Source organism: Phragmites australis, chromosome 2 (genome assembly GCF_958298935.1).
Source record: "Phragmites australis chromosome 2, lpPhrAust1.1, whole genome shotgun sequence".
Lineage (NCBI taxonomy): Eukaryota > Viridiplantae > Streptophyta > Magnoliopsida > Poales > Poaceae > Phragmites > Phragmites australis.
In genome coordinates, this window is record NC_084922.1 from 4329679 (window position 1) to 4401101 (window position 71423).

Here is a 71423-nt window from a genome sequence, read left to right on the forward strand (position 1 = left end):
TGGGGGCACCGCACCGGAGAAGAGGGCACCGCCGACAGCGCAGCGGTGGCGGCGCCGGGAGACTGGGGGAAACGCCCCCGAATCTACATCCCCGTGCCGGATTCCCCACCGTCACCATCGGCGGTGGCGGCGTTCCCGACCCTAGAGCCGTGCCTTGTGAGGATGGGGCCTGACTCGGCACCTGGAGACCACGCGGCGGCCCCGCCGAGCCCCCGGCGGAAGAGGCGGCGGGAAGATTCCGGGCCGGCGCTGCCGGACCCGGGGTTCAGGCTCCCGACAGCCAAATGGCAGTATCGGGGAACTACGACCGCGTAAGTTTCATTCTTTGCTTTTTCTTGGGCGCTCTTCGCCCGAACTAGACTTCGGTTTTGACCTTCGCCTATCTCCTGCAGGCCACCCACGGGCGCCGCCGAGGGCAAAGGAGCGCCGGCGCTGGCGCCAGAGCCAAGCCCGCCGGCCGAGCCGAGGCAGGCGGACGCAGCAATGGCGGGGGGGCCAGCGGACGCGGCGACCGAGGGGAGGACGGTGGAAGCGGCGGCCGAGGGGGGGGACGGAGCCGTCGCCCGAACCCTTGGCGCCGGTGGAACCTACCCCGGGCGTGCAGAGCCCGGGGCGGATGATGGCGGAAGCAGCGGCCTTGCCAGGGCCGGCGGATGCGACGGCCGAGGTAGGAACGCGGCCGTCGCCCGAGTGCCCGGCGCCGGTCGAACCTACCCCGGGCGTGCCGAGCCCGGGGCGGATGATCGTGTGACGACCCTTGGGGACCCCGAACCCCCCGGAGGCGGATCGCGGGGAAACCAGCGCTCCACCGGCGCCCGGCCGGCCTGCCAACCCCTTCCTGGCCGCGATCGGGGGTGTCCAGGCGGCGGTCGAGCGGCTGGGCGCAGCGGTGGACGCGAAGGAGGGGCAGCTTGAAGCGGAGCGCGCCCGGCTGGTCTTGTAGAGGGCGCAGCTTGCGAACGCCCGGGAAGAGGCCCGCACGGCGGCTGCGCGAGAGCAGAAGCTTTTGGAAGATACCCGCGCGGAGGTCGCGCGGGAGCGGGAGATTTTGAAGACCGCCCGCGCCGAAGCCGCTCGGGAGCGAGAAGACGCCGCCCGCCTGGCGGATGCGTCGTGGCAGCAGGCTGCCGAGGCTCTCGCCAGGGAGGCGCAGGCGCAGAAATGGGAGGAGGCGGTCGCGGGCCGCGAGAGGGCGGCGGAGGACCTCCGGGCTGAGCTAACCCGTCGAGAGGGTGAGGCCGATCGGACGCGCGCCAGCCTCCAACGTTGGAAGGATGGGCTCCAGAGAACGGACAGAGATGTCCGACGGTGGGAGGAGGACGTCTCCATCCGGGAGGTCAACAACGAGATCACGGCGGCGGAGCTGGGCGCCCGGGAAGACTCGCTGACCCACCGGGAGGGGGAGGCTGCCGCGGCGGCAGCGGCCGTTGCCGCCAGGGAGGAGGAGAACGCTAAACATGAGGCGGAGCTGACCGCCCGTGAGCGTGCTTTGTCCGAACTGGTGGCGCGGACGAAGCAAGCCGCCGGCCCGGCAACCGACGCCGGCTCTTCTGGCGCGGCCGAGGGCCAGGGACTCGAGGAGCAGCTGCGGGCCGCGAAGGAGAAGCTCGAGGCTGCCTTTGTCTCGCAGGTCAACTTATAGCAGATGTTGGAGGACGTACTCCGGCGGATGCGGCGGGCCGTGGAGAGGGCCGGCCTTGGGTGACTCGTCGCGGACAAGAAGAGCGATGGCCCCGGACGACAAGTCCTGGGGCTTCAACAAGTCTGCGAGCGCCTTGAGGCGCTGCCCTGAGCCGTCCAGGAGCTCGCCGCCCGGGAAGGACGTGGCTTGGCTCAAGCGGTGGCCGAGCACGTCCTGGCCTGCTACCGGAGCAGAGACTCGAACTTCCCGCTGGAGCCAGCGCGGGAAGGAGTGGTCAAAGCTGAGGGAGAGGCCGCCCGGGAAGCAGTTCGGAGCACCGCTGCCGAGGTGGCGGCCGGCTTCAGGCGGGAAGTGCCGCCACCGCCAGCCCCCGGGGATGGCCAAGATGATTCCGACGCCGACTCTGCCTCCGATTAGGTTTCTGTAGTAGTTTCCTCTTCTTTTATTTTTGTCTTGGCTGGATGTAAATATGGGAGTGATCCCTTAGAAATTATTGTATCCCCTTTGTAAATATAATGGAAGCTTTTCTTTGGGCTCGCAACTCCGGTGCTCTTGAGTACTTAGCGTTTCCTCTAATGTTTTGCCTTGAAGCCCCGGGGAGTACTCAGTCGGGCCATTTTCGACCTTTTCGTCCCCGAGAACGAAGTCCTCTCGATCGTCTTCCTTGGCGAGTTCAGCCCCCGAGCCCTCGCAAGTCCGCATCGACTAAGTCAAGAGACAAAGACACGAACTTCCTTGCTCGGGAGATGGATCGATTCAGCACGGAACACGCCATGACCGGTGAACACTTTTTCACCTCGCGACCACTCAGTCAGCAGACCGGAGACACGCACGGGCGGGAATGCGACCAAGAGTCCCCATGGTTCGGTGGTGCCTGGGCTTAAGGCGGACCGAACCGAGCACCAACAGCCCGCCCCTGAGGTCTAGGCTCCGGACTACTCGAGTGGCTCGAGCGATAGGATTACCCAGGGCACCCAGGGACTCGGTAGTGCTCGTGGCTCTTAAAAGCGGACCGAACACCACGACCACCATGAAAGACTTCAGTCGAACATTACCGCACGTACGGTACACCTTTCTACGGACCGTTCTATCGCTCTAGGAAAAAGTAGACACACGGTAGGGTTTTGTGCGCGAGGAGATCATCTCACCGGGCAGATTAGAATACGAGGGCCCCCGAGGATGACTCGGGAACAAAATACTATTGAACGTAAATTCATCTGAATTTAATCACTCACCGGACAGCTGTCGGCCTTTCGGCCGGTCGATCCAGGAGGAGCGTGCGCTCCGAGCTCGGGGTGCCCGGGGGCTTGGTTCCTTCAGCCGGGGCGCCCGAGCGTCAAGGGGCACGCGAGGAGCCCGGGGTCAGGTGATCTCGACCACTCATGCCTAAGCGGTAGGACCACCCGAGGACCCTTGGGGCCGATCAGCGACCTGGGCATCGAGGCCCTCGCGGTCGGGCTGCTTTTGCTTTGATTGTCGACCTGTGACTTAAGAGGGAATAGGAAATTTCTTTGCTTGGTGCGCTCTGTTAGTGCGGTACTTGTTATAGACTACTCTCGTTTTCGACCCGAGACCTCTTGAATACCCAGACCGGCGGACAAGAGCAGGCAGAAGGCATAACCCAGAGGTCCTATGGTTCGGTGGCGCCCGGGTATGACAGACCAGACCGAGCACCGACAGCCCGCCCCTGGGGCCTGAGCTCCGGACTACTCGAGCGGCTCAAGCGATAGGATTACCCAGAGCACCCAGGGACTCGGTAGTGCCCAGAGATCAGCCAGGACACCGAACACCACAGCCTACCACATCGGACGTAAGCCAGCGGCAGATGCCCGCGTGCGTACCGATCGGGATTCTTTTTATCAGCGGGGAAAATAAGAGAGCGAACTTTTCTCGCACAATCAAGCATCTCACCAGACAGATTAAACATATGAAATCCAGAAAAGCTAAATTGACATACGATTGCACATTAACATTACACTGAATTGACAAATTTTACAAGGTTGGGTGACTTACCCAGCTAGTGATAGCCCCCGGTCAACTTGGGCGGGGGTGAAGCCCCCGGCTTGGTTGACCTGAGCCGCGAGCACGGCCGTCTACGGGTAGAACCTGCGCAGGTGCTCGATGTTCCACGGGTTGGGAAGCGGCTGCCCATCTTCTACTGCCAACCTGAAAGAACCTTCTCGCGGGACCCCAATCACGGTGAAGGGACCTTCCCACATGGGGGATAACTTATTCTTTCCTTCGCGCGACTGGACGCATCAGAGAACTAGATCCCCTACCTGGCGCGCCAGCTGTCGGAGGATTAACTCCTGGTGCAAAGGGAAGTAAATGCACCAGAGTTTAAACAGGTTCGGGCCGCACGGGGGCGTAATACCCTACTCCTGTATGGATGCAATAACTGTCCTGAGGGATGTCCCTTGAGGATGTATCTGGTTACAAGAAAGATGATCTATCTAAGAGCTTGAGGCTCCTTATTCTTCGGCTGGAGCTATGCTCAGGCTTGCTTGCAATATCTTCATCTGTTGGCTTGGTTCGTTGTAGGGTTCGTCTTCTTCGTCTGGGTGTCCCGGTTGACTGCTTGGGCTTCCTCTTTTTTTTCTCTCTCTGTATGCCGATCCTTTTATGCACTCGTCGGCCGCGACATACCCCGAACGGGAAGGAAGGGGCACAAGTTTCAAGACGCCACGACTGAGAAAGGCGTCATCATTTCCTCTGGGCGAAGTGACTGGGGCGGTGGAAAAAACGCGGCGCGTGTCCGGTCACTTGTCACTGTGGGCGCCCTAGCGACGGGCGCCGTTGAGAGGGCCCACCGGGCAACCACAGAGGCACCCGGCGTGCCCGTCCTGTCTTGTTCCTCTGCCACGGCAGGGCGGCAGGCGAAACGTCTTGATCCTGGCGATGTTATCCCAAGACACACCGGATGATACGGGACGGGACCCGTGCAATTAATGGCCCCACGCCTCTCTGCCAAAGCATGGCAGGGACTGACACTACGGCGGGAGCAGTTGGGGATGTCAGGTCGCGCACGCCCATTAAATGTGGCCTCGGACCTCTGACTGGTTGACACCTCATCGGCGAGCCCCTCGAGGGCCCTTGTGGGTCGTCGGGGCACCGAGTGCTCGGGGGTACTGTTCACCTCCCCGAGCACCCTCTCCCGAGAACGCCTACCCTTGCCCTCGGGGTACCGGGCGCTCGGGGGCACTGTTTACCTCCCCGAGCACTCTCGCACGAACCTTCGGGGAACCGAGTACTCAGGGGTTGCCACATGCAACCCCGAGCACTCTCTCCCGAGCACTTTTGCACTGACCCTCGGGGGACTGGGCGCTCGGGGGCTGCCGCACGCAGCCCCCCGAGCACTCTCTCCCGGAACTTAGCTTTTCTGATCGTTGGGGGACTAGGGTGCTCGGGGGTGACCGGGCACCTCCCCGAGCACTTTCTTCCCGGTACTTGGACTCTGCAGGTCATCGGGGAACTGGGGTGCTCAGGGACCAGAGGTTGTGGCCCCGAGCACCTTCTCCCGGAACTTAGATTTTCCTCATCCCGCGGTAGGGACCTCGCGGGATGGTGACACGTGGCAGACGGCTGGCTTGGCCTCGGACCTCAGGGACCCCCGGTTCCTGATACACCGACAGTACCACCAACAATGGCATTGCCCTTTGTTTAACTTGCTCATACACCTCACAGCAAAACGGGAAAGCGGAAAGGATTCTTCGCAGCTCAACAATGGTGTTCACACTCTTCTCTTTTAGGCCTCCATGCCAGGGCATGTTCTGGGCCGAAGCTCTTGCAATTGCCACGTACTTGCTCAACCGAAGGCCTTGTACCTCCACCAGCAACTCCGCACCTCACGAGCGCTTACTAGGGTATGCACCGGCTTACAACCACCTTTGGGTTTTTGGGTGCTTGTGTTACCTTAATATGTCCCCCACCACGCCTCATAAGCTCTCGCCCCGCTCTACGCCTTGCATCTTCCTCGGGTAGCCGGCTGATCACAAGGGATATTGGTGCTATAATCTAGAGACGTAGCATGTTATTACATCGCGCCATGTGGTGTTCCACGAATCCAACATTCCTTTCCAACCTACCAGATTGGGTTTGCAACGACAGCCACATCTTTCTGCGCCTACTGACTCACTCGAAGATGAGTTGTTTCCTATCGCTAATCGTACGTAGGTTTCAGCTGCACCCACTCCAACAGGCGAACAAGGCGATGCTCGACATGCAACCTCCTGCCACGTGCATGGAGTTGTACACTCGACGCCATCTCACATGCATGGTCATATGCACATGATGTTTGTGCATGGTACCATGTGTGCTTTGACGAGTGCCGGCCACGAGGAACAAGTGCCGTTGTTCGAGTTTGCATCACCACGTCGGACTCCCGCCTTAATCATGCCAAGCCCCTTGGTAGATCACGTGGTGTAGACGCCTTCGATCGCTCATCACCGTACCTCTGCATCGTAGTCTCCGCCACTCGTCCGCAACCCTGCTTCGACTCGAGATGTTGTCTCATGTGCATTGATACATCATACACACCGGCTGTCGCCCAGCCGCCAAACATCATATGATTACATGCGGGCGCACTGACATTATCAAGCCCAACCCCAAGTATGCCTACATCACCATGAACAACGCCACCATCTCTCCACTTCCAGTCTCCATCCAAGCTGCACTTCGCAATGAGCATTGGCAATTTTCCATGCAACCCAAATTCAACATGCTCATAGCGAACAAGTCATGGACACTTGTGCCGAGATCGTGTGGTGCTCATGTGGTGTTGGGAAAGTGGGTGTTCAGGCATAAGTTAAAGTCTGACGGGTCTCTGGATCGATACAAGGCCAGGTGGGTGGTGCGCAGCTTCTCGCAACAACCAGGTGTCGATTTCGGCGAAATGTTTAGCCTGGTCGTTAAGCCAGCGACCATTCGCACCGTGCTCTCGTTCACTGCCACCCACAACTGGCCATCGCACTAACTCAATGTCACCAACACGTTTCTCCACAGCCACCTCACTGAATGAGTCTGCCGCTAGCAACTTGTAGGGTTCCTCGATCCTGATCAACCAGACATGGTGTGCCTACTATCCAAGTCCCTCTACGGACTCAAACAGGCTCCTTGCGCCTGGTTCACAAGATTCGTGACATTCCTCAAGACTACTGGCTTCGCTCAGGCATGCTCAGACGCCTCATGTTCATCTTGCGACGAGGGCAAGATCCGGTGTTTCTCCTTCTGTACGTAGCTGATATGGTTCTTATGATTTCATCAACCAAACTTCTTTGTGGCATCATCGAGCAACTACAAGCTGAATTCGCCATCAAGGACATGGGTCCGCTCCATTATTTCTTGGGGATCCAAGTCACGCTCTCATAGATGGCATATGCTACAGACGTTCTGTAGTGAACTGGGATGTCAACCCTGAAGACAATCTTGACTTCAGCCGATACTAAAGCCAAGCTATTAGGTTCCAGTAGAGTGCCTCTCACCAATCCATCCGATTATCGGAGTTTGACCAGCGCCTTGCAGTACCTTACGATGACTCGGCTAGATCTCTCATATGCAGTGCAGCAAGCCCGTTTATTCATGCATGATCCACGTGATGATCATTTGGCTCTCGTCAAGATGATTTTAAGGTACGTTCGTGGCACCACTTTGCTTGGTCTTCACATCTCTGGCTCATCGTCAACAAATATTGTTGCATACTGCAATGCGAACTGTGTCGGTTGCCCAGACACCAGGCGATCAACATCAGGCTACCGTATCTTCCTCGGTGGGTCGCTGGTCTCATGGTCCTTGAGGCGCCAGCCCACGGTGTCACGGTCTAGCGTGGAGGCTGAATACCAAGCGATTGCCAATATTGTTGCTAAATGTAGCTGGCTTCACCAACTTCTCGACGAGCTACACTCTCACGGTGACAAAGCCACCATAGTGTACTGCAATAATGTTTCAGCAGTATACATGACGGTTAACCCCGTTCATCATCAAAGGACGAAACACATCGGGCTTGATATTCACTTCGTTTGCGAGAAGGTTGCGCTTGGGGCAGTACGTGTACTCCATGTACCAATAAGCCAGCAATTCGCTAACATTATGACTAAAGGGCCACCGTCGTCAACCTTCAAGAAGTTCCGATCCAGCCTGTACATGTCAACCATTGTACATGTCAGTTATGCATGTCTAATAGCTCCATGCATGCCGAGTCTCCTAGCTACTTCTTGGGCACGAGCTCTCCTAGTTTGTTAGGGTTAGTTAGGAGCCTAAACGTGCTTGTATTTCTGTATAAATACTCCACAGATCAATACACAAACCGTGTTGGATCTCAGCTCTCTCTCTCTCTCTCTCTCTCGTGTTTCAGTCATGTCGGTGCACACACACATGTGCCTGCTTGCCCAGTGCATGCACGGTGTGTGTGGCCAGGATGCAGTGTTGATGCACCATGCAAACTCTTTTATCACTCATTGGTCTTGTGTTAATGAGTCTCATAAACATAAGATCGTCATTTATCCGATTTCGGAGCTTCATGTGTTGAGTGATGTTTTCTGATTCCTCAGAACACGGGCAGTAAGGAGCATTCACTCATTTCAGCGACGCATGCCAACTCAACCTTAAATTCAGGGCCACTTTGTTGTGTGCGTTTTAGACTTTTGGTTCCTTTTACGTCTAGAGATGGAGGATGTTAGGATGGTAATTCAAGCTATTGGTGCGTGTGTGAATGGCAAGTTTAGAGTTAATCTCTTATCCAAACATACAAATCTACTGAAAGTCTGAAACTTATATCTACCATCAAATACACAACCTGAACATTTGACCTCCTGAATCCAAAATCCAACCGGCACCACCAAGTTCGGAATCATGCGATTCTTACCTACAGTACTACTTACTCATCTCATAATTCTTCAAATCTTCATCAGAAAAACAAGCAGTAAGCAGCTCCCATCTCATACGAATTGGCCATGAATCAGATCAGAGTAGTTCATATTGAAGAATCACAAGATGCTCAAAAGGAGAAATGGAAATAAAATAAAAGTGGAGAAAGATGTAAGAAGCATCGCATTTAATTCGATGTTGATAGAACAGGGACACAAGGGATCCCTCCTCGGTTATTGCTGTATGTTGAAAGCCCAGGCACTCCAGCAGGCAGCCTTACCTGTCATGAGCGAAACCAACGGCATGTATCCAAACTCCCCCCATGCTATACTGTATAAAACGAAGATTGATCAAGCTAAATTGCCCACATATTATACAGTGAAAAAATTAATAAGGAAAAAATGGCATTATCGTTCAGTAGGAACTACAGTGATCGATCGATGTTCTCCTCTTGGCATTTTTAGATTGAACTTTTGATGTTTATTACTTCCTGTAGGGTACAGTTCAGTTCAAATTCTACTCTATATCATACATATGAATTCTGAATAGTTCCTGAAAAAACCAATAGAAGTTTTTTTTATAGTAAAACGAAGTCATTCCAGCCTCTGCATTGTTGATGCATACAGCCCTCGGTTTTTATTACATTATATCAGCACTTGGCTGAACATATGGAATAAAAAAACAACAAACACATGGAAAAATGTATTATCCAACACATAGCTTGTTACCAAAAGATCAATAGAAGTAAGGTGCATGAGTATATATCTCTGAAGAGTTAGGCTCCATGTGCGTTGCATGAATCAACTAAATGTAAACAGGTTTGTGTCAATGCTCACTGACAAGTGGGAAGCATAGATCTAAAATCATGTACTTCTACTGCTGCAAATGTGTCGTAAACATGACATAAAGCAACGTCATTATGCGCTACAATTAGGCGGCTGTCCTCAAACTACTATAGCAATGTTGCATTTATGCATTTGTCATGTCTCTTTAGGACCATTCCCTCTCATCCATGTGCCAGGCTAGAACAACCAAATATAGGGGAGATGCGGTGGCAACACCCTATATATATTTGTGCCTTGCAAGCATCTCAAACACAAGCAACATTACTAGCAGCACTGCATTTGTGAGTAACAACTGTAGTGATAGATAAACAGAGAAAAGGAGAGGAGAAAGAGATGGGGAGAGATCAGGCAGCTGCAGCGGTGATGCCTGAGAAGCTGAAACTGTTCATGGGAGTGTTGGCCCTGCAGTTCCTGCTTGCAGGGTTCCACATTGTCACCAGGGCTGCACTCAACATGGGCATCAGCAAGATTGTGTTCATCGTGTATAGGAACATCATCTCCCTCGCCTTGCTCACCCCGTTCGCCTACTTCCTTGAGAAGTGCGTAAACCGCCTTTTTTCGACATAAGAATCACTCGTTTTGCTTCAGATATTCAGGTTCTCAGATTACAACGGTTTCTGATATCTGTTTTATGCGTTTATTTTCGGTATGCTTAATTTGTTTCAGGAAAGACAGGCCACCACTCACCTTCTCTTTACTGGTGGAATTTTTCCTCCAGTTCCTGGCCATTGCAGCCTTCACCGAGGAAGACCTGAGCAGCTGGAAGGTGCGCTCCGGAGGGGAGCTGTTCACGATCCTATACGCAGTAAGCACCCACCAGCAACTTGATTTGAAAAGGAAAAAAAAAAGAACAAAAGCACATGTATCGTCTTGTTTGAGCTTGATCAGTGTGATGCATGGAAATGCAATTTATTCATTTCTTTCTCCTTTTGCTGGTAGGGCCTAGTGGCATCTGGCGTTGCCTTTGCTCTGCAGATATGGTGCATCGACAGGGGAGGTCCGCTGTTCACTGCCGTCTTCCAGCCGGTGCAGACCGTCGCCGTCGCCGTCATGGCTGCCATCATTCTGGGAGACCAGCTATACACAGGAGGGTAAGGGCACACATGCATACACAAAGACATACATGCACGCGTACATAAACAAATATGACAGGGATAACAGAATCACATGGATCAGAAGCCATGCAAAGAATTAAAAATGAGGCACAGATCTAATCCAAATAATCACATACTAGATCAGAGTAAGCCATGCATTTCTCTGACGTATCATTGGTACATGTATTACTTTGCCAGGATCATTGGAGCCGTGCTAATTGTCATCGGCCTGTACTTCGTGCTGTGGGGCAAAAGCGCGGAGAGGAAGGCCAGGAACCAAGACCTGCCACAGGGAGGAGGAGACGTAACGAGGCATCTGCTTGGGGGAGATGCGTCGGCAAAAGATGAAGAAGCACCCACAGACCTGGCCTGATTATCACTCGACGACGTGTACCGTAATCATGTTGGATTTGGAAATGTTTGAGTTGTGCTTTTAACTGTTCCAGTCAGGCAACCAAGAACAAGTGTGGGTTGCCGGTGTGGAACAGTAGTCATATGCTGCTGTTGGTCCGTGTTATTTCCTGTGCAAGTATAGGTCACGAGCTGTACATCTTCCTGAATTAAGTCGCTTCATGACTGAATCAATCTTTTAAGTTTGACCATCAAACTTTGCCCCCTCTCATTCGAGCAGGCCAGAGACCGAGTACAAACAGTAAAGATATGCTAACTGCACTACAAATAATACGTGAGCTTTTTTCCTGTCTTGAGAGTTGCCGATTTTTGGTGTTATAGAATAATTAGTGATACCCAGTGACGGAGCTTGATCAAAATTTCAAGGGGGGCAAAGAACTAAACAAATTCGAAAATTGTCCGGTGCCACCATTCAATGGAGACAACGCATTAGGGCACTAGGCACTTAGAGAATGGAGACCGAAATTGCTGCTGCCTGCTGCTGATCGAGCTCCTGAGCGTGGCGCACGGACAGGTTAACGGTTGCGCATCGGTGGTCTCTACCGGCCGTAGCAGACCCAACGACGCACCGGCCAAACTGCCGCCCGCCGCCGCCCCCCGCACCCGATATGAATTGATGCATGGCTGGTTCCTAACTACATCCTCCGTTCAAAAATATGAAGACGTATTTTTCATGAAAATATTAAACTTTATAAGTTTTGATCGATAATTAGTTAAATTATATATAGATTTAGTAAACAAAATTTATATCAATAGATTTGTATTTCAAAATATTTTTAATATGATGTTGATTTTATGCCCATTGATAACATATTATAAGATAAATTAATAGTTAAAAAATATATTGTTGATGATTTTTTAGAGTAAAATACATATTACATTCTTGAAGAACGGAGGGAGTAGCAGGTTTGGACAAATAACAGGTTTGGTCCCACACTTGGTAGATGATGGTATGTCTATTCTGCAATATACGGATAATACCATTATTTTCATGAACCATAATTTGAAACAAACAAAGAATATGAAACTTATACTTTCTGTGTTTGAGCAGCTCTCGGGGTTGAAAATAAACTTCCACAAAAATGAGTTGTTCTGCTATGCTGAGGCAAAGGAATACGAAGACCAATACACTCTTTTATTTGGGTGTAATACTACTACATACCCTTTTAGGTATCTTGGCATTTCAATGCATCACCGTAAATTAACAAATAAGGATTGGAAGGGAATTGAAAATAGATTCGAACGGAAATTGAGCAGTTGGAAATGGAAGATGACGTCAACAGGAGGACGATTAGTGCTTCTTAATTCGGTCCTGAGTAGTCTTCCAATTTTCATGATGTCTTTCTTTGAGATCCCATAGGGAATCCTTAAAAGACTGGATTATCTAAGATCTAGATTTTTCTGGTAAGGTAACAATCACAAGAAAAAAATATAGACTTGCATGCTGGGATATTCTTTGCCAACCCAAGGACCAAGGAGGGTTGGAAATTACCAACCTTTCGGTTAAGAATATATGTCTCCTAAGCAAATGGCTTTTCAGGCTGCTTATTGAGGATGAGGTTTGATAACAACTGCTCAGTAATAAGTATCTTGGCTCCAAAGCGCTCACACAGGTTCAAGGACAGACAGAAGATTCACATTTCTGGACTGATCTTATAAAAATAAAGAATGATTTTCTCAAATGATGGTATTTTCAAGTACAGAATGAGAAACAAATTCGCTTTTGGAATGATATTTGGCTGGGTAAATACCCACTAAGCCAGCATTATCCCTTGTTGCACCAGGTGGTGAGACATAAACAAGCTACAGTAGCGAAAGTAATGAGAAGCATACCTCTTAATTTATCCTTCTGTCAACCGATCTCTGGGAAAAGACTAATTGAATGGCAATAATTGACATTGCAACTTGTTCATATGCATCTTTCTGATGATAGAGACATTTATAAATGGGATCTGAATGGGAAAGGGAAATTTATTGTACAGTCGATGTACAAAACAATGCTAAACCAACTTATTAGCATCACAAACAAGTGGTTGTGTCAACTCAAGCTCACGTTAAAAATAAAGGTTTTCTTATGGTACATAGGACGTGGAGTGATTTTGATCAAAGATAATCTGAACAAAAGAAACTGAAAGGGCAACCTCAAGTGTCCTTTCTGTAATCATAATGAAACTATCCATCACCTTTTCTTTGAATGTTTTTTAGCTAAGATTATCTGGTATATAATCCGTATAGCCTTAGGGATTAAGAAACCGAGGAACATGTCATATTTGATTGGAACTTGGTTACGGGAGATAGGAGCTAAGGAAAAGAGAAGAATCTTAGTTGGGATACCGACAATGTTTTGGGCTATTTGGCTCTGTCGTGATGATATAGTGTTTCATAAAAAAACAAAAATATGTTTCATGCAGGCACTTTTCAGAGGCACCTACTGACTAAGATTCTGGAGGTTGCTATACATGGAGGATCAAAGGGAAGAGTTTCTTGCAGTTTATCATATGTTGGAGGTGGTGGCAATGGAACTCTTCACCAAGCATATGTGGTCATGAAGTTATAGATTGTAGGCTGCTTGACTCTAGATCTTTTTACATTGTTTTCTCTCCGTGTGATGTTGGTTATTTATATTGCGACTTTGTAATAATCAACTATTGGATGTATGCATCCCATGATGCAAAAGGTTGGATGCTTATCCATTATCTTAAAAAAAATCCCATTTCAGCCCTGATAGGAAGCTATTGGTCCCGTCTCTGAAACCTCTCGGAGAATAAGAAAGCATTACTCTCATAGATTAAATTGAACATTAGTTACATTGAAAATCAATTCCACATAAAAGCATCCAGTGAAGAAACTCTTCAATTTGATGATTTAGAGGCAAGAGAATTCAAGATTAATTTTGAATATAAATTTTATACTTCTAGCAACAAGAAGATTCACTTCAACATGGTAAAAAATTTTAGCTCTCAAACTAAAATGAAAATAGTAATGAAAACTGAAAACTTGCAACGAAACAAATGAGCCAATAAAGAGAAACTAGAAAGAGATGAACACAAGCATAAGAAACAATACGAACTTCATTCCTTGCAAAGAACAACCCTATTTTTAACAGATTACAAATTATTTTACATAAAAAAACTCTCATATAATATATAGCTAAACACTCCTCTCTCCTAAAACCCTACCATATAATTCTCAAATGGTTGGCTCAAAGGACTCAACCATCTCTCCCCTCTATTTATAGCCTAGATTTCTTGATCCTAAATTTCCTAGATTGTTCCTTAAATACATTTCTTTTTCAATATACTTCTACCTACCATAGGCGATATTTTGTCCATTTTTTCTCGTCCATCGGACTACCGTGATGTTTTTATGACTTAATTTCGTCTCGATGCAAGCTTCGCGATAATGTCACATGCACTTCACATTGTTCCATGGTTTTGAGACCAAACCGTGAAACCACCTTGCATGTTTCTCAAAGCGTGACTCACCGTCACTTACTTATACCTTAAGTAAGTGATACTATATCAACTCGTGTAATCCGTCTTGCGATCTTAACCGCCGGTAAGTCTCTCCCGCTCTCGATCCCCCGGTTCGCCTTGTCACTTGCACCGGCATCCCTTTCGCTTGACTTTGTCAACACGCCGTCTTCATCAGCCTTCTCACGTTTTGCTTGATCTCCACGTGTATAGAGAACCACTCTTGACTCTGTCCGGCCTTCTTGATCCTCAGGCATCAAGCACCTACCTTAGCCCCGTTCATCTCATCGTCGATCGTCAAGTTACATCCATTACCTATACATCATAAGACAAACAAACACATATCTCCAACTCCATTATAGATTAGTCGAAATCAAAATCCTTAGTCGAAAAGTTCATCTTAGAAAAATCATGAACGCCGAATGATCCGGTGTTGCAAATTCTTCGACACCAGACCATCCGGTGAATACAACCAACCAGACAAGCTATTTTGCAACTTCTCTAGAACAAATGATCCGGTGAATTCTCTGGCGTTCACAGATCCAATCGCCGGACCATCCGACGTGTCCATCCTCACTAGACACGCCATTTGCAACCTCTATGAAAAAAATAGTCCAGTGTGCACAGATCCACCGGACCATCCGGTGTACATTTTAAATCTTGCTTCTGCACTGAAATACTCCGACGTGAAACTTTCTGAGCATTGGACCATCCAACGAGTTCACTTTTCTGAACGCTAGATCCTCCGGTTATACAAAATTTTCTACACTCGGAGACAAAAAAAAATCAACTCTATTTTCTCAGCAACTTTGATTAATTATGGTCATAATTGTAATACATAAATATGCTTATGTAATCTCAAAATCATCAAACCAAATTATTAGCTTATCAATCACTCGTCACATGTAAATCAAAATATATTTTAACTTAGTTTTTTAGTAAATGAGAATATCAATGTGCAAACGTAAGTTAAGAATTTGCAAGAAACGCTACATGAGAACAGGAGTGACCTTTATGGGAAAAGGATAATCATGTTTGTTGGTGACCTCATGTAAATTTTATTCACGGGTAAAAAAAAAACCCAACATGAGAATAGGAGTGCATCCTGTTAGCTCTAAGTCTGCGAACTCTAATGGAGGAAGAATATCATTCTTTACTAGTCTCTCTATTCTCCCCCTCGAAATATGGCCTAAACGACAGTGCCATAATTTCGACGACACATCTTGAGTTCGCTTTCGTTTTCTGTTTACATCCGCAGACGAGGATACGTTTTCACTATCACATATAACATTTACTTCATCACGTAGTGATAACAAATATAACTCATTTTGTAAGATAGCAATCCCAACACATGCATTATTGAATGTTATCTTACATTTGCCATTTCCAAAATGGCAATCATATCCATCATTGTCCAAACATGAAACACTAATCAAATTCCTCTGTAAAGAGGGAACATAAAGCACATCTCTAAGAATTAATGTGAATCCATCAGCAAGCTCCAGAGGAAGGTCGCCAACGGCTTCAACATCTGCTTGGACTCCATTTGCGACTTTAACGTGTCTTTCGCTTCTTTGCGTAGTCCTCGTCGAACGGAATCCCTGTAATGAGTTTGCAACATGAACAGTTGCTCCTGAGTCAATCCACCATGTAGATTTCGAATAACTCACATACAGGATTTCATTTATGAACGTAATAATGTTCTCACCTTTCTTTGCCATTATCATTTTCAAGAATTCGGGACAGTCTTTCTTGTAATGCCCCGTTTTCTTGCAATGAAGACACTGATCTTTCTCCACTGTGAATTTCTTTTGTTGATGCTGCATGGGGCCTTTGCCCTTGCCCTTTGGAGAGTTGGCATCGAAATTCTTTTTCTTGTTATTCTCTTTCACATAGTTGATGGAACCACCATGTGAAGCTTTTATCCTTTCCTCTTCTTGCACACACATAGCAATGGGCTTCTCTAAATCCCACTTCTCGGGCTGTATGTTGTAGTTCACAACAAATGTATCAAACTCTTTTGGCAAAGAAGCAAAAATCAAATGGATAAGGAACTCATCCTTTAGAGCCAGATCCATTGGTTTGAGCTTGGATGCCAAGTTGCTCATCCTCAGTATGTGCTCTCTTATGCCACTGCCTCCACCTGAGTATCTTTCTGTTACCAGCTGCTTTATCAGCTGGGTAGCATAAGTCTTTGAAGAGCCAGTAAACTGACTCTTTATTCTGTTCAGGTACTCAGTGACAGTGTCACACTCTAGGATCGAACCCACAATAGCAGGCTCAATCGTGTTCTTTATCACTGCCAAACATTTCTTGTTGGCAGTGACCCACTTCCTATGCTCAAGGTCATAGGTCATCTTTTGGGATTGATAATCCCTATCTCTGGTTGCCCAAGCGGCATCAGCCTCGTTTGTCTCCCTCACCGGTGCCACAGGATCTGTAGGACACGGTGTGGTGACTACCCAATCAACCTCAGCCAAGATGAAGGCTAGGTCGATCTTCTTTTTCCATTCTGAATAGTTGTCACCTTTCAGAGTTGGAATCTCATTGATACAACCCATCAAGTTGTACCCTCCTGAAAATACAATTCAAATAATGTGAGAACATGAAATGACACCACAATTGCATGCCTTGATTGCAACGTTGGTTAAAATCAAAACATACAACTGTTCCCTGCACTAATTCTATATCACCGTTGGGCAGAAATAGAATTAATACATGAGATTATACATTAATATTATTATAATATTGCTATTAATCAACGTTGGTCAGAATAATAACAAAATTATAATAATAATCATCATTTTCATTTCCAGAATTAAATTCTCCCGTTGGTTTGAATTTAATAATGAAAATACGCAGCGGAAAACAATTTTAAATACTTTATACTATTTTTCCAGAATTATTTCTAGACTTTATAATTTTCTGGGCAAAATTATCGTTGGACAAATTTTTTTGCATAAAAATCACACCAATATTTCAATTTAAATACTTTCTGGAAAATGCTAAACAGTATAGATACTTTTATACTATTGAAAACGCCATTTCGGCCTTGACAGCCCATCCATTTCACTTTCGGCCCGGCCGGAGATTTGGCCCGCTAGCGGCCCGCGGCGGACGCCCCCGCGACGGCCGACGCGCGCCCAGGCCGCAACCTGGGCCTGGGTCGCCAATTCGGCCCGTCAGCGCGCCCCCGCGCCCGCCCGCGTCGATCTCAGCCATTCATTTGGATCGGACGGCGCAACGGCGATCTCGGCCGAACAAAACCCGACGTCGCCGCGCCCCTCGCCCTAACCCTAACCCATTCGATCTCCTCTCTCTCTCTCGCGAGACCGAGCGGTGACACGGTGGCGATCGAGGCGATCCGCGGCGACCGGCGCCGGAGAGGAGAGACGGTGCCGCCGCGAGGCTCCTCGCCGGCGTGCGCGCTCCCCTAGGGGTGAGCGCGCCGCCGTCGAGTGGCTTCACGGTGGTGCCTGACCCCTTGAGCCCGCGGAGGAGGCGCTCGGGGCTCGGCTCTGTGCCGCACGCCGTCGAGCGGCGGTGCGAGTACTCTGCCGCCCACGGCGGTGATCTACGGCCAAAAGAGGTGAGACATCCCCCCCCTTCTAGTCGAAGATGAACTGTTAGGGTTAGGGTTTGGTTGTGGGCTCTGATACCATTGTTAGCAATGTGATGTTCATCTTCAACAACCTGATGACCGCACTACCGAGAGTAGAAGGGAGAGAGGGGGGAGATGGATGGGTTCATACCTGAGACTCCAGTGGTTGGAGTAGGGTTGCTAGAACCCGCCATCTCTGCTTCGTCGGTGGAGCTCTGCGCTAGGGCAGCGACGGTCGGGGCAGAAGGGCTCGCCGGCGTCCGACGATGGTGACGTAGGCGCACGTAGTCCAGGGCGTGACGCAGAGGGCCAGGTGGAGCTTCCCGTCGGTACAGCGCCCTCTCCTCTAGATCGGTTAGGGTTTAAGTGTCGATGGGGTGACTAGCGACGCGGTGAACCTCGTGCCAAGCGCCCCGGCCCCCACCTCTTTTTATAGCGCTGGCGACGGGGGGCCACTAGCCAAAATGGGCTGGACACCCCCGATCAGGGCGCGGGTCAAGATTCTAATTAAGCCGTTGGACTTAATTAGTGAGAGATCAGTCTAACACATCCATCGCTTGTATACGCATCAATCTACATTAGTACCCTTAACAGCACTCTGCTCAGCTTTTAGAGGACAGGGTCGCTAATCCGTCTCGATCGATTAAGTAATGGCAGTGGCCATCATCAGCACCAAGAGATGGGCTGGGCAGATATTGCCATTGCAGGTCTACCGCTGTCTCCGGACCAACGAATAGTAGAATACTGCATCTACAGACCAACATGGCCAGTGGATATTACTACTGCTGTGTACTTGTCGCCTTGAGGGACTAACACATATGTTGATGACGAGGACATGACAGTTTACGGGCGCTGTTCCCAGCCCCACGGGATGCATCCGACAGGCTCCTACGACTTGTCATGTTCATAGCCTTCCTTTTTCCGAATAATATTACTAGTGTCAACGTCTGGTTTATTAACCGTGTTTCAGGGTTTAATCTCTTTTCGAAAGAAAACAATTATGATATTTTTGTAGGCACCTGCTAATTTCCAGGCTACCGACCCGGCGGGCGCCGCCACCCATCAGCACCACCAGCGGCCGGCGGCGTCCCGTCTCGCCGCCCCGCCCCACCGTCTGCCACAACCGCCGGTTCGGCCTGCTGTCCCAGACCTCTAAACATGCAGCGGGCCGTGAGATCCTTGTCGCCCTGCTCGCTGTTGGTGGATCGCGTGGACTGCATGGGCAGTACGAAACATGCAAGTGCACGCATGCACGTCAGAATTATTTTGCGCGTGTCCTGGCCGGCCGCCGCCTGCATCATTGCTCTGCATGCTGGAGCGAAGCGTGTGCGTGAGCTCAAATCGATGGAGAGCAAGCTAAGCTGGGGCCGTATAGCTCGTACCGGTACCTCTAGGTCTCCTGCCTTGTCTGTGCACACGCACTAACGGACACTCCAAGAACTGCATCGATCCTTGTCCTGCCGGCCAACAGATGGAGTGCTATAGACGTATGTCCTGTGTTTGGGTGGATCGATCCAGCATTACGGTATGTTCCAGCTGCTCAATGAGCTTGATGGATCTATGTATGCACATTCCTGGGGATAGAGAAGGGATGATGCATGGGTCGGTGGATGCATGAACAGTAACACTAGCTCGTCAGTTGCATGCTGGCATATCGATCGCCGATGGGATATGTGATCTATATACACGGCCGCCGGCCGGCCGGGCGGATCACACCGGCACAGCAGCTGGCTTTCTGCTGCGCTTCTTTCTTTGGTCGGACGCTCCGGGTTCAGCTCCGTGTCCTGTCCACATCAGTGTGTTAAGGATCGAGCTAGCTATTCACTTCGGCCACCTGCTCGATCTGCTAAATGATTTGCAGTACGTGGCCCATCACCCATACGATGTGCACTAACTAGCTGTGAGGATTGGGCCGGTTCAATCGTTCGTGCGTGCGTCCTGTGCATGTAGGCATGGCCGTATGTACCAGCCTCGTCCCCGGCCGGCAGATGAGCAGCGCTGAGCTCTCCGCGCGGCAGCACTGTCCGTTGGCTCAAGTCACCAGCAGCAGCATGCATCCATGGCCCAGCCACCGCCGGGCTGCTGTTGCATGGTAGCTCGATGGACGATGTCATATTGGATCTGTTTGCATTAGATAGAGCTTATATAAAACTATTTTTAAAAGCTCTAGTTGATTCAAACAATTCAGTTTTTTTTTCACATAATAATAATCTAATTATTTACCTTTTTATAATCTCTTAAGCTAGGGAGAGTCAGCTTATTTCAGCTAATGCATGTTAAAAAAATCCTTTTGTCCTTCACCCCTTTCATCTGTACGCGTGTAGCATCTAGGCCCCTAGGTAAGTGGTAAGTGTTTCGGTGATTAATGACAACCATATTACTGTGACTAACAATTTGTTTTGAAGGGAATCAAAAATTCAGTATACAATGACATTTGGTTAATCTTGGTCCCTAAAGTGCTTATATGGACAATCAAAGGACATATGCTTTAAGACTAAGGATCTTCTAGTTCTAAGTATCACAAAGGAGATGAAGGATACTTAGAGTAGTATAGGTCTCCTTTTTCTTTTTGTCTTTTGACCGTACTATAAAGGGGGGCTAAAAGTAGTAGCTTGACTTAGTGAGTCTAGACGTAGATGATGCACACTTGTTAAATTCTAGCACTAGGTAGAGCATACAAGTCCATGGTGAAGCTGTCAAGGAATTAGAGCTCAAAGAGAGTTGAATTGGACAAGTTCACAAAACATTTATTCACCGGATTATCCTCTGATGGATGTCTAATACTCACCGGATAAACACTAATTGAGGCATCCGAATTATATGAAAAATTTCAGAAGTGTTACACCGGAATATCCGGTGCTGAAAGTCCGGTGACCACCGGAGCTTTTCCAGCAGAGAAAATTTTCGGAGAAAAACAATTTTGTACCCACCGGATTATCCGGTGAATGCATAATATGAACACCGGACTATTTCTTGCAGAGAGCATTGCTTCGGGCCACAGTGGAAAATTACGTTCACAGGATTATCCGGTGACTTAGCTGGCAGACCACCGGAGAAATGTTGTGAAGAAACTCAGACAAATTGAACTCACCGGATTATCCGGTGGTAGCAAAAATATCACCGGAGTATTTCTTGCAGAAGGTTCGGAAATTCGAAGGGTCGGGTGAGTTGTACTCACCGGATTATCCGGTGTTGACTGTTGTTCACCGGAGTTTATCACCGGACAAATGTTGCCGTGCAACGGCTAGTGACAGCTGGCTCTGGGTTTGAACCCACCGGACTATCCGGTGATCTTAAGGATATAGCCAGCGGATTATCCGGTGATTACAGTAAAATGAGAGTGGTTAGCCAACGGCTAATTTTTGATCTCTAGGCTATAAATACCCACTCAGTTGGTTTCAACAGCGGCTCTTGCGACCCTGTAGCAGCTCATACACTTGGTGTGTCATTTAGAGGCAAGAGAGGGAGCACTTGTGTCCATTTTAAGTTCTTAGTTGAGGATTAAGGACTTCTTTGAGTGCTTGGAGAGTAACAAGTGTGCATCTAGCTGTTGTCTAGGCTTGGTCTTTGTCAAGTGAAGCTTGAGGCTTGTTACTCTTGGTGGTTGGCAACACCTAGACGGTCTTGGTGATCGGAGGATTTCTCAGTGAGCTCTTGGAGCAATTGTGGGAGCCCCGGAAAAAGAGGATGTACTTGGTTTGATACCCGCCAATCCGGAGATGGAGAAAGGGTAATCAAGAGGGAGCACTTGAGCCTTGGTGACTCAAGGGGGAGCGACATCCTTGGTGGATGCTCCAACGAGGACTAGGGGGAAGTGCCAACTTCTCGAAACCTCGGGAAAAAAAATCGGTGTTGTCTTCTCCAACTCTTTACTTTCTTGCATCTTATTTTGAGCTTTGTTACTATTGCAAGTTCTTCTTAGGAATTGTCTTTCTTAGTTAATTCTTGCGTGGTTAGCTATCTTGTGCTAGTTAAAATTCCTTACTTGCGTTTCTTATAAGTTTTATTTGGTCAAGCAGTAGTTAATTAAAAAAAACAAAATTAATATCCCAATTCACCCCCCCTCTTGGGCTATTCGATCCTTTCAACGCGTTTGCATATCAACAATTGTAGGACCGAACACGGTGACTAGAGGGAGGTGAATAGGCGTCTCACAGATTTTTTGCAAAATCGATGGTCTTCTCCAATTTGAATTACCTAACACACCTTAAAACTCAAACGGAAGCAATAATAAAAAGAAGCTTTAACGAGAGAAAATCGAGACTCCACGACTCTACAGATGGTATATGAACCATATGTTCTATTTAATATCAATTCATGTCTCTTAGCACTTAAAAGATCATAACTTGTAAGGAAACAAGAAAAGATGAACACCGAGCAACGAAATTCTCCAAGTTGATTGTCTAGAGGCAAGGAAATTTAAAACCCTATCATATAAGCTTGTATATACAAATTTTATGTCTCTAGCAACAAGAAGAATGACCTCACAAGGTGCTGAAATTTTAACCCAAAAACCAAAACTAAAATCACAAGCCAACAAACAAACTCGCAAAGAAACACAGAGCCAAAAGAGGGAAACTAGAAGGAGGTGACCATGAGCGAATGAAGAAACTTGCACTTCATTAATCTTAGAGGACAACCCTATTTTAGACGAATTACAAGAAATTTTTCATCTCCAAAAGCTCTAACCTATTACAAGGCTTAGCATATCCTCTTCTCTCCTCTAAAGCATATCTCTTGGATCTCAAATCGCTGGCTCAAGGGTTATCACCAGCAAACTCCTTCTATTTATAGATTTAGAGGGGTTACTTAACCCTTTAGCATCATTGTCCCCCAAATTACCCCTCGCTAACAATAGTCTCTCACCTATCATGAGGGTATTTTAGTCTGAATTTTGCTCCGTCCATCGAACGGCCGTGACACCTTCACGAATTTGCTTCGTCTTGACGTTAGCATCGCGATAATACCACGTGCACTCCATCCTTCTACGATTTTGGGACCAAACCGCGAAACCGCCTCACACACTTCTCAAAGCGTGACTTGTAGCTGCTTGACTTGATCTCAAGCCAGCATCCCGATGTCAACACGTATCATCCATCTTACGATATTGATTGTTGGCAAGTCTCTCTCACTCCCGATCCGTCGGGCCGTCTTGTCACTTGCACCGACATCTCCTTCGTTTGATTTTATCAATATGTCGTCTACATTCATCATCCATGTTTTGCTTGACCTCCACATGTTTAGCTAGTATCACCCTTGACTCTGTCCGATCTACTTGATCGTCCGGCACCAAGCGTCCGCTTGTCCCTGATCACCCGTCATCGACTGCCAAGTTACATCAATCACCTACATATTATAAGACAAACAAACATGTTTCTCCAACTCTAAACCTAGTTAGTTCAACACCAAAAGGCTCAAATCAATTCAGAGCACACCTTATAGAAAACGTGAAGGATTACAAGCTCCAATGGGCCTGCTACTGTACAAAGGCAACGCTTTTGTAACTTTTTTATTATTTTATTTTTAAAATTTTAAAATTGTCGTCGGTTGGAATGACAGTAGAAACATATTGTCTTTTTAACATACGGCATTTTTTTAAAAAAATAAAATACACCGCTCTGATGTTATTAAAATAGTTATGAAAAATTTTGAAAAAAAAAAGTTTGTGTATAGAGGTAGCCGTCGCTTTCCGAAGGCAACAGTATCGTATAATTGCAAAATTACAAAACGAATACATATATTTATATTTTTTTATTTTAAAAAATAAAAATAAAAAATGGCGCTTTTGTATCAGAGATCCGGAAAGGAAAAGAAACACAAACAAAATCGGAGTCACGGACTAGGGGTGTTTTTGTGATTCCCAATGTGCACATCTGGCCTCGGTGGATCCGCCGGCGGCGGAGAGAACCACGCTTGACGCTTCAAACTACGTCTTCTAGTTTAGTCCTCGCTCTACCCTGTATTTGTGGACAAGTGCAAACACCTACGCCCCAGGTTGGAATTCGAAAAAACTTTCCATTACCTCGATGCAGGTAGGTTGAAGAACAACTAACCGGTAATGCACGGGGTTAAAATTTAAAAGCCATCGGAAAATGGTATTTGTAGTTCAGACTTATCTGCAACATGTCAAGTAGTAATTCTTTTGCTGAATGAATGAACGACTGTTCTGCGATGCAAATGGTGGGTCAAGTGGGGTTTTCAGAAAAAAAAAGTTGAGCCAAGAACTGCAAAGGTGCATTCATAAAAGTGCATCATACTAGTTTCTCTCTTCTAGTGGAATTTTTATTTTCTAGCTTTTTCGAAAAAATATTTTATAAATAGATTTTTCAAGAAACTTTGTTTTAAAAAATAGATCTTTTACACGGCAACATAAACTTTAACGCTGTTTTATAAAATAGTATAAAACTGCGTCAAAAGTCATGACGCTGTGTAATGGACAAACAGCGCCGAAGTTTGTGGCGTCGTGTGACGGGCTATTTCTGCACAAAGTTTTCTAAAGGATTTATTTGTAAAATATATTTTTTGAAAGGGATAAAAAGTAAAAAATCCACTCGTCTGCTACCAACCCACTTCGTAGCCAATTTCTTATTCCTCGCCGTCGCGTCCTAAGCGATCGCGCGTACCTGGCCAACAAACCAAACCTATGGCGATGGCGACGGCGAAGCTGAGCTCCCCGGCCAACAGCTTGCTCGCTGGCGGCCGCACCCGCCGATCCGCGCCCGCCCGCCGCGCCACGGTGATCCGGGCCGCCGCCGGCTCCTACGCCGACGAGCTCGTATCCACCGCGGTGAGCGCGCCCACCAAACCCTAACCCCCCCCCCCCCCCCCCAGTCTTTACTAGGAGCGGATCACCTGAGGGAGGATCTAGCCTTTGGGATGTTGCATGTGTCGTATGTGGCGATCTGTGGTGTGATGGTTTGTTGGTGGTATCTGGCGATTTGTGATGGGGACTGTGGGGCTGGACCGGGGTGGGGAAAAATCCATATTTTTTGGGTTTACTTGATAGAAAGAAAATCTTGATTGAACAGACCTTTCTCTCGGTAGTTATTTGTTGCAATTCTCCTTTACAAGGTGGTATGGCTAGGTATACATGTCAGTATCTTGAGCGATGTATAATTCTGTCACAGAATATTTTACTTGAACGCAAGCTGCCTTGCTCATCTCAGTTTTTTTTCCATGCAATTGAAATTTGACTTGGAGGTGTTTAAGAATGTAGGTGTTAAATAGATGTTGTGTTGTTTAAGATGTCAAGCTGTGGTGTGAAAAATCTGGTGATAGGTAGCCCCAGTTTCTTTATTGCTGCATTTGTTGTATCTGCCGTAATATGCCGTGGAAAATATGCTGCGCTGAAATGGTCTGACAAGGTTTCCATCTAGTTTATGGATCCTGGTCTCTCTTAGACTCCGGGTCAGTAATCGTGTAAACGGTTTGCTGTATTCATGGTGTGTTATTTGATGAACTGAATCTTCAGCACTGCACCTATTGGTGGTTATTGCTAATTGTGTGATCCAGTTATGGGTTGACACGATTTAAAATTATCTTAGTTGTCTGCCTTTGCATGTCACTTAAGATAAATTACATTAGGCTTAGTTGCTCGAGTCTATTAACAATTGTCGTATTAGGATGGACTGAAGGAGATAATGTGACATTAATGTTTCTCTCCATTATTGAACTGTAAGGATCACCAAAATTTCCATTAAATCAAGGGCAGTATGACCTTTCGTTTTGTATATGCTAAGTAGTGGAATTGCTGATGTATGATTGCTGTGCAGCTGATTTTTGTCTCAGTGCAAGGATTGCCCAAGTGGAAAACTTGAAAGAAGTATTGGAATATGGTTTTTATCAGTTTTAATCTGATTGGTCAATTCAACTGAACAAATCTGTTTTCTCTCACTTGCTCTTTTGTGCTATGCATAAATTGGAGCTTGTATGGTTTCAACTGTAACTTTCCTATTTCTATTTCTGTCGGTATGTCAATTACTGCAAGCATGTCAACCATACTTCTAGACTTGAGCATGAGCTACTGAAACTAACACTCATGACTGTATGATTGGGTGGGGTTTGGACCGTTTGGTATTGTATCCTGGTCTCCTAAACTGTTTCCTATTTTCTCACCAGTGTTTTTTTCTTCTTTCCTGCGGTGCATTTTTTTTGCTTGGGTTTCATGAATGCTAATGTAAATATGTAATAGTTCTAACTTCTCTTCGTGCAGAAATCTGTTGCTTCCCCTGGGCGTGGTATCCTGGCAATTGATGAGTCGAATGCTACATGTGGAAAGAGATTATCGTCCATTGGTTTGGACAACACAGAAGCTAACCGTCAGGCTTACAGGCAGCTTTTATTGACAACTGCTGGTCTTGGCGAATATATTTCTGGTGCTATTCTTTTCGAGGAAACTCTTTACCAGTCAACTACAGATGGCAAGAAGTTTGTTGACTGTTTGAAGGATCAGAATATCATGCCTGGTATCAAGGTTGACAAGGTATGCATGTCATGATCTGATAGTCATCATGTTAGCTAACAAGATAATTATATTCACACTACTAATCAACATGATCTGATGATCATCGTACTAGTCAACATGATAGTATAGCGTTATGATTCTCACTACTTGATGGTTTTGATTGTGCCAAAAAGGGTTTGGTGCCCTTGCCTGGATCCAACAATGAATCATGGTGCCAAGGTCTTGATGGTTTGGCTTCAAGGTGTGCTGAATATTACAAGCAGGGAGCACGCTTTGCAAAGTGGTTAGTTAATACCCTCTTCATGCATGTGTTTACTAATTTTGTTGCTGTGGCCTTTCTAAACTTGCTACGGTATATTGATCTTCTACAGGAGAACTGTTGTTAGCATCCCATGTGGTCCGTCTGCATTAGCAGTCAAGGAAGCGGCATGGGGACTTGCTAGATATGCTGCTATTGCTCAGGTGACAATACACACTTAACAACTATTAAACATATTGGGATAACAAGTTGTCCTTTTTTCAGTTTGATGTTGTACTCATCAGTTTCTGTAGTTTTTTGAGCAAATTTATCTGTTTTTGTTCTTATTTTTATATTTGGAACCCTATATGATGGCATATACCTATCCTCATCTATGTTCATTGGGCACTTGTGCTGCTTTAAAACCATATATTTAAGTTATGCTGCAGTGATCATGCTTAGAAATAAATGATACTTGATTAGGATCAAGCTCAATTACATGCATGGGTGTAGGAAACAGCTTTTGCTTTTTTTTCCAAGATAGCATATTTCCAAATTCGAATAGAAGCTCTTATGTTTACGCTTTAGATCTGTTAGCATATAAGAATTATTGAATGAAGGCAAAAGTAAGTGACAGTGCATCTTACAATTGCAACAAATTTATACAACCCAAAATGGTATATGCTCTACTATTTCGCATCTGGCAAAAACATTTTGTCATCTTTGCTTAACATATTTCAACCTGAATAATCTTTAGGACAATGGTTTGGTGCCAATTGTGGAGCCAGAGATCCTTCTTGATGGAGACCATGGGATCGAGAGAACTCTTGAGGTGGCAGAGAAAGTTTGGTCTGAGGTATTCTTCTACCTGGCCCAAAACAACGTTCTGTTTGAGGGTATCCTGCTGAAGCCCAGCATGGTCACCCCTGGAGCTGAGCATAAGGAGAAGGCTTCTCCAGAAGCCATTGCGAAGTACACATTAACAATGCTTCGGAGGAGAGTGCCACCTGCAGTTCCTGGAATCATGGTACTGCTTGTCTTGTCTCTTGGAGTAAACCAGCTTCTTTCCAATCTCCACACAGACCAGATCAAGAAATGTCTTTTAACCTCACCGAGCTTTTTTTCTGCAGTTCCTTTCTGGTGGACAGTCCGAGGTGGAGGCAACTCTGAACCTGAACGCGATGAACCAGTCTACGAACCCATGGCATGTGTCATTCTCCTACGCCCGGGCTCTCCAGAACTCGGTGCTGAAGACATGGCAAGGGCGCCCCGAGAACGTAGAGGCAGCGCAGAAGGCCCTGCTGGTGCGTGCCAAGGCGAACTCGCTGGCGCAGCTTGGCCGCTACACCGGCGAGGGAGAGAGTGCTGAGGCCAAGAAAGGCATGTTTCAGAAAGGCTACACCTACTAATGCATCAGAGAGATTTCCATGACTTACACATGTATCGTTTTGAGCTTCTAGAGTACTATTATCCTGATTACATTCTTCTACTGTATGCATACTCTGACAACGTTGATGTCTTGCAATCTGGTAAAATTCATTCCTATTTGCGAGATGATGGATGCCAACTGTCAAGTACCCCCCTTGGCATATGCCAACTGTCAAGTACCCCCCTTGGCATATCAAAGATGGTCGCATCATGTTTTTTGTTTACGGATTTGCTAGATCTCAGGCTCAATCACCTAAATTTGAACTAGATTAGGGGTTAGGGTTAGGGATTTGGCTTGGGGTGGGGATTATGTTGCTCCAGCGGGTTTAGAGGGATGGCCGTGGGAGGTTGGTTGGATTGTTGGTGGTGGGCGGTATGGTGAGGCGGTGGGGCCATTGTTGCCGCGGTGGGGTGGTAAAGGTTGGTGGGGCGTATGTGTTGCAGCGGTTAGCGATGGAGGCGGTCGAGGGTGGTGGGGGAGGCGGTGGAGGCAAGGGCGAACATCATCGGAGTTGAAGAACGTGGCGCACTCGCAAACAGAGAGGAGGCGTGCCGGGGAAGGAGGAGGAGCATCGATGGGCCTCCTCTCACCGGCGGTGGTGCCAACGAGGTGTTGGGAGGCACTCATCGGAGGGGTCGTGAGGCGATGGCGGATGGATGTCGAGTTCACCGATGATAATGAAGATAGAGAGAGAGGGGATAAGGTAAAAGGAGGGGTTAGATGTGGAGTATTAGATCTAGATCCAACAGCTACAAAAATTGATTGAGGGGTGTACAAATTTTTTTTTTTTGAAAGGAATCGTGAAATTCCATTAAACCGAAGACACAACAAGATTGCTAGTCATCAAGTCCCAAATACAAACCGATGCAGTATATAACTGCAATTCAACACCTAAAGGACACATATGTTCATGCACTGTCATAGCATGAGCTACCTTATTATAATTTTTAGGCACATAATTAAAAGAAAAACTAATGAAATCTAACTCCAACATATTCTTGAGCTCCCAAATTAAACCACCCACCAGTGAAAGATTATATACCGTAGATTCCAACGCCCGTTTGACCAACAAAGCATCACACTTCAAAATTATATGTCACATCCCTCTTTCTGCAGCAGAATTTACTCCCTTCATACATGCAATTAGTTCAGCATGCATTGGATCGAGAACATGTTCTAAACTCTCAGTCCCTACATGTACACCCTCGCCCTCATGATCTGTAATCACGAATCCCTAAGTAGCGATGATGTTTCATGATCAAAAACATCATCAACATTAATCTTCAACCTATCATGCGCAGGTGGAGACCTCCTTTGTTTCGTCAAGCTGACAATCCGCCTTTCTTGCTCCATAGTCTTTGGCAAATTCCTTTGTTTGAAAACATATGATATAAACTAACTCGGTTGGTGACTTACCTCTTTCCCCTCTCTTCTTCTGTTTCATTCATTCCACCAATACCACAAGATTAGAATAACTTTTAACTGCATCTTATATGGTAACAGCAAAATTTCTTCAATCACCTCTCCAGCCAATTGTAGAGAAGACAATTTGTTTCGCGTATCTTCCATTGCTAATTTCCTCCATAAATGTTTTATAAATGTGCACTTGAAAAATAGATGCCCCCATCTTCACCCAATCTGTTACAAACAACACATTTGTGTCCAAATCCATACCCATACGAGCCAAATTCATCTGTAACGCCAAATTATTATGCTTCATATGCCATAAGAAATGCTTATATTTGTTGGACATTTGACATCCCACAATTTCTTCCATCTATCTCCAGTTTCCACAGTCTCAGCTACTCCCAATGATTCCCCATATCTACTTGTTCACTTCTCATGACCAACAAAACTTCATAGCAAAAAGATTTCTAACATCCTCTTCTAAAAGAATTGTTCCACCGGTACTCAATCCCATTTACGAGTTGGGATCGATCAGCTCATCAACCCTACTAACCAGATTTACACCTTGAGGAGTCCTCAGTTTTCATGTTAAGCCTTGAGGGATCCATGGTTCATTTCATATGTTAATGCTTTCACCATTGCCATATCTCCAAATGGCACCTTCCTTCAACAAATCAATTCTCTTAAGATACTCCTCCAAGTATACGACATACCACTACGTTGTCGAGCATTAAGCACATTACCATATGGGAAATATTTTGCAAATTCTAGCACATAAAGAATCCGGATAATGAATAAGTCGTCACCCTTGTTCAGATAACATAGGCATGTTAAATGCATGAATATCTCGGAAACCAAGACCACCTTGCTTTTTCGATAATTTCAACTTTTCCCGACTAATCCAATAAATTTTATGTTTCTTATCTTGCTGACTCCACCAATATTGGCATATTAGAGTACTTATTTAATCACAAATAGACTTCGTTAAATCAAAACAAGAGATAGAGAAGGTGGAAATAGCCTGAGCTACTTCCTTAATTAAGATGTCCTTCCCAAGCCTTGACAACAATTTCTCCTTTCATCTCTGTAATATATTCCAGACTCTATCATTTAAATACTCAAATGTCTTTGTCTTCGCTTTACCAACATATACAGGCAGACTAAGGCACTTCTCATCCATTGTTTCCCTAGTAATCTGTAGTACTTGTAACACTTCTCTTTTCTTCTGTGAAGCTGTATTTCTATTGAATAATATCGCTGATTTATCTTTATTAATCATTTGTCACGAACACAAACCATATAGATCAAGAATTCCTTGTGATTGCATAGCATCCTCCCCATTTGCATGAACCAGAATTAGAGAATCATCAGCAAATAGCAGGTGAGAAACACTAGGTGCACTCAGACAAATTTTGACACCTCCTATTCTTCTCTCTATCCTATCTTTATGGATTAGCGTTGAAAATCCTTCCGCACATAAAAAGAACAAATATGGCAACAATGGATCTACTTACCTCAATCCACGCTCTGCCACAAACTCCTTTGTTAGCACTCCATTAACTTTGACACTAAAAGACAATTTAAAAACACACTTCATAACAAAATCAATCCATTCTACGTGAAAACCCAATTTAAGCATCATATCCCACATAAAAGACCATTTCACTCTATCGTAAGCTTTACTCATATCCAATTTTATGACCGCATAACCAGAATTACCACTTCTTTTATTCCTAATACAATGAGTCATCTCGCATGCAATTAGAATATTATCAGAGATTAATCTACCAGAAACAAATGCACTTTGAGTTGGAGATACAATTTGTTGAGCAATCATCTTTAACCTATTTGTGAGGACCTTTGACACCAATTTGTACAGAACGTTGCATAAACTATTGGTCTCAGATATTTGACATATTCAGGATTTTGTACTTTTGGATCATTGCAATAGTAGTTTCAGTCCATCCATCTGCCATTTGACTACCATTCAACACCCCTAACACCTCAACAACCCAATTACCAATGATTCCCAGAAATTTTTGTAGAACACTGATGGCATACCATCTGGCCCCAGTGCTTTCAAATCACCAACAGCATCAAGAGCAACTTTTACTTCTTCTCCTATAAATTCCTTCAGCAAATTTTCATTCATTTGGGGGGGTGAAACACGCTGCTCAACAACATTAAGTAGATGAGATGTATCCTCAATAGTGTTAGACCTGAAAAGATCAACAAAATAATTAGTAATAAAAGCTTGCTTCTCCTCCTCCCTCTCCACCCAACCACCATCTTCTTTCTTTAGCCTTCCAATTCTATTGTCTCCTCTCCGAACAAGCCGCATGAAAAACAACATGCTCCTATCTCTCTTTGTTAGAGTATATGGTATAGGACACACAAGTATCTGTTTGTTATGGTAGGTTAGGACTAGATTCCATCCAATTTCTAGGGTTGCTTCATATCTAAACCATCTATACTCTATATATTCAGCCCTCGAAACTCAATGCAATATACACAACATTAACCAATTCTTTACTTTTTCATGATATCACGAGTTTAGGTTCTAATTCTTGGCCACAAACCTTAGCCGTCAGCAGCTTCCACACCACGCGCCCCTGGGGAGATCGATCTCCATGATCTCCACTGGGGGCAGTGCCGCCCGTATCTAGGGTTCACGTCGTCGATCGTGTTGATCGACCACCCTAGAGAGTCTTTTTTCGATCCGTTGATCGGGATTTTCTCTCGTCGGTCGTTGATCTGGATTTTCTCTCGCCGGTCGTTGATTGGAGTTTCTCTTTGATTTTTTCGATCCAAGATCGGTTTGCATCGCACACCAACCATCGATCTCGCGCGCCTCTACTCTGACCTCGGCATGACTCCACCAGCCAGCTCCTCCACCTGTGCAGCATGCCGGCTGCTCTTCGTCGACTCCGCGTGCATGTCACTGGATCGACTCCGATCTTGGCCATCCTCGGCTGCATTGGCTCCTCCACACATGTCGCTCACGTTGACTGCATCGGCCGCTTCCGTCTCCTGCACGTCTTCCACGTGTCTGGTTGTCATCACCTGTGCTCGCCTCGTCCACGTGCCACAGTCGTCATTGACCCGTCTACGACACAAGCGCACGGGACACGCTACCTGCCATCTTCGTCCGTCTCCACGTTTGTCCATCCACTTGCCACAGACGTCATCGCCACGCGTCGCTCGTCGTCGACCATCACCATGTCGCCATAAGCCTAGCGTCGTGTGTCCTCGCGCCTGTTTGCTCGGTGCACGCGTGCCCGGATTGATCACGCCCGTCAGCACACGTTGGCCAACCACGTTGGATCCACGCGCCCATCTCTGGTTCTGTGCGCCACGCATCGCCCGATGCTGTCACGTCTGGATCTACACCGCCCCACCACGTTGCCCGGCTGCTGCTCAACCACATCCACACGTCTTCGTATGTTGATGTGTCACCCACGACGACCACACGCCTGCATCGACTACGTCGACCACCCATCTGCGACCATGGGCTGGGTGTGCGACGCTCCAGGGGACGCCCTCACATGTCACTATCCCGCCACTTCGTCTGCATGGTGCTCCATGCTGGTTCATTGTCGCCACCATCACTCGGGATGCCTACGCCTCGACTGCCTCGCACACCCTTGGTCTGATCAGTCGATCGTGTGCGGTTCATCCTGGCCGATTGGCAACAGCTCCCGTCTTCCTCGATTACGCGCACACCCTCTTCCCGAGCATAGGGGTTGCCGCTGTGTTGCCTTCAGGCCGCAGTGCTACCGCCTGTGGCCATGCCTCCGCAGCGCCGCCATGCCCTCCTGGGTGCGGTTCGGCTGAACGGAGGATCTCGTCATCTCCCTACATCACCATCCCCGCGCGCCATGATGCTTCGGTCGACCGATGTCGCCTGTCTCGGCGCATCATTGCCTCAGTCGTCGGTGCCCTTGGTCTTCATCACACTGTTCGGGTGTTCTTCGCCCATGCTCTTAGACACCGACGTCGCTGCTCCAGGCCGCTGGTTCTGCCTCTACCGTGTTCGTCCAGCACAACCTCGTCACCAACGTCGCAGTCTCCTCCTCGACCTCTTCGTCTACTCCGGGAACTACGAGCTGCATCGACACCTTCTTGTCCTTGCCGCTCTGTGCACCGTGACCATTGAGACCTTCTCTGCTAGTCCCTCAGACACTGGTGTATGGTTGGTCTCCCTACCTTCACGCGCCCGGTACTGGCAACACCGGTGCATGCTTATGTCTTCGACGCGTTCCTAGGCTTGGCAAACCCAGTGCTTGCCTCGTCCTCGACGGCCTCAATTGCGTCGACTTCGGCATCGACTATGGCTACGTCGACCACGGCTATCTCGTGCACGGCATCCTCGACCATGCCTACTCTCCTCGTTCTCAGCTGCCTCGACATCAGGCACAAATGACCTACCATCTGCATGAGCAACTCGTCGGTTTCTTCAGTCACATCATCTGCATCGCGCTGTTTTGACTGCGGGAGTGTTATTTGTCTTCTTCTCTAGTCTCATCGTCTGCGATGCTCCTGCTCCGACTGTGAAGGATGTTAGAGTATATGGTATAGGATACACAAATATCCATTTGTTATAATAGGTTAGGATTAGATTCCATCATATCTCTAGGGTTACTTGATATCTAAACCATCTGTACTCTATATATTCAACCCTCAAAACTCAATATAATACACATGCAACATTAACCAATCCTTGTACTCTCCCACCCTTCTCCAGCCACTTCGAATGAGCACGTTGTATCCAATAAATATCTACTCGCTCCTCTAATTTTTGTAACATATACCGCAACACTTCCTCTAATAACTTGATCCCTACCAATAGAACTCCGTCTACAAGCCTCCATCTCCTTCTTTAAAGCCGTAATCCTCTTTTGCGCTCCAACTCTTCAAGCCAACCGCCACCACCTTCAAAGCATCATACAACAGAGCCTCACTGATATCTCCATAGCTTCCTTCCACGCTTCATCAATCACTTGCGCACATTTTTCCTCTTCTAACCAGCTGGCTTCAAATTTGAAAGAACCATCGCATCCATATCCCTTCCTTCTCCTTAGACGATCATTCATAATCACCACTGGTCTATGATCTGAATGCCTCGGATCTGCATTAAAAATTTGACTGCCGTGAACCACCGCCTCCATGCATCATTAGCCACTGCCCTATCAAGGCGCTCCTTAATATAATCCTCACACCTATCCCAGAGAAACCTAAGTCCCTGAGTTCACAGATCTCCAAAGAAAGCTTCTTCAAACCTGTCCATACACACCTGAGCATGTGTCCGTCCACCCTCCTTTTCATGAGCAGAGGACAAGCTGCTTTGGTTATGTGCACTCTTCGTGATCTTCCATAGTGCCCAGACTAGCCACGTCAAACCGGCTTGCCAAAAAATTGGCGGAGCATTTGGCCGTCGTTTCTTCCGCGCGTGAAAATAAATTAACGCGGGCGCGGGAGCATGGGCGACGCGCGGGGATGCTGAACCAAACGAGCCCTTCATGTGCAGGACACGCTGCCTTGGTTATGTGCGGGAGATTTTAATTGGTATACAAAATCTCAGGTGATGGATGAGGAGACAAATCTTTTTTTTTTTAAGAGTTGCATCCCGAGTTTTTCATGCCCAAGTGGGCTACGGTTTTGGGCCTTCAGCCCAACAGGCCGGGAGCCCGGAAAGATGGGAGCCCGTGGCAAAAGTGCGCACCTCCTTGGGCCCACACGACCGAACCATTCGCTGCTCGCCAAGTCAGGACCCTGCCACGGCCACGTCGGTCGCCTCGATACACCGGAGCTCGTGTGCAGGCCCGCTCTGCGGACGACCCCACATGTCAGAGACACAACCTCCCGCTGCTTAGGACTGCTCTGTCTCCTTACCTCACCGCCATCTGCCGTTTCTGCACCCCCTCCCTTCGACCCCCTGCAGCCGCCACACCACACTCTCCGCCCCACCTCCGCCGCCGTTTGCTCGCCGGAGCGGCGGTTTTTTTTTTGTTGCGTGGAGGTCCCTCGAACCCCTTGTTGTAGCTGCGCAGATCCCTCCTCGAGCCGGCGGCCCCTGCCGCGCGCGGAGCACCGGAAGCGCAGGGGCATTGCATGAGACGTGTGAGCCTGCCGCCGCGGGGGCGCGCGTGGTGATGCTCCTGGCCTCCGTCCTGCGGGGTCGCGTCCGCTTCCTCCGCCGGCCCCGCCCCCTGATCATGCCCTCCCCTCTCTTCCTCTCCAGGAACCCTAATCCCAGCCCGAGCAAGACTAGCCCCTACCTCTCGTTGCCCCCCGCGTCCTCCGCCATGAGCACCAGCGGGGTCTACGTGCCGCCCATGCGCCGGCTCCGCTCCGTCATCGCGTGCACCAACGGGAGCCTCGCGCCACCGCCGTCCGCCGCGGCGCAGGCTCAACAGACGGTGCGGACGCCGGAGTGGCGGAAGGACGGGCGCTCGCTCAGCCCCCCGTCGCCGCCTCAGCCACGGCGGCGCGAGATGCCTCCCCTGCCTCGGCCGCCCCAGCCGGAGCATTGCCGACAGCAGAGTGCTGGGTACGCCCGCTACGCCTATGATGATTTCTCCGAGGATGACTCGGATCGGGAGATGGACCGCACCTCGATCTCGAGCAAGGTGAATGCATTGGTCCGGTTAGTTGTTATAATTCACATATTTTTTTTGAAAGGGTACAATTAAAACCCAGTTATACCCTCCCCCCACCCCCACAATTGGGTTTATGTGGGGTTGATTGAAGTGGGAAGTTGCCATTTCTTCCATTCACACTTTTGCGTATTCGCTAAATTTAATGGCTTTTGGTCTTTTGCGTTATTATTCTTGCTCGAGCAATTCCCCTAATTCTGTACCAGGCTAATCGGATAGAAAGTCTCTTTTCTCTTGTTTATCACGTCACTAACATTTCTCATGTGTAGTTATCAAATACACAAATGGAATAAAAAAAGGTGAAACAGAGAAGGAAAAAAAAAAGAGATGATGGTGACCTCAATGTGTTTGCTCCTTTTTTTGTGGAGAATACGGTATTTGGGGTTGACATTTGGTAGAATCTGTTCTCATGTTATAGCCATGCTAAAAAAATCATAACATGCTTTTGTTGTCTAGTGTGTAACTGTGTATACTTTATTGCACACCTCCATTTTACATGGTTAGCTGTTTACATTATTGATGATGTGGAGATTTAATTGTTGAACATTTGAAGTGGGTAGAATGCGGAATGAAAATGACCATATCTCTTAAATTAGGAGAAGATCTCTTCTTTCTAGCTCTGTTCTTCTGTTGTTTTCTTTTGGTAACTAGAATTTGTATCCTTTGTCGACTTCCTTAAAACATCGGAGTTAATTGAAGTTTTCCCTGTTGTCTATAAAAAAGTTAAAGAATAAATCTAGAGAAGATCATCACAGCAAGTCAGAGTTGATTTCCACTAGGGATGGTTTTTGGTTGCCTGAAGTAGTAACCTCCCTCTTATCCTTTGTGAGAGCTGTTTGGTGATTCTATTCGGTTAGTGGATGAGTTAAGTTGGAACTCTGTGGAAGTGGGGTTGTGGCGAGAAATTGTCTTCTCCATTGCAGAATTGTTGAAAGCCATGGAAACTTGTGTGGATGTGTGTTAATACTTGTTGAATGTTATTAGTGATTAACTTCTTATATAAACCTTGCACTTAGCTTGTACTCTGATCTCCAAATTGAAAAGCCATTTCTGATGTTTATGATTATTGGAGATGGCCCTTAAATTAGAATAATGAAGCTGCAATTGGCAGTGTTTAACGTCAACTTTCAGAAGTAACAGTCAATTTTGCAAAAATAAAAAGTTCTTCCTGATATAGGAAAACTTTCTTTTGTGTAGAAGTATTTTCTTTTTCAGAAGGTGTTGGACAAAGTACTACAACTATGAATAGATCACATGCACAGATCTTAAGATGGCACTGTTCTTCATTTTTTGCATGTTATAGTATCTATTACTGAGTTTTTGTGGAAGGATAAAGCTTCTTTGCTTTTTACATGGCACCCTATTTAAAAATCATTACTAAAATAAAGGCAACATTTGGTCCAATAAAAACTGCTATGATGCATCTTTCTGTTCTTTTGCTTTGATTTTGTCTTGTTGTAGAGACACACCTCACACCCAATATGGGGGGGGGGGTGACCTTCATATATATAGCCAATATGGCTGGGGATACAAGGAATACAATCAAGTATACATAGTAAGAGCTAATTATAGCTAATCACACATAGACCTGCCTAATACCCGCCCGCAGTCTAAGCGGGAGGATCCCGGACGCATAGACTGGACCTGAATTCAGTAAATAGCTGTACAGGAAGGCCCTTGGTCATGATGTCTGCGAACTGGTGGGAGGACGGCACATGAAGAACCCGAACTTGTCCCAAGGCGACCTTCTCACGGACGAAGTGAATATCAATCTCAATGTGCTTCGTGCGACGATGATGAACGGGGTTGGTTGTCATGTAGACAGCGCTGACATTGTCGCAGTAGACAACCGTCGCCGAAGCAATGGAGACGTGGAGCTCCTGCAGGAGCTGGCGCAGCCAGCAGCACTCGGCCACCACATGAGCAACAGCACGGTACTCTGCTTCTGCACTGGAGCGGGAGACCGTGGTCTGACGCTTGGAGGACCAAGAAATCAGATTGTCGCCGAGGTAGACACAATAGCCGGAGGTGGAGCGCCGAGAATCTGGGCAGCCAGCCCAGTCGGCATCGGAGTAGGCGACCAGTGACTGAACAGGGCCGACACCAATGTGGAGGCCGGAGGAGAGAGTGCCCTTCAGGTAGCGTAGAATCCGCTTGATCATCGAGAGGTGCGGCTCGCGGGGACCATGCATGAAGAGGCACACCTGTTGGACGGCGTATGCCAAGTCAGGACGAGTCAGCGTGAGGTACTGGAGCGCGCCAGCAAGGCTCCGGTACGCGGACGGATCAGCAACAGGGGCACCGGCGGTGGCGGATAGCTTGGCATGAGTGTCAACAGGTGTCGTCGTAGAGTGACACTCAGCCATGCCGGCGCGTTGAAGGAGCTCAACGGCGTACTGTCGCTGTGATAAGAACAAGCCGTCGGCGGAGCGAGTGACGGAGATGCCGAGGAAGTGATGGAGTGCGCCCAGGTCAGTCATGGCAAACTCAGAGTGGAGGCGCCCAATGATCTGCTGTAGAAATGCCGTCGAGGACGCAGTAAGGACGATGTCGTCGACGTACAGAAGCAGGTAGGCGATACTGGTCCCGTCTTTGTAGACAAAGAGGGAGGTGTCGGAAGTCGAGGCGACGAAGCCGAGCTGGCGAATGTATGTCGCAAAACGCTGGTACCAGGCTCGGGGAGCCTGCTTCAGGCCGTAGAGGGAGCGCTACAACAGACACACATGATCAGGAAAAACAGGGTCGACGAAGCCTGGGGGCTGCTGGCAGTAGACGGTCTCCTCCAGATGTCCATGGAGAAAGGCGTTCTTGACGTCTAGCTGATGAATAGGCCAGGCGTGTGAGGCAGCCATGCTGAGGACAGCCCGGATGGTTGCTGGTTTGACCACCGGGCTGAATGTCTCGTCGTAGTCGATCCCGTGGCGCTGGGAGAAGCCACGAACCACCCAGCGAGCCTTGTGGCGGGCGAGGGTACCGTCGGAGTGGTACTTGTGCTTGAATATCCACTTGCCGGTGACCACGTTGGCGCCGGGTGGCCGGGGCACGAGGCGCCATGTCCCGTTGTCGATGAGCGCCTTGTACTCCTCAGCCATGGCCGCACGCCAGTTTGGATCAGCCAAGCCGCTACGGTAGTTGGCGGGAAGTGGAGACGGAGTGGTTGTCGCAGAGAGCCCCACATACCGCATAACCGGTATGGCCCCGGACTGGGTCCGCGTGATGCGTCGTTCCTGCGGTACGGGAGGTGCTGATGGAGCTGCGGGCACCTGCGCCTGCTGTACAGGAGCAGTAGCCTGCTGTGCAGGGGCAGGAGGCTGTTGATTAGGTGCAGGAGCCGGTCCTGGTGCTGTAGAGGACCCGTCATGCGCCCGGGGGCGCCGGCTGTAGACAAGCCGGATGTCCCGAGCTGGTGGAGCGGTGTGAACAGTAGCTGGAGCCGGGGCAGCCGCTGGAGGAGCAGCTGGAGCCGGGGCAGCCGCTGGAGGAGCAGCAGGTAGTACGGGGCCGTGAAACAAGATCGCGGGGTCGTCGGTCAGCTCCTCAATGAAACCTTGGTGTGACTGCCCAGCAGCAGAGGGCAGAGATGCAGGACGCACCGGCACTGTAGTTCCTGCAAGCAAAAAATCCAGGTCGCTTGGCGAGGACCTGGAGGGGTAAAGCCCGAAGGGAAAACAAGTCTCATCGAAGACCACATGGCGAGAGATGATGACGCGCTTAGTGGCCATGTCGAGGCAGCGGTACCCCTTGTGGGAAGAGGGATAGCCGAGAAAAACACAAGCTGTGGAGCGAGGGGAGAGTTTGTGGCGAGCCGTGGCAGTCAAGTTCGGATAACAGAGACACCCAAAGACACGTAAGTGGGAGTACTCGGGAGATTTGTTGTGGAGGAGAGTGTATGGAATGCTGTGGCGAACAGCAGAGCATGGACGCCTGTTCAGAAGGTATGTGGCTGTGGCGAGCGCCTCAGCCCAGTATTGAGCAGGCATGTGTGCATGTAGGAGCATCGTGCAGCTGATGTTGTTCAATGTGCGAAGAAGGCGTTCAGCCTTGCCATTTTGTGGGGAGGTATATGGACACGAGAGGCGTAAATGAATACCACGGGAAGCAAAGAGAGTATGGAGGGTATTGTTTACGAACTCAGTGCCGTTGTCGGCTTGGACAGCTTTGATGGCAAGGCTGAATTGAGTGTGGACATAATTGCAAAAATTTGCAATATGTGTGGAGACTTCAGATTTGCGAGTGAGGGGAAGGGTCCAACAGAAATGAGTAAAATCATCAAGTAAAACGAGATAGTATTGATACCCGGATACACTGGCAACCGGGGATGTCCATACATCACAGTGAACAAGTTCAAAAGGCATGGAAGTATATGAACTGGAATCTGAAAAAGGAAGGCGCACATGTTTGCCAAGCTGACAAGAATGACATAGCAATTGCTCTATTTTATTGCAGCTGATGGACGTATTACGACGAAGAATGTCAATGGTGGCGGAGCTGGGATGACCAAGACGGTGATGCCAGAGGTCGGTGGAGATGGCAATGCTGGCGTGTGGAGCGGAAGACGCAGCAGGGAAGGTGTAAAGATCACCAGCACTATTGCAGCGAAGCATCACGCGTTGGGTCGGGATATCCTTGACAGAAAAACCAAGAGCGTCAAATTCTATAGAGCAGTTGTTGTCCCTAGTAAATTGACGGACAGATAGCAGATTGCAGACTAGAGATGGGACAACTAAGACATTATTTAGATGAAAATTGGACTCTGGTGTATGAAGAACAGACTCGCCACGACATGAATTAGGAAGATTTGCACCATTGCCAACTGTAATGGAAGAGTGAGGAGGAGGATGGCGAGAGAGGAGTATACCATCCGAGGAGCTCATGTGGGAGGAGGCGCCGGAATCCAGGACCCAGGGATGCTGGCCCTGGAGATGCATCTGATTAAGTGCAGCGACAAGACCATCCTGGTTCCACATGGGAGCTTGTTGGGAGACGTGGAGCGGCGCAAATGTCGTCGGGGGCTGCGTAGGCGCGAAGGCCGTGTGAGCCTGAGGAGGAGGGGCGCCAAGCACGCCTGGGCGCCAGCCGCCCTGCTGAGCCGAAGGAGGGCCCTGTGGCGCCCATGGATTGTAGCAAATCCAGGGGCCCATGGGTCGGTATTGATTAGTCTGGCCAGCGCCGCCGCGCTGCTGCGCAGAGCCGCTGTTCCAGCCACGCCGGCCCTTGCCCTTGCCCTTGCTGCCGCTGCTGTTGCCACCGCCGCCGCCCTTGTTGCTGCCGTAGCCGGTCACGTGTGGGTTGTGTGGACCTCCAGAGTTGGCTGTGGCAGCGAGAGCACGGCACCCGCCCGGGCTGGTGCAGCCAGAGCCGGCGGTGGCGAGGAGGGCGGTGCTGGCGACCGTCTTTTCGTCGTTGGCGAGACGAAGCTCCTTTAGTGCCAGCATGTCATGGGCTCTGGCGAATGTGGGAAGTACAGCGGAGTTGGCGATGTCGTCGGCGGTGTTGGAGAAGCGAGGATTGAGGCCACGCAGAAGGGCGAGGACGAGCTGCGAGTCCTGGACAGGATGGCCGACGTCGCGAAGAGCGGCGGCCTTGATCTTCAGCCGCTGGCAGTACGCCGATATGGTGCTGTCACCTTGCACCATGGAGTGAAACTCGTTGAGGAGGAAGATGGCGCGCGGCTCCCGGTTGGCGCGGAAGATCCCTTCAATGGCCACCCACAGATCACGAGCGGTTGGATCGGCACTGTCCATGGCGAGGTCGAGGACGGAGTCGTCGACGGAGCCGGAGATCCAGCCCCGGACGCAGCACTCCGCGGCATCCCACTGAGGATCATCAGGTCGAGGGGGAGCAGAGCCGTCGATGTGCGAGCGAAGGCCGAACTTGCCGCATAGCGACTTGAAGAAGAACGCCCACTTGGAGTAGTTGGATTGAAGGTCCAGCGTAAAAGGGATGTGGAACTTGACGTTGACTGTGGCGTAGTTGTGAGCCACGATCGGGGCAGCAGCGCCGACGCTCATGGCAGGCATGGGGGGAGTGCCTGTCGCGGGCAGGGTGCCGGCACTGGTGGCCGAGGAGGGGGCCGAGGTGTCCATGGGAGAGGAGAGAGGGAGGACGGGCGAGAGGAAGTCTCGCGCGTGGGGGGGAAGTCGCGCGATCACGGAGTCGCGAGGTGGAGGGAGGGAAAGACCGGGAGAATAGGATCTAATCGGCTGATACCATGTAGAGACACACCTCACACCCAATATGGGGGGGTGACCTTCATATATATAGCCAATATGGCTGGGGATACAAGGAATACAATCAAGTATACATAGTAAGAGCTAATTATAGCTAATCACACATAGACCTGCCTAATACTTGTTATGTTCTTAACAGTTGTATTCAAATAAAATTTCCAGGGTGCATCCACTTTAGATAATGTTGATGAATGGAAATGGAAACTGCACATGCTTCTCCGGAACGATGATGAGCAAGAGATTGTCTCAAGGGAAAGAAAGGATAGGCGAGATTTTGAACAACTTGCCCAACTGGCTGATCGAATGGGCTTGCACAGGTACTTCATTGCCCCTTTGATATCCTGATACTGCATAAATTACCCACCCCCCTAATCTGATAATACTTTACGTGATGGCAGCCGTCAGTATTCAAGGATTGTTGTGTTTAGTAAGGTTCCATTGCCTAATTATAGATCAGATCTTGATGACAAAAGACCTCAGAGAGAGGTATGTTGATTGTTCTATCAGCTTAAAGGTTAACATCCACATGCCTTTGCATTGATGCTAGCTAATGTATTTGCTTTATAGGTATCTATACCTGCTGGCTTGCAAAGAGAAGTTGATGCATTGCTTGCAGGCTATCTTGCACGAAAGAGAATGAACAGTGGGACCTTTCCAAATGCAGCCTTCTCAAGGTCAAGCAGCAGTGAAAGTTTTGCAACCGATGAAGGCTTCTTTGAGCAGCAAGACAATCAGACTTCAACTAGTGCTGTTATGGAGAGAATTCAAAGAAGGAAAAGCCTACAGTTACGCAATCAGCAGGCTGCTTGGCAGGTTTGATTTTGTGCTTTAGACCTCTTGACGGTCTTTGAGATGCAACTTTGGCCATTATTTTATAAAATTTGTCAAAGTTGTACAAACTAAGTAAATTATACGATTGTGAAAGCTGTTCTTATGCTTGATCTATTATGGGTCTGTTTGTTTTAGCTTTAGATTGTGAGAATCTAGTCCAATCTGTAGAATCCGTGGAAGCTCATTCCCACCAGATTGTGGATTGTGGGATTTTGTAGTACAACTTGACTTGTGGATTTTGTGAGAATCAGCTTTTATATTGTGACCGTTTGTTTTTGCTTTTGTTTTTGGGGCTAGAATCCATAATCAGAATAAAAAACAAACAGGGCCTATGCTATTTTCATGCCACCAATCTAACCAATGTAGTGTTCATTGATTGCTTAAAGTGTGAAATGGAGGGGTGCCATATTATTACTGTTTGCAGTTGGGATTTGCGACAGTGTATGTTGGTCAAAGTTTAGCAGTGCTATTTTAATATGTTTACTTTGTTCTGTCCAGTGTCCACCACTCAAAAAGATCTATTTTCTTTGGGTTTGATTCTCAGTGTATTGTGCTTCATGTAGTATCGTGTCAGAATTATTTATGAGGTTGGAACGAGTATAACTAGTTTCAAAAGCTTCCCAGGAAGAATTAATTGATGAGCATTATGACCATGCTCACCACTTTGAAAAGCATCTAGTGACAAATTGGTCAGGTTAAATTGCTAGAAATTTCAACATGTGTAAACGAGCAGAACATCGATGCTTTCTGCATTTTTGAATCAGATCATCTTGCGTTTTCTGGTGCAAGTTTGATTTAGCATTGCTGAATTGATGTCATTTCTTCCTTTTGACATTTGCCCTTTATAGATCGTTTCCAATGGATATAATGATTGGTTGAGATTCATTCCACCTATTGACAAAGAATCTTCCCTTTTCAGGAATCAAATGAAGGTCAAAGCATGATGGAGTTTCGCCGCAGCCTTCCTTCTTATAAAGAAAGACAAACATTATTGGAAGCTATATCTCAGAAACAGGTCCTGTTCTGGTTCTAGATATGTGTGTATGCAACAAGCATATCAATGACTTTATTATGAACAATCATTATTCAGTGTTGCAGTGAATTGAATAAGAGTTTCAATGACATTTCAACATTGGCGATGATGGACTCTTGAAAACTCAATTCTTTTGTTTGTTATGATGAACAGGAAGTGGTAAAATCAAAGCATTAACATAGGCAAACAAGCATTAAGCTAAATGATCTAGCTAAACAGATCCACAATGTTAATACTTAAACGAAATGAACATATAAATGTAAAAAAAAAAATGACTCAGATGCTCAAATATTTGTTGAAGTAATGGATCTGTTGCCCTTTGCTGATGTATTTTTCTTTTATTTATCAGAAAGTGGGCAATTTTTTTTGTCCGTTCTACTTTCCTTCCGATTTTTGCTTATGTAATTTTTGGATGTTCATTCTTACATTTGCCTTGGAAAGGCACTAAATCGCATTATTTTGTTGTTTAAAAAAATCTATTAAGAAAATTTATAGCAAATTATTCGTTAGTAGTTAGGCTAAAACCTCTTGAGTCACTCTTTGGAGGTATTTGAGTGTTAACATGTCTTATTTGATTGAACAGGTTGTTGTAGTTTCAGGTGAAACAGGCTGTGGCAAGACAACACAGCTACCACAATACATTTTAGAATCTGAAATAGATGCTGCTCGTGGTGCTAGTTGCAGTATTATTTGCACTCAACCAAGACGAATATCAGCTATCTCTGTTTCTGAAAGAGTTGCTGCTGAAAGAGGTGAAAAAATTGGTGAATCGGTGAGCTGCTTGTACCTGTAGGTTGAGAACATTTTTTTCCATGATGGGAGTATAATTTTGTGGTGTTCATTGGGGAATCCTTCTATATTTTATTCTGAGGGTGTTGTCCAAGTCTCGAAGAGACCAAGATAGTTATCGCTGTCCGTCCATAGGTTGCTGATTGTCCAGTTGTCAAGTGCTGCAGTGGGCTCAATTACATCATATTTTCTTATAGTTTGCTGCAGAGTGCAAACCTTTTGTCCACTTTTTTACTTGGTGATCTGATGAGAAGAGATTCACTTGGCTTTGCGTCCTTTATTGTAGGTTGGGTACAAAGTTCGATTGGAAGGGATGAAAGGAAGGGATACACGCCTTCTTTTCTGCACCACTGGGGTCCTGTTGCGGAGATTACTTGTGGACAGAAGCTTGAAAGGTGTTACCCATGTTATCGTTGATGAAATCCATGAGCGGGGCATGAATGAAGGTCTGTATCAGTGATAATAATTTTGAAAAAGTATGGAAAAAAATGTTACGAGGCACTCAGATGGATAGTGTTATGCTAATTGTTTTCGGTCTTTGTGCTAGATTTTCTGCTTATTGTTCTAAAGGATCTTCTTCCACGCCGTCCTGAGCTAAGGCTTATATTGATGAGTGCAACTCTTAATGCCGAGCTGTTCTCTTCATACTTTGGTGGAGCACCCATGATACATATACCTGTAAGATTTTTTCTAAGACTTTTTTGTGCTCTCATCTCTCAGTCTATTGGCATCAATTCACTCCTATTTTTCATTGTCTCGGCCTATAGATTTGTTGGAATCCGGAACAGAGACCATATTTCATGATAATTTCTCATTGAACCTGCCAGTTCGACAGTCGTACTGTCTTGAATAAAGATGGCATGCCGTTTCTTACTATCTAGGCATCAATTCTCTACCATCTTTTTCATTGTCTTGCTCCATAACATTGTTGGAATGTTGAACAAAGATAGTATGTCATATGCTAGTAACTGGAGTACTTGTTTATATTTTGTACTCCGTCAAGTTTTATGCTATGTGCTATGCGCCTATGGTGTGCCAATATGGAAGTACTATATGATGGTGGGGTAACTGTTATGTATATCAATTTTTGTAACATTTCAAGTTCCTCCCGCATTATTCACACAGTTACTTCAATCACTTTTCCGACATTATAATTTTAGATTCAGTATCGAATTTAGTAAAAATGGGCCTAATTTCTTATCCTATTCCAAATAGGATAAACTGGGAACAGGCCGATTCCTGCATGACTTGTGACTTCGATCACTTATAATTTACTTAAAGCTTTTTGTGTCATGGTGGCCAGCCGACCGCTTGTGTGGGCCCAAGGATCACCATGGCAGCAGCAGGAGATAAATCTTACCTTTTAATTAGGAGATAAGTTTGGTATGTTAGGATTCGAGTTGATTTGTTTAGAGATAAGTTTGGTAGGAGATAAGTTAGGAGTCAGATTGAATTAGGACTGCTTAAAGATAAGTTTCGTAGGAGATAAATTAGGAGTTGGAATTGATTTAGGATTGTAATTTCCCCTCTCTATATAAAGGGGCAGCCGTACATCATTGTAATAAAAGCAAAAAGAAGAATTAATCTAAGTTTCCCCAATATTCTAAGTCTTCTTAATCTATAGTCTAATCCCTCTCCTAGCAGCCAACATCTCCCAGCTATCCTCCCGGTGAATGTTTATCCCCCTAATGATCCTAGGATTGTAACATTCTGTATATTGAGTTGACTTTAAATGTTAATATTGCTCTCGCCTAAAATGCAATTTTCTTTGCATGTTTTGTGTTGTGCCAATGCTACTCCTAAAGGTTTTTATTAAGATGACTTCCCTAATATTTGCACATATATCTCGACTTAGGGTTTTACATATCCTGTCCGGACTCAATTTCTAGAAGATATCCTTGAATCTACTGGACACCGATTGACTCCGTACAACCAAATTGATGACTATGGTCAAGAAAAAAGTTGGAAGATGCAAAAACAAGCTCTAAGGAAGAGGAAGAGTCAAATTGCTTCTGTCGTGGAAGTATGGTAGTTCTTTTTTTTTTTTCAACCATTTGGTTTTTGCTCAAAGCCTTGATTTCTAATGTTATCTTTTGAACAGGAGGCAGTTGAAGCTGCTGATTTGAGGAACTATAGTTCACGAACTCGTGACTCGCTATCCTGTTGGAATCCTGATTCAATTGGTTTTAATTTAATAGAAAATGTATTATGCCATATTTGTCAAAAGGAAAGACCTGGTGCTGTTCTTGTATTTATGACTGGGTGGGATGACATTAATGCACTAAAAGAGCAGCTGCAAGCAAACCCATTGCTTGGAGATCCTAGCAAAGTTTTGCTGCTCGCTTGTCATGGTTCAATGGCTAGCTCAGAGCAGGTAACACACACTTCTAAACTTTTAGAACAACAATGCTCTGTTTTTTTTAAGCTATAAAATATTGACGTGCCAATGCTATTTAACTGTGGTATTGCCCAAGTTATACAAGCATATACTTGCTAGTCATGTGACACTTTGTTAATAATATCTGAACTGTTGATTATAGTGGTAGTATGAGAGCATGTCTCTGTAAATATCTTGTCTTAGTGTGTTACACTCTTGAAGTTCATCTATTGCTCCTGTATTACTGGATAATCATTGAAATATTCCATTACATATTGACCATTCTGTTACAGTGTTGTGTACCATGTACCATATAGGTCATTGTGGCTATGTCTTCTATAGTAATGATTATCTGTTATTTGTTGATATTATTGTCGCTTTTTTTTTTGCAGAAACTAATATTTGAGAAGCCTGAACCTGGAGTAAGGAAAATAGTTCTTGCCACCAATTTGGCCGAAACCAGTATTACTATCAATGATGTAGTTTTTGTTGTTGACTGTGGAAAAGCAAAAGAGACTTCTTATGATGCACTGAATAATACTCCCTGCTTGCTTCCAACCTGGATCTCCAAGGCTTCGGCCAGACAAGTAATACATTCTTTCTTATTCAAATACGACTAACCCTTTTGTTTTCACCATCACTCATAGTTTAATTTGATTGATTAAAAAAAAGTAGATCAATGCTCCTTGGTTACAGATATGTTATTAAAGCAACACCCATGACTCTTAAATGTACCTGCGAAGTAGCCTTATCCATCTCATTCTCACTTCTATTTTTCTGATTAAATGACTATAATGTAGAGACGGGGAAGAGCTGGCCGAGTCCAACCAGGGGAGTGTTACCATCTTTACCCACGATGTGTATATGATGCATTTGCTGACTACCAGTTACCAGAACTTCTGAGAACCCCTCTCCAATCCCTCTGTTTGCAAATAAAAAGCCTGAGGCTGGGAAGTATATCCGAATTTTTATCCAGAGCTTTGCAATCACCAGAGTCTCTATCGGTAACTTTCTTTCGCTATTTGTCATCATGACTAAACAAAAAGTTCTGTCCTTGTGTGTCTTCAAACTATTTAATAAATTAATCTGAACTTTTTTTGTTTCAGGTACAAAATGCCATTGAATATCTCAAAGTCATTGGAGCATTTGATCAAAATGAAGAGTTGACAATTCTAGGTACCACCCCCCCCCCCCCTCTTTAAAATTAATCTGTAGATTTTCACTGCTTTACTGCATCTGCTGGAGCTTTAGGAGCTAGTATGCTGACTACACTTACTGTTTGGCATTCTCAGGAAAGCATTTGTCTATGCTTCCAGTTGAGCCTAAGTTAGGCAAGATGCTTATTTTTGGGGCTATTTTTAATTGTTTGGATCCCATATTAACCATTGTTTCTGGACTTAGTGTGAGAGATCCATTTTTGACCCCATTCGACAAGAAGGATGTAAGTAATGCCTTCTTTACTCCAATTTTGTCTGCCTCTTCTCTTAACACATTCAAATATGTATCATGTGTTGTACTGTTGAAGTATCATCGACCTGTTTTCTTGGTACTGTTATTTTTCCTTGTTATTTTTTTTTGTACTAGTTCTTTTTTGGTTTCTGTAAATGATGCCACCTTTATCCTTGCAGCTTGCAGAATCTGCTAAGTTACAGTTTTCATGCCGGGACTACAGCGATCATCTTGCACTTGTTCGTGCATATGAGGGATGGAGAGAGGCTGAAAGAGATCGTGCTGGCTATGACTACTGCTGGAAAAAATTTCTTTCCGTGCAAACCTTGAAAGCCATAGATTCCCTTAGGAGGCAGTTTCTCTACCTTCTGAAGGATACTGGTTTGGTTGATGAAAACATGACTTTGTGCAATAAATGGAGTCGTGACGAAAATCTAGTCCGGGCAGTAATTTGTGCCGGACTATATCCAGGTGTTTCGTCTGTCGTGGTGAGTCGCTTTTATTTAAATTATTCTTTTCATACATGCTTTATCTTTTACTGTTCCGTTCATGCATTTTATCACGCTTATAATGTTATAATATTGGACAAGAATTTTGGTTTTAGTGGTTTCATGGTTCCATGTGCTTCATATGGAGGATGACGACTGTAACTACTGTTAGAGGTCTGATATTGGTATAGTGTGTATTCACCAATCAATGATTTTTTATTTCCTTGGTGATTTCAGAACAAGGAGAAATCAATTTCTCTCAAGACAATGGAAGATGGACAGGTCATGCTTTATTCGGTAAGTTTTTGCATTCTATATACCATCACTTTGAATTCTGTCAGTGGAGTTGTGTGACGAAGTTTTATCTTGTTGTTTGTTGTTTCCAGAGTTCAGTTAATGGTAAAGAAGCTAAGATTCCATTCCCCTGGCTAGTGTTCAATGAGAAGGTGAAGGTGAATTCTGTTTTTCTCCGGGATTCAACTGCTATATCTGATTCTATACTGTTGCTCTTCGGAGGCAACATACAACAAGGGGGCTTGGTAAGTTCCTTTTCATTGCTAACCCAGGAAGCATTGTCTTTCAGATTAGCAAATGCATCATTTGTATATTTTTTGCTGCATGTTACAGGACGGACACTTGAAAATGCTTGGAGGTTATCTGGAGTTCTTCATGAATTGTGATCTCGCATTGACTTACTTGAGCCTCAAGAATGAACTTGAGAATTTAATCCATTGCAAGGTATTAGTGATTTCTAATGTCTCATTATATATCAATATTGAACATTCACCCATATTTGTTATTTTTTAAGTTGCGTTCTGACATTTCAAAACTCTAAAGAGGCAGTGCCAGCTCCAATCTAATACATCATTTGAAATTTATTAATGCAATTGTGCAATGCGATACACATCACATTGTATAGTTATATGCAGTAGATAGATACATGCCATGTTTCCACACCCTTTTCCTACCTGGTTTCTGTAGCACTTTCCAGAAAGCAATCATCTCTGACCTGATCAGATGGGGTATAATTGGTGTGGTCAAATTTGGTCCAATTCTTTCAGAAATAAATAACCTCCGACTTGATCAGATGGCAAATGTCATATTGAACACCCTTCACCTCATGATGTGGGATTAAAATGAACTATGCTTGCACGCCTCTGTTTTACGTATCTCTCCCTTCACCTGTACCTGGCGCTTTTGTGAGGTACATTGATCTGTTCCACCAGGCTGCCATATTCCACATATAATATATTAAAGCTGATAACTTCAATTTTGGATGTTTGTCTTTACTTATGACATGAAATATTGTTGTATGCAATTGCCAGCATTAGCATTCGCATTATTGGTCGAGTGTCCTCTATTGTGCTAATACTTTCTTTATTCTTTTGATAAAAAAATTGCCTTTTAACAGCTCCAAAACCCAAGGATGGACATTCAAACCAGTGAAGAGTTGTTATCAGCCATCCGTTTGCTGGTCACAGAGGACCCATGCAATGGTCGCTTTGTCTACGGCCGACAGGAGCCAAGATCCAAGAAAGCAAAGACGATGCTCTCATCAGCCTCCATGAGCAGCGGCGGTGGGAACGGAGGGGACAACCCCAAGAACCATCTCCAGACCCTCCTAACCCGGGCCGGCCACAACAATCCGTCCTACACGACGAAGCAAATCAAGAACAGCCTCTTCAGGTCCACGGTTGAGTTCAACGGCATGCAGTTCGTTGGCCAGCCATGCGCGAACAAGAAGCTCGCGGAGAAGGACGCAGCGGGAGAGGCGTTGAACTGGCTCACGAGAGATGGCGGAGGAGCGCCCACCGACTCGAGGGACACCCGAGACGCGGATCCCATGTCCATGCTGCTGAAGCCACCACGAAGGAGGCGGCATAGCCATCGTAGGAGTTGATTAGAATCGGAAAATCTTTCCTATTTATGTAGTGGAGAGCATAGAAGCTAGCGAGAAAAATAATTGTAGATTAACAGTTGAAACGTAGCAGAAAGAAACCACAGGGAGAACACTGGCTGTAACAGTGGAAGAAGTGTAATCCATTTTTCGTTTCAGATGGTAGGATCTATTCGTACGATGAGTAGCGAGTTACGAGCACGATTATAAAACTACAGTTACGGAAGAGCATGCAGTTTCATTTTTCCCAGGTGCAACACTTGTTACAAGGGTTCAAGTATAGTTGAAAATGCTTTGCCCTATCATCGACAAAAAGCAAAACAGGCATTCGTTTTTTATATATATGGCCTTCGAAGCTAACAAAACGAAGAATAGGGATGGGCATGGATCAATCCATTGATGCACTCTAGTTTAATTTAATGTACTCTAGTTTAATTTAATTAACTAATTAGATAGATCTAACTAGAGTGGATCAATGGATTAACAAAAATGGATACCCGAATCAAGTGAAATCTAGACGCGCTTTGTCTGGACTTGGGCAGAACAAGAGCTGCACTTTGAAATGGGAGCACGTTTAAGTGAAGCATAGCCGTACCTAATGTGGCCTGGCCCAGGAACGTATGTGTAGAAGAGTAACTCATGTATGATGGGTAGGCCGAGATCGACCACACTTGCTGCTGAAAGCCTGAAACCAGGGCGGTGGAGGAGCCTCTAGTTGGGACTCGGGAGTGACGACGTAGAAGGCGATCAATATACTACCGAAAAATCTTATAAAAAAATACTACCCAAAAAGGGAGGAACCTTACTGGCTATCTCGGAATCCGACAGGAAGAGATCTACGTGTCGCACATAGTTTAATTTTGTTATCTGGCCGGGGGGCATCATGGTTAAGATCCCATGTGATATTATCATATCCCCGGTGCATATGCTGCCCCTCCAGCTCCGTCCGTCGACCACGTTGGTTCGAGCTTAAGAAACACTCGAGAGATCGATCGATCGATCAGGACAAGGCTTAATTTTATCGGTTGGACCGTATCGAGCCTTGATAATGTCATTTCTACTTTATCTTCCTTGGTTGTATGTGGTCATGCATGCACGAATCATGATGATCCATGTACGTTAATTAACCCCCTCTGATTTCGTGGCAGTAGCAGCCAGAAGTTGACTGCATATATAATATATATCTATATTCAGCTGAGATGGTAGAACATGCTACAGCTACAAGCTAGCTTCAGTTTACTTTGCTTCATTGTCGAAACCTATCTAGTCTTACACTGACCAGGTTTGCGTGCGTTTAACATGCAAGTATGCAACGTAGGACCAATTGAGGTGATGGAATAATCTAGGTCAAACGCTTCCGGCCTTAGTCGATCCGGCCGGCCGGTTCCATGTCTGTGGCGCCATTCGTTGAACATCTTGAATAATGCATGGGCGCTTGCTTAATGCAGGAGAGTGATCAGCAAGAGCATGAGCAGGCACAAGCCGCTCAGTTTGAACATCCTCCGTCGCGCTCAAACTTGGCGGATCGGAGCATGCAGCTAGCTGGCGCAGGTGCAGGGCTGACCGCGAGTCTGAGCGCAATTAACAAGCACAGCGCACCCAGCGGTCGATGCGATAGGATCTTCCTCGGTATTGGAGGAGGCGATGGAGACGACGAGTGCAAGAGACGAAGAGGCCGCGTAGCATATTCGGATCACTTCCAGATCCAGGCGTCCTGTGGTCTGCTCGCCGAGTCTGTCGAGTGGAAGTGGGGTATGAGATAGGGTCTCACGGTACAGCTTATCTTGTCCAAATTATATGAGAAAAAAATGATTATATAATTGAAAGTTTCTCTAGAATAAACTTTATGAGAAAACAATTTTGTGGGAAGGGGAATAAGCAAAGCTGATTTTTTAGCTCTTATTATTTAGTTTATTTCAAAAATTCACTCTCACGAAATTATTCTAAAAACTAAAAACCGCAAACTGTCCTTTAGCAAAACTCCCACTAATTTCCCTCTACAAAACTGATGAAAAAGCTCTATACACGCATGCATGCTGCAGCACGTACTGTATCGTCGTGTATTATTTTGGAGTACGTGTTTTTTCCTCCTGACCTCCGTGCGTGTGGCTGCCGCCGGCATCTACGCCAGGAACTGTGGGTCAGCTGCCTCTCAGCTCTGACCCAGGCTCATTCAGCTCTCGCGGGGGTCCCGGTCATCCCTGCTGCTTGCTGTCAGTAGACTACAATTAATCGCCCCATTTGAAAATGTGCAGCTGCTCTCTGCACGGCCGGCTGGCTGGCCTGTTACTGCTTTCGTTAGCTGACTCAACTCACCGAGTTGCTACTCTACTGAACTGAAGTATATATACGTTTTCTTGGTGATAGATGCATGTATGCATGCTTTTGTCTGTTCTCAGTTTAAGGCCAGGTTCATGATGCATCACAGAGAATTCATCAGGATATATAATACGTATATATTAACTGGCGGTCGATGGAGCATCCAGGATCATCACCGAGTGAGCTAGTAGACATCGCATCGCAGCATGAATTCCGATATAAAGCATCTCCAATAATTATAGTCAACTACTACCTCTTATTTATGTGAGATGAAAGAGGATAAACATTGCTCTAAGACATTAACCTAACTATGCTGGAGTGGGGGTAAAACTAATTCATCACCATCTTTTCCTGGTCGAATAACGATATTAATTGGAGCTTAACTTGTACTCCCCTGTCCTTTTTTATAAGACGTATTTTGATACGAAAAGGTCTTAAAAAACAAATTTGCAATCACAATGCTACCTTGGCCGCGTCCCATGGCTGACAGGAACGGCGTGCACGCGTACCCTCGTTGGCAAGAAAAATTTGAGAAATCTCCCCCCCCCCCCCAACTGGGTCTACTACGACAACAAAAAATGTGGCGATTGTATATAGAGAAAGCTGGCTGGTACATTTAGTAGCAGTTAGCTTGAATGGATGTGCTGTTGTGTAGTGCAGTTGAGCGGCAGCTTATGCTCCTTCCAGGCTCTGCCTGTCGAGTCCTGGTTCGTGGTTGCCAATTCTGCTAGCTGCTCCTCCTGCAAGCTAGCTAGCTCATCCCATCCATGCATCCTGAATTACATTTATACTATAGTACAATAGTATGGTACCAGTCTGGCAGTCTATCAGAGGGGTATATAGTGCATGCATGCGCTGTACCAAACAAAACTGCCAACCCGTGACGACGCGCCCTAATTCCACCGTCTATAAAGTTTCCTGGCCATGCATGGCCAACAGCTTCCAAGCTAGTAGGTTGCTGGTGGTTGCAGTATGCCGACCAATTAAACCCATCATTTTTTCTCCACGAAGACAACCTTGTAATTGTATTAGCAGCTCTTCTCCAACAATCTCTCTCTCTCTATAACAAATTGGCCTTTTATGAAAAATTAACTTCAAATTTAACAACAGACCTATTCAAACACAAAAAAGCAATTTGTTCGTCGCAGAGTAAGTCAGAAAGATGCTTAGTTGGTTATGATGATTTTTTGTTGAACTTACCCTTTGATAGTAGGTTTTGTGTATATTTAAATTTATTTTTATTCAAATTGAATTAAAAAGAGAATATCATATGAAATGATAAAAATATATATAAATGGAGTATTTATAAAGAAACTCACTTTTTCACCATATAACCGAGAGCTAGAAATAATTTTAGAAATTATTCCATCATATAATAAGAATATTAGTAATTTTTTTAAGATTTTTAGAAATTTATTTGAGGCACTAACAATTATTAGAAGTTATAAAAGTAATTTTTTTTGAGAATTTTAATTTAAATTATACAAAGTATTTTTGGTGAATGCAATTAAAATGGGTTGCACATGGACTATAGAATACGTATAAAAAGTTATAAGATTTTTAGAGTAACAGAAGACTACCATTTTGAGAAGAGTGGAAGTGAAATTTAACTCAGCTAAGAACGGTTCATGTAAACTAGAGTTGACGAAGGGTTCGACTATATTCGACATCTCAGGTGTCGAATATGGTACTGCTTACCATAGACACCTTAGTTGATATTCGAATATGGTGAACAATATCAGTTGATATTCGAATATGGTGAGTAGTGGCATATTCGGCATCTGATGTGTCAAAAAGAGTGGGGCCGACGTGTTTTCGGAGTATGATGTACCGAAAATCCATTTTTGGTAAATAAGGTATCAAATACGTATGTTATATTTATAAATACAATAATATATTATTTATTTTAATAAATACGATCAAATATGTTATCTATTTTTACATTTTAGCCGTTTTAACCAGATTCAAAGAGGCAAGTGAATTGTTCTACCAGCAAGATACTACTAGTTTATTTGGTCCGGTTCGTGGGTGGCTAGCTACATTAATCATTGCAGGTTACCTGCAGGCAGGCAGCTGGATCGCTAAGATCGAGCAGTGACCTGACTGGCACTAGACTACACCAGTAACATGTCCGGAAACCACCTATATATGCCGGCCGCATATGTAGCATGCAGTGCCTGATTCAGGAGCAGTTCAATTACACAACCAAAACAGCATGGATGGAGCCAATTAGCTAAGTATATCTATAGTTTAGAACTTTAGAGAGATCGATAATTTAGACGGTTATAATGACGGAACATGCATGCACGCACGCACATGAGCATCTACTTATCTTTGTCCTAGTATATAGTATCGATATAAACATACATATTATATATATGCAATGAGGTGCCCTTCAGATGCCCCGATGGGTTGGTTCCATTCCAGCAGGGTTCTTGTGAAGTATCCATATGATCTTTGAAGTGAGCATAGAGTTTCCTCTGGCTATAGTAATCGGAGTAGAGCCGCATTCCATTTCGAACGTATGGAACCTGAACCTGCCTTACCTTGTACAAAGCTCTGATCAATGTGTAGTACAGATGCGTGTGTAACGAATTTTATTTGCAATTAATAGTGTATATATTCTTCTAAATACACCAATATAATATGGTATGTGCATCACTTTGACATTCACACAAAGCCCTCTTTTGCCCCAGTAAAAGCTACTAGTTAAAGTTTAGCATGGAATTTTCCTTCTCTTCTACTGAACTTTCCAGACATTTTTGACATCCTACGGTTCTAGATGGCTGTTGACCGGTCACTGGCTAGCTACAGCTATAGGCAAATGGCGATGTCGGTGATCCAATCCCTGATAATAATAGGACCAAAAGTTTTCTTGTGGCTCTAACCGTGCATGCATAACCATATAGGTAGAGTGAAGAGGAAGTGAAAAATCTTCTCTTTTCTTTTATAACCTCCTGTGATGAAAATTAATTAGTTTTTTCCTCTTTTATAAGACTTCTTTTACTGTATTTTTATTTCTTGGACTTAATCACTAAGACACAATCATGACAAACCGCAAATTAAAGCGGTCTTGAAACCAGTAATTTTGTGTTTTTGAGGGGAGACATTGCCGAAATTTAAAATAATGCATCGGAAGTGGCCTGCACTAAGTTATATTTTGCAAGTTGCTGACGCAAATATCTTAACGGGCGATATGTGCTTGTTGTTACTTAAAGTAGAAGGAGACACAAGACCAGATGAAGGTACATATAGCACACCCACACACAAGATGATGTTCATGTATGTACTTTACAGTATCTATCTCCTCTCATCGAGGGCATCTTCTGCTACTCCATAGAAACTTCGCTTCTTCCAAAGCCAGCAGCAGATGGCAACTTGATGTATGTACTAGTAGATTAGAATAAACTTGGAACAATTAATAATAATTGTGTAAATTAAGTTGTCCAAGATGACTCGTGGAGAAAGGCAAGGGCCTCAAACTCAAACACCAAAGCATGGCCTGTGTTCCATGGCCAGTGGCATTGTCCCCCATCCCATTGTTCGTTTCATATTGCTTTGCATCAGTTTGGCAGAGGAGGATTCCCCATAGATGTGATCATCTCCTTTCAGAAGAAGAGAACTTGTTTTGAGCTGGAACTGATCTTTGTTCCATGCATGGTTGTTTCCAAGATCTCATCTGCCAGATAGGAAGAGGTCTAGATCTCCAATCTCCTCTTCTACTCCATTGTATCCATCCAGAGCAGAAGATAATATTAATTTCATCAGATGAGGTGCCATAATCCATCTCTCCAGTCATTCCGATTGCCATATATAATTGCAATAATCCATTTTTCAAATAGTCAAAGAAAAGAAAATAATAGTGCCCGTGAGATTATACTAGTATTATTGTACACAAAAGAAAATCAATATCAATATGCATCAGAAGGGTCAGGCGGGATCAGAGATTGTTTGAGCTAGCTATGCATTTCAGAATTCAGAGAGACATTTACTGAGACATTCTTTCGTACAAGTGCTGAAAGAGTAGTAACTGAGACTGAGAGTGACGATGCTTCAACATAAAGGAGGTCCCCTACTTGTATCGTCCTTGTGCTGGCAACGGAGTAATGATGAACTGGAACTCTGAAAGGCCTTACATGTCCCTTGCTGTACGCACGCAGTGGATCAATTGGGTTTTGGTTCCTTCCCGCTTGGACTCGAGCTGCCGTCAAGGTCTCCGTCAGAAACTTCAGATATGGAGCAGTGCGAGTTTAAATGTGCCGACCTGAAAATTACAGTACTTATGAAATAAGCACCACTGTCCGATTCAGATCCCAGGATGGATGACTGCTTCGTCGCTGAGAAAATCTGATATGGGGCCCTGCAAGCCTGCAACATCTGCATTTTCGAAATAAAAGAGCTCATTTATTGAATTCCACTATTACAGAATAGGTCATAAGCAGCAAACTATCGATGTCGGTTGTATAAAAATCACGACTGAAAACGTATCAGTACCGGTTGTTAAACTCCCGCGTGTGGAAAATGAGTGAGCCGCTAAGAACCTGCATTGAAAATGAACTATTAGTGCCGGTTTCAACCATAAACTGGCACTGATAGTCCGTTTTGGTTTGAACCATCAACCGACACAGATGTGCCTGGATCTAAAATTTATCTCCAATTCAATTTTAGCTCATGTTTGACTCAGCCCTCAGTCCTCATGTACTATCCTCACCACAAACCTCACCACATACCCTTATATTTTTCTGCAGAGCCTTATCTCTTCCTCACCGAATCGATCCCTTCCTCTCTCCCCCTCTCTCTCCCACGACGCTTTCCCCAGCAGCGACCGGCAGATCGAGATCTACACGACGACGCCTCCCTTGCACCTGCCCTCACCTTTGGGCCACACGATGGCGTTGCCCCTGCTGCCAGGGTGGAAGGAGGGGCGCCTGGGAGGAGGAGGAGGAGGCGCAGATAGGAAAAGCAAAGGGGGTGGAGCCAGCATGTGGTGCCTCAATGACCCAGAGATGAAGCGACGACGGAGGGTGGCGAGCTACAAGGCCTACTCTATGGAGGGCAAGGTGAAGGCATCGCTCCAAAGGTATCTGTCCCCACCTCTGATGGCTCCTGAGCCATGGTTCTTCTCCGAGAAAGGAACCAAGGCTGTTGAAATGTTTGCAATTTAGATTTTTTTTTTTTTTTTGCTGGGAAAGTAATGTTTCCGGATATCTCTTCTACCACTACTAACTGGAATGGATTCAAGATTGTGAGTGTATGGATGAGATAGTTGTTTGATTGTGTTCTTGTGTTTGAGTTAAGTATATGGATGAGATGAGTTGATTTGTGCTTGTGTTCATATGGATGAGATGAGTTGATTTGTGCTTGTGTTCGTATGGTGAGAGAGGTTAACGGAGGAGCGATAGAGCAAAGATAGAGGGGAGCAGGTGCTCATTGAAGATGGGCGATGCGTGGCCAAGCTGTTGTTGCTTATGGTGGCGGTCGTGTGACGCGGCGGCCGAGCACGCCAGCATACCGGCAATCGAGCCGGCTTGATTTCGAGCGACTCGTTTCTTTATTTTGACTCGCGATCCACCTATCAGTGCCGGTTCATGGCTTGAACCGGCAGTGATAGTGAGTTTCTATGCTGGTTCTACAACCAACACTGATACTAGCTGAGTATCAATACCGATTAAAGAGTATCGGTTGAAAAACCGGTACTTAAATTGTTTTTCAACCGGCTCTCTTATGCCTTTTTGCAGTAGTGTTCAATTGTAAAATAGGGGCATATATTCATTAAATTTACACACAGAGTAATTTATTTTTCTCCTAAAAACAAAAGGAGAAATCAGAACCATGATTCTGTTTATTTTCAGTCTTTTTTGCTTGCATCTGAATGTGGGTCCGGTTCATGGACTCCTCGACTGTATTGATGGACCTAATTGACTGAACATTGTCTCCTTCTGCTGAAAGCTTTTGCAAAAAATTACTAATTCAACACAAACTTAGACTGAAATTCTCTCCGAATTGCTCACAGTAATTTAAATTAACTTTTAGGATTTTTTTAGAACAACTTTTAGTATTTAAAAATGCAAATCTAGCACTCCAGCTCTAGTTTTTCGTCACATGATTACATTTCTTTTCAGAACATAGATATATATTCTCATGAGTAATGATTACTAAATCTTGACAAATACAAGATCTTTTTTTAATTTTGGGGAAGAGTTTTACCTAATAGTTGAAACTGAATTATATGCTGCAATAAAATTCTAGGATATATTGTAGGACCGAGATTGACAACTAGAGGGGGATAAATATGCGTCTAAACAAATTCCTTCTGAAATTGATGTCATTTTCTTATTCTTGAACTCAGCATACCTCAAAACTACATGCAGAAGCAAGAGAGATAAGAATAGATTGTAGAAGCAAGAGAGATAAGAATAGATTGCAAGATTTTCAAAATCAACGCTCCCTTTAGATGAATGTGAACTCTAGGTTCCGGTTAAGACCATATTAAGAGTCATAGCACAAGAAATCAAGTAACTTAAAGAAAAACTCCTAAACACAAGAGAACTAACCGTCGAAAGAAGAGATTCTTCAAGTTGATGGATCTAGATGTTTGGGATGGTTCAACATCAACTCATATGAGATGATTAACCCTCTAACAACAAGAAGAACAACTCTAATATGATCTAAAAGGAGCAACTCTAAAGGAAAACGAAAATCAATAAGAAATCACCAAAAACTTGCACGAAAATATGAGAGCCAAAAGCAAGAGACTAGAAGGAGATCAAGCATATGCGAAAACACTTTCTTCATTGAGCTCAGAGGAACGCCCTCTTTTGATATATTACAAAGTGTTTTTCTCATAAAATCTCTTACCTAAACATAGGCTAAGCATCTATCTCTCCCTCTTCACACAACACAAGTGAAAGGCTCTAAAAACTCTCAAAGGCTCTCTCCTTTCCACAGTGATACTCCTCTATTTTATAGACTTAGGGTCTTGCTTAACCCTTAAACAATCTTATCTCTAAACTAGCCTTCACTTATAATGCACTTACATCTATCACCGGGGTAGTTTTGTCCGAATTTTTCTCTGTCCATCGGATGGTCGTGATGCCTTCATGACTTAGCTTTACCTTGACGTAAGCTTCATGATAATGTCATGTGCACATCCTCCCGCGGTTTTTGTGGCCAAACTAGGAAGCCGTCTTACACGCTTCTCAAAGCGTGACTCACAGCAATTTGCTGACACCTTAACCAAGTCTTCCGATGTCGACACGTGACCTCCGTCTTGCGATCTTAACCACGAGCAAGTCTCTCCTGCTCTCGATCCCCCAGGCGATCTTATTACTTGCACTAGTATCCCTTTCACTTAACTTTATCAACTTGTTGTCTTCATCCTCCATCTCATACTTTGTGTGACCTCCACGTGTACAACTAGAATCACCTTTGACTCTGACCGGCTCCCTCGATCGTTTGGCACCAAGCTCCATGATTAGCACCGATCTTCTCGCTGTCGACCGCCAAGTTGCATTAATCATCTAAACTCCTCTCTATAAGAAATAGTCCGACGTGTATTTATGCCCATCGCTGGATCATTTGGCGTATTCATTCTTGTTGGAACCCGTTTTGCACCCTCTCTAGAAAAATAACTCCAACGAAGCATTCGGCATACATATTTCCTAGCGCCGGACCATCCGGTATATACAAGTCGGCTAGAGCCAGTTTGCAAACTCTTTGCAAGAAAAGCTCTGGTGTTCACTAATGCCCAACCCTGGACCATCCGGCGTGTACTTCAATTTTTGCTTCTTTGTTGAAATGCTCCGGCATGTACTGTATATGAACGTCGGATCATCCGGCGAGTTCATTTCTTCAGCGCCTGTCAGTGACATGGGAACCAAGGGTCCCCGAGTCCTGAGGCCAGGACAGCAGAATGCCACGTGGCACCTTCCCTCGGGGACTATCTCCCCGAGGGCCGAGAAGAGCGAGTTCTGAGAGGGGTGCTCGGGGCTATAAACAGTGGTCCCCGAGTACCCATAGTTCCCTGAGGACCTGAGAAGAGCCAGTTCCGGGAGGGGTGCTCGGGGCTATGAATAGTGGTCACCGAGTACCCGTAGTTCCCCAAGGACCCGAGAAGAGCCAGTTACGAGAGGGGTGCTCGGGGCCATGAACAGTGGTCCCCGAGTACCCGGAGTTCCCCGAGGACCCGAGAAGAGACATATCCGGGAGGGGGCACTCGGGGCTATGAACAATAGTCTCCGAGCACCCAGAGTTCCCCGAAGACCTGAGAAGCCCCTAACCGGTGGACCTCACAAGGGCTCAACGGTGAAGTGTCAGTTGGTGAGAGGTCCGACGTTGCATTTAAGAGGGACCGTGGTCTGTCACTTCTAACCACTCCCCCCACGCCTGTTGTACTGAGTACGTCAGTCTCTGCCACCGCCTGGCAGGAAGGCGTGGGGACATTTAATGCGACGGGTCCCATCGCGCGTCACCCTGCGGGGCCCATAAGAGAAACGACTTGGAGATATCGTCACTGGGCTCGAGGCATATCGCCTGCCCCCCCTGCTGTGTCAGACCTGCTCTGACCGAGCGGGCATGCGGGGTTGTTCGGCGGCTGCCCGGTGGGCCCCCCTGCACCTGCTAAAGTTAGCGTAATGAGCGACAGGACTGGCCGAGGACGTATTTTCAACCTCTGTAACATCAAACTGCAGCCCCATGATGGTTTCTTTCTATTTATGGCTCATGAGAACTCGTGCCCCCCTTTCTGGGCACACCAAACCTCCCCCATCAGGATAAAAGGGGGAGGGGGTGCACTCCGGAGAAGAACAAGTTGGAACAAGCCTGAACAAGCTGAAGCATACGGCAACAGGTCTAGAAGTCTGAGAAGCGGAGCAGAGGTTCACCAAGCTCGAAGCAAGACCGAAGCTCTAGACTTAGACAAAAAAACCTTGTAACACAAGAGATCCAGAGAGAGGCATTCCAAGAGCATTAATAGCATACATACAGGAGTAGGGTATTACGCTCCGTGCGGTCCGAACCTGTCTAAAAATCCCTTGAGCATTTATTTCTACTAGCAGACGATCATCCGTCCCGCCTACATCTCATATATTCGCATTAAATCCACGTACGAGATAGATCCAGAATTAGCCCCCCGGCCGAATCTCAAAGGGGGTCCCTCAGAATCCCCATCCCCGCTTGCGGAGTTCATCCTCTGACAGCGCCGGATCATTCGACGTGTACAATTTTTATGGACTCAGTCACAAACACACTAACTCTATTTTCATGGCAACTTTGATTATTTATGATCATAATTAAAATACATAACCATGCCAATGCAATCTCAAAATCATACATCCAAATCAACATCGTTATCAATCACTTATCACATATAAACCAAGACATACTTCAACTTAGTTTCTCAATCTCCCTGTTGATGGGTGCATTGACAACTTCACACATCACAAAAAATTGGTTTGAAGAAAACCCAAGCACCTCATCCAAGTGACCGAGAACTTAAGAAAGAGCAAAAAAGATGTCACTTGACATAAGAAGATTTGAAAAGCCTGAAGATCACAATGGAAACTCAAATGCCCCCCCCCCCCCTTGATGAATGCATAGGTTCATTATAGCAAATTTATCCTTTTTCATTTATACAAGATTCTTTGTGTATAGCATATTTTCTCCCCCCTTGGCAATGCAAACATTAAGGACAAAAGCAACATGTAATGCATGAACATACAATCCTAATAAGCTTTCACAAGTATACCACAAAGAATTTGCAAGAGCTAGAAACTTCAACTATGAAGAGTGGAATGAGGAGCTTTCAATAGCACAAATGCTCAAAAAGATACAATTACACAAGAACATAAAGCTACATTAGGATTGTATGTTCATGTATTACATGGTACTTTTGTCCTTACTGTTTGCATAAGCTAAACTGAAGAATTGGTGGCTCATTTAGGTTCACATAGTCGAATTATGTTAAATGAGATCACCATATAAGCATCCACTTGTGTCGAGCCCATAGAAGTATTAAGAACTAGCAAACTTTAATATCAAACTAGGAAAAGAAGCATTCAGGACAAAAGGCTTTACAAACGCTCACATATAAAACCAAGACTTAGTTAGATCAAGTGATTAAAACAAAATTAATCATTTTGACACATTTTATTTATTTATTTTTATTTTTATCCTCAAGTCACCTCCTTCATTTGCTGCTGAACCACTCGTGGACAAACTCATTCAAAACAATTCAATAGCCCTCTTAACTCCTCTAGAGCTTTGATTCTTGTAAGATTTGGAGATTAGGGTTTGTGAAGTGAGATTGAGTGCTAGAGAGCTAAAATCCATTCTTGAGCACTTGAGGTCATCGCCAAGTTTTTGATTCGCGTTCTTTACTCTTGGAGCTTTGAGTTCCTAGACGGCAAGGCGTCACCCGGAAAGCACCCAAGCTTGTGGAGTGCCCTGAGAAGTTTGTATTACCCATTGATTTGAGTAAGAACACTACCTTGATCTTTGTGTTCGCTTGAGTGAGGAAAGGGTGGAGAGAGACCCGACTCTTTGTGAGCTTCTCAACAGAGACGTAGGCACTTCTTTGTGAGGTGGTCGAACTTCGTAAACAAATCCTTGTCTACTTTACTTTATTGCACATTGACTTGTTCTAGTTGATTTTTGGGGATTTTCTCGATCTTCTTGCTTGTGTGCGTGTGACTATAGTTTGTTGGTCATACGGTATTTAGGCATCTCTTAGAACATGTGGTAACTTATAGAGTCATTTAAATTTGCTCAAAAGTTCATATGTTTTGATATCATGCTTCATTCGGATTATCCGGGTAAGCCCAGAGTATCCGGTTTCTGTATAACTGGCGTCTCCGGATTGACCTGGAGTATCCGGACTCAGTAATCCACTGCGAAGTTTTAAATTTCAGGAAATGCCTAATCACCCCCCTCTATGCGATATCACGTACATTTCAAAAACAAAGGAGAGAAGACTGAAACTTGGTATGCCCAAATAAATATCGAATCTCGAACTAAGACCTTATACTCTTAACTAACCTACGCTCTAAGACAAATGAAAAGCTTACTTACTACTATTTCCTCATAGGGAAATACCAGCCTCTATTGTCTTTCATCACGGATTGAGAGGATCCTAAAGGCACTCCAAAACCCAATGTCCTCCTGCAAATAGGAAGTACAGAATAGAGGCACATAAACTAACTCACAAGCATCCATCAACGAAGACGAGCAATCACTTGACGTGACTAACACAATAATTGTGCTAACCACAACCGTGTGAAGGGTCTCGATGATGTGGCAACCCCACTGGCCAACTTGTGAGCTACAGTTGATCATCTTCACTACAAAAGAACTTCAACAATCTGAAGACCACTAAGGACCTCGCCAGACAGTGGGGAAGTGAAACACCTACTTGTGCACCAAGCGTGACGCTCTCGCTGCACTACTTCCAATGTCAGAGTCCAGGCACTTCGGCCGAAGTCCACATGCCTTGCTGGACAGTGCGGGGGTGGAACACCTCCCGTGGATGGGGTGTGATACTCTTGTTGCACATCTACCAACAACCATACACATGTCATACCCTTGGATTGGACTGCGTGCAGGAATACCAGTGCCGACGTTGTCAGAGACATGCGTACTGATGGCTTAGCAGCAGGGGTGGGAGGGAGTGGGGAATCCATCCGACCGCTGGGCGGAGGCCACTAAGGGTATTAGATACTCGAACCAGCTCTGGGCACCTCTTACACCATCGGACCGAGCATTAGAGTAGCGGCAACGACGGCCCTCGCAACATGCCATGGCTACCTTCTCCAGTGGTCCCTTAACAGCCCATTGTGCCAATCAAGCAAATTTGGTCACCACCATGTTGACCTACATACCAAGTAAATCGGTCACCACCGTGTCATCCTCCGTACCACCTTTGCCATCAACATCACAATGACCACCCGACGAGCGCTTGGTGTCGACAGTAGCCGCTACCACCACCGCCAGTGGTGATGGTGGCCACGTCGATCAAGTTGGTAGACTAGGGTGGCATATGTCTGTATTGCCCCCGAGTCGCCCTTGCAAAAAGACATGAGGGCCTGACTTTTTGTCACATCATTTGTGCAATTACATCAAGATTTCACTAGGCAAATGCTTATGATAATTGCAAATTCAAATTTCTGATGTTGCCTGAAGGTTGAAACCCGAGCTGGAAAATAATAATTATTGTGGAATATTCTGTAGGTGGTGTGTACGAGACAGGAGCATATTTTCGGAAGGAAGGTTGCAACAGTACAACACATTTGGTTGTATTTTTGTCGCTGGTAGGGTATCGTACCTGCAACGTATGAGTATGACCTCCAGCCATAAGTGATGGTTGGACTTATGATCAGTGTCTGTGTACTGAACATTGAAAGCACATGCGATCAATTCTGGCGACACCGCCAACAAGGTGGCAAAAGCATCAGTGTATTTGTGTACTGATGTACTATCGGAGAGAGTTCGTACAGGTACAATGCAACTTATTTACGGCCCCCACTGCTGCCCCTGACATGCTCATGCCTTCCAATCTCTCACTTCCTCTCATCGCCCCCCAATTTAAATCTTGGAGTGCAGCCCGATCATTGGCTCACTGTAAATTTACGCAAAAACATGGGTGAAATATCGCACCACAAATGTTGGCTACGATTCATTCTGACGATCAAATTTGGCGTGCATTTGGCTTATGAGTAAAGTTCTCACCAAGATTTTGCTCACGTTTATCGCCTTAGCTCATTTCCTTGCCGGTCGGTTAGGGTGTGCAAAGTGCCTAACGTTGTTGGCTTAAAATTTAGTGGGAGGCCATAAACTTTGACAATATTAAAAATGGTATTATCTTGAACCAAGTTCCCCCATCAATGTCAGCATGCAAAGAAAAATTCAAGCACGAATTCACAATGGTTGTCCTTGTGAATGTAAAACATTCTCTTAGAAATCAAATAATGGTTATAAACGTGTTCCTTTTTGTTGGAGTAAAATGCGGTAGCGGTCATCGAACTTGTCCTACTATGTCATTTAGTTCCACAAACTCTGTAAATATATTTCTGGACCATTAATATTATCAAACCGTATCAATCAGATCCATACCGATTCAGATGGGTCTTAACGCTCATGTGGCATGCCACGTGATGATTGCATGGAAAATGCGGTATAGACGTGCCTGTGTGTCTGCCTGAGCAATGCCACACTGCTCGCGCTCCCTGACGCAGCCTGCGTGGCCACCTGGTGCTAGACAACACCCTGGTCGTACATGCTGCCCAGGAGTAGCAGATCCAGGCCACCGCTGAGTGCCACCTTCTGTCGTGACATGTTGCTCGTTGTCTCCACCAGCGCTAGCTCCCAGTCAGCCTTCTTGGAATCTACACCCGATGTTTGCCACGCCGAGGTTACCTCTGGAGCATTGTTCGATGGGAGTGCGATCCCGTTGTCGTCCGTGGTTGGTGGCGCAAAGAAGAGCACCAACGTGAGTTTGTTTGCCTACTCGTCCCTAGTGGCGGTTGGCCCCTGAGGTTGACGAGGTCATTGTGCGGTGCCTGATCAGGTTTCTTGGTCGCCACTGCTGTAGAAGTTTTCTCCGATGCTGGGAGCGCCTTGATGCTATTCATGTCGTACTCTGTGGGCTCGTCTCATCGATGCACTTCACCTCGGGGGAGTCAGAGGATCGCGTGATGCCGACATCGTTTGCACCAGGTGTAGAAGGCGATGAGCTCGTCGATCTGCTTGGAGGTGACGATGTAGTCCTCGAACGCCTTGACACACCGGGGGTACTCAATTTCAAAGAAGCGGTCGAGCAGGATGGCGAGCACGACGGAGACGTCGGCGTAGAGCCGGAAGCTCTCCTTGACCAATGGGTAGAGCATGATGAGAACGACCGATTATGCCTAGCGGCGATCAACGGGCGACACGTGAGGAAGCGGTTGAGCAGCTGCTTTAGCTGGTGTGCACGCCCCAGGAGCCCTTCCGTGCCCATGTCGTGCACGGATATCATGGTCGGGGGTGGCGAGCTAAAGGCGGCAGCATGGTCATTGATGAAGCGCACGTCACATGGAGGAGGGAGATGAGGAAGCAGACGCGCTCGTGGAGATAAACCGTGAAGGGGCGAATGAAGGCGGAGTGGTCCCATGACGTGACATGCGCATCGTCGCAAAAATCCACGAGCAGTGCAAGGAAGGGCTCGCCATCCAGTCGCCCAGCGGCCACGGGTTGCAGGACGACGTGGTGGAAGTGCAGGTCCCCCTCGAAGACTAGGCGATGGAGCAGCGCGAGGCACTTGGCGGCGACGACATACTCATGGGTCATCAGTGGGGTCGTCGTCGTGGGTGGTGGCGCAGATGATGGCGACGTCGAGGTTGGGTGCGACAGCACCGGAGACCTTGGCGATGCTGATGGTGGTCTGGTCCTTGAGAGAGAGAGAGAGAGAGAGAGAGAGAGGAGAAAAGAGAGAAGATGAGAGAGGGAGGGGAGAGACCACGTATGTACCGCCTTTGCCACGTATGCACCATATGGTATGTCACGCCAGCGTCAAGACTCCTCTGAACCGGTATGAACCTGATTGATACAGTTTGATAATGTTAACACCATATAAATGTATTTTTAGAGTTCAAAGACCTAAATGGTACATCATGATAAGTTTAAAGACCACTACTGCATTTTACTCGTTTTGTTTTAGTGTAATTACTTTTTTTCTTTTATTAATATATTATAATTAGTAGGGGCTTGCCCCTCCTGTTCTCTCGGAAAAACATTTTGACACTATTTTGAACCATATGTCACAACCATGAGCCACTCGCATGGTCGTGTTTCCGGATATTCCACTTGGTACCTATAACTTACATGAGAATGATAAATCTTTCAAGTGTCAATGATTGGGGGTGAGAAATCCTAAACTCCCCATAGGAGCATTGCTCACTTGCTCTAGAACATCTAATGATGGTGGAGTAGACATGCCATGCTACACTTATCTGCCCATGATCCAATCCCCTAACATGGTTTGTCATGTCATGCCACCATTAAAGGCATCAAATTGAGCAAATAATTAGATGACTTAGGCTCCTAGAATCGGAAAGACCGAGATTAATTTCCCAATTGTAGTTCGATGCTTGGTCAGTTCTAGGTCATGGCATGTGACCCAATAGGCCAATAACTATTGCTACGTGGATCATGTGGATGTGGGATTTATTCAGCCATTTATGGTTTGGCACTCACCCCCACCACATCAATTTTTGCAAATGTACTTCTGGGTGGAGTATGATTTTCCTTTAATCTGATGGTAATAATTTTTGTGGCCACATGGTCAAAATCTGTCAGCATAATTTTAAAATAGATTGATTGATGGCTGTCTTGTGCAAGTACTATTTGCATCAGGTGCTTGGAAATCTTGTCTATGCTTCAGGGTCCTTGCACAAGAAACTGGGCTTTACATATTCCTATTTTATTTTAGCCTTTTTTATTTTTTTCTGCTTTTCTAAGTGGAAGAACTTTATGTTTTTATTTTCTCGATCAGTCGTCATATTTTGATTGATTTGAGCAGTAAAGATTGTGCACATGCTGTTAAAATAATATGTTGTGTTTTGTGTCCTTTGATTCGCGAGTGAGCTACCGCTCAAGTGATTTGAATCCTTTATCTCTTGGTTGCAAGGAGTTGTACAACTTTGTTGTACATATAGAAACACAAAATTATATCGTTGGTACTTGTTAATTTTTGTCTTACAGATGGAAACTGAAGACGTGCAAATACTTTTCAAAAAATGCTCACGAGTTTTTAGAATTTTCTGAACATATCCTATGAAACTAACAATTATAGACCTTTACATTTCAGTATAATAAACACATGTTGTGCTTCCTTTGGTCATAATTCAACTTTCTAGGAGCAAATTCAACTGAAAATGCCATACCTAAAGATCGGTCATATATATATACACTCCTAACATTATTTGCAAAATATTAAGTTAAATAATCGTAGCACTTCCTTCGTAATATGTGTATTTTTTAAAAAGTCAATTTTATTTACTTTGACTAACATTTAATTAAAATATAAGAGTGTCTAGTATATAAAAATTATATAACTAAATTTATAATTCAAAATTATTTCATATTATATATAGGGTTTGTAGCTATAAATGATATATTTAACCAGAAAACATTAATCAAATCTAATTGAGAAACTAAGTTGAAATGTGCCTTGATTTTCTTGTGATGAGTGATTGACATTGTCATTTATTTGGTTTGATGATCTTTGATTTTGCATGAGCTTTGATGTGATTTGAATTGATTTAAGATTTCATTTGAGTATAATGATTATGGACTAATTGGAAATAGAGTTGGAGATATGTGTTTGCTTGTCTCATGGTGTGCAGATGATGGATGTAACTTGGCGGTCGACGGCGAGATGATCGGGACCAAGCGGAGTACTTGGTGTCAGACGATCAATGAGGCCGGCGCGGAGTCAAGGGTGATCCTAGCTGAACACGTGAAGGTCAAGCAAAGCATTGAAGGCGGATGGAGACGGCATGTTGACAAAGTCAAGCGAAGGGGGTACCGGTGCAAGTGACAAGGCGGCCCGAGGTATCGGGAGCGAGAGAGACTTGCCGGCGGTCAGGATCGCATGATGGAGTACACGCGTCGACATTGAAGCGCTTGTTTAAGGTGTAAGCAAGACGGTGAGTCACGCCTTGAGAAGCGTGCAAGCGGTTTCGCAGTTTGGCCTCAAAACCGTGGGAGGACTAGAGGAGTATGTGGCACCATCGCGAAGCTTACGTCGAGGTGAAGCTAAGTCTTGAAGACGTCGTGGCTGTCCGATGAATGAAGAAGAAAATAGACCAAAATGTCCTCGATGGTAGGTAAGAGTGCACTACAAGAGAGGAGTATTTTGGGAAAAAGTTAGAAAATTTAAGGGCTAAGTTTCCTAGGCTTATAAATAGAGGGGTAGGACTAGAGAGAGCTTTGAACCAGCCACTTGAGCCCCCTTGTGCCACCCTTTTGAGAGCCTTAGAGCTAAGGTTTTAAAGGAGAGAAGGATGAGTGCTTAGCCTATGTAATATGTGAGAGTTTTGAGAGATAAATCTTTGTAATCTGTTTAAAATAGGGCTAATATCTTTGAGTGATTTAGTTTATATTTTTTGCATATGCTTAAATTCTCCTCCTTCTAATTTTTCTCTATTAGTTCCCTTTCAAGTTCGCAAGTTTTTCGGTTTTTAGTTTTGATTTTCGTTTTGTTTTTTGGGCCGAAATTTCAGCATCTTGTGAGATCATTCCTCTTATTGCTAGAGGCATAAAAACTCACATACGAGTGTATGCTCAAGGGTCTTCAGTACCTTTGCCTCTAGATCATCAATTTGGAGAGGTTTCTTACCCGGAGATCTTTTCTTTGAGCTGCAGTTTTTCATTTTTGCAGGGTTGTTTTTCTTGATGCTAATGGCTTAAACACTCACATACTCATGTATTTGAGTGGGTCTTGAGTCCCCTTGCCACTAGACTATCATTTTGGAGGATAATCTTGTCTAGTATCCATCTTATCTAGTTTATTTGGAAGTTACGAGTTTTTGTGTATAAAGACACATGGAATAATCTTGAATGTAACCTATGGTTCATATTCTATCTATAGAGTTATATTGCTATAAAAGTAGTCTTCTTGCTTTATCTCTCTATTTTTTTTTTTCTGTTGGAGCGTTATGAAGTGCGTTGGGTGAGAAATAGAAAAAGATCATCTATTTCGAAAGAAATTTGTTGAGATGACTATTCACCTTCTTTAGTCGTTATTCTTGTTCCTACGTTAACTTTGAAGACCAATTAAAAAAAATAGATGTAATATTTCTGAAGTAGTAGACTAGACGCACAATTTGAAATAAACTAAGCTCCATGCGTCGCATTAGC

General features: G+C 45.6%; 3 protein-coding genes and 1 pseudogene across 4 annotated transcripts; 3 read left to right on the forward strand and 1 right to left on the reverse strand.

The window, feature by feature from the left end:
• Window positions 1–9627: 9627 nt before the first annotated feature.
• Window positions 9628–10990, forward strand: LOC133909773 (protein WALLS ARE THIN 1-like). The gene is made up of 4 exons (XM_062352328.1): window positions 9628–9887; window positions 10015–10153; window positions 10288–10439; window positions 10641–10990. Exons 1-4 carry the CDS (start codon window positions 9682–9684, stop codon window positions 10813–10815), a joined length of 672 nt encoding a protein of 223 aa, XP_062208312.1. The 5' UTR covers window positions 9628–9681; the 3' UTR covers window positions 10816–10990.
• A 13515-nt stretch (window positions 10991–24505) lies between these two features.
• On the forward strand, window positions 24506–28181 carry LOC133895426 (fructose-bisphosphate aldolase 3, chloroplastic-like). The gene is made up of 6 exons (XM_062335735.1): window positions 24506–24714; window positions 26140–26409; window positions 26565–26674; window positions 26763–26853; window positions 27387–27656; window positions 27760–28181. The coding sequence occupies exons 1-6, from the start codon at window positions 24571–24573 to the stop codon at window positions 28036–28038; spliced, it is 1164 nt and encodes a 387-aa protein (XP_062191719.1). The 5' UTR covers window positions 24506–24570; the 3' UTR covers window positions 28039–28181.
• Window positions 28182–35344: 7163 nt separating this feature from the next.
• Window positions 35345–51441, forward strand: LOC133895436 (DExH-box ATP-dependent RNA helicase DExH3-like). 2 transcript variants are annotated; one of them, XM_062335755.1, is made up of 19 exons: window positions 35345–36094; window positions 42514–42668; window positions 42750–42837; window positions 42919–43164; window positions 44102–44197; window positions 44799–44987; window positions 45291–45450; window positions 45552–45682; window positions 46860–47027; window positions 47109–47378; window positions 47774–47968; window positions 48182–48385; window positions 48488–48557; window positions 48674–48822; window positions 49010–49318; window positions 49556–49615; window positions 49705–49857; window positions 49946–50056; window positions 50730–51441. In XM_062335755.1, the coding sequence occupies exons 1-19, from the start codon at window positions 35618–35620 to the stop codon at window positions 51216–51218; spliced, it is 3720 nt and encodes a 1239-aa protein (XP_062191739.1). In that variant the 5' UTR covers window positions 35345–35617; the 3' UTR covers window positions 51219–51441. The 2 variants fall into 2 exon arrangements, with proteins under 2 accessions (XP_062191739.1, XP_062191731.1); XM_062335747.1 differs by having other exon boundaries at window positions 35346–36094; window positions 47106–47378.
• A 15763-nt stretch (window positions 51442–67204) lies between these two features.
• On the reverse strand, window positions 67205–67974 carry LOC133910307 (putative clathrin assembly protein At2g25430; annotated as a pseudogene).
• Between the last annotated feature and the right edge of the window lie 3449 nt (window positions 67975–71423).

Excerpts from the sequence above, each read along its gene's own strand:
- LOC133895436 (XM_062335747.1), top strand. The coding sequence starts at position 35,618 with ATGCTCCTGGCCTCCGTCCTGCGGGGTCGCGTCCGCTTCCTCCGCCGG. Across the intron at positions 44,988-45,290 it reads GTGAAAAAATTGGTGAATCG|GTTGGGTACAAAGTTCGATT; the intron begins GTGAGCTGCTTG and ends CCTTTATTGTAG. Across the intron at positions 50,057-50,729 it reads AGAATTTAATCCATTGCAAG|CTCCAAAACCCAAGGATGGA; the intron begins GTATTAGTGATT and ends GCCTTTTAACAG.
- LOC133909773 (XM_062352328.1), top strand. The coding sequence starts at position 9,682 with ATGGGGAGAGATCAGGCAGCTGCAGCGGTGATGCCTGAGAAGCTGAAA. Across the intron at positions 9,888-10,014 it reads TTCGCCTACTTCCTTGAGAA|GAAAGACAGGCCACCACTCA; the intron begins GTGCGTAAACCG and ends AATTTGTTTCAG. Across the intron at positions 10,440-10,640 it reads GACCAGCTATACACAGGAGG|GATCATTGGAGCCGTGCTAA; the intron begins GTAAGGGCACAC and ends TTACTTTGCCAG.
- LOC133895426 (XM_062335735.1), top strand. The coding sequence starts at position 24,571 with ATGGCGATGGCGACGGCGAAGCTGAGCTCCCCGGCCAACAGCTTGCTC. Across the intron at positions 26,854-27,386 it reads GATATGCTGCTATTGCTCAG|GACAATGGTTTGGTGCCAAT; the intron begins GTGACAATACAC and ends AATAATCTTTAG. Across the intron at positions 27,657-27,759 it reads CTGCAGTTCCTGGAATCATG|TTCCTTTCTGGTGGACAGTC; the intron begins GTACTGCTTGTC and ends TTTTTTCTGCAG.